Genomic DNA, 72,089 nt, shown 5'->3' with positions numbered 1-72,089 from the left:
GACAAAGAAGCTCAATCTACTTCTCTCTCACCATTGATGAAGCTCGATCTACTTCTCTCTCACCATTGATAAAGCTCAATCTACTTCTCTCTCACCATTGATGAAACTCGATCTCGATCTACTTCTCTCTTGCCACTGATGAATCTCGATCATGTTTTAAGCTTTTCGTTATATAAATCTGAGAAATTAAACTACTCAATTCAAAAATAAAACAACCCAGAAATTAAAAAATAGGAGATATAGATAGTTAGAGAAAGAAATAACACATTTTCACTAGCGAGCTTGATGCAATTGCGGAAAAGATCCAAAATCTGAGCACCATCAAGACAGGAATCTCTGGGAGAAGAAGGAGGAGGGGGGAGAAGTGAATCTTCGAGGATTTTGCGGCGAACAGCAGCGGCACGTGCGACACGTGATTGAGCTCGTTCGAGTTTGTCATTGTTGGAGCCTAATAGGAAAGGGCTTGTTGGAGATTGAAGGCGAGATGAAATAGAGAGTCTTCGTTTTGTTTGGGTTCTGGAATTGGACTTAGGGTTTCTGGGTTGTTTTAATTTTAATTTCGTGGTTTCCCAAACAGAAAGTAGAATTTGAAATTCCGGAATTGGAAATTCCGGTATTTGCCAAACAAGGAATTTGAATTTGAAATGAATAATTTAGAATTCCTAATTTCAATTCCATAATTGTAAATGAAATGACGGTTCCCAAACACTACCTTATGTCTTTTCATTTTCTCGCATGAATTCCAAAACTTCCTCTCTGATCAAACTCTTTCACTTCTCTTTAGTTTTCTCTCTCATCAAGCTCTCTAGTTTTCTCTCTCCTTGAAATCCTATGAATATTCTTATTATCCTAATGACCCTTTATGTGCCTGATTATACTCAATGTTAACAACCTGAAGTGAATAATTATTTATATCCTGAAGTGAATAATTATTTACATCCTGAAGTGAATAATTATTTTCAACCTGAAACATCAGAGCGTGATGTACTTTTTAACATGATGAAAGAGTATATTACTAAATAACATGAAGATTTAAATGAATTGGCTCATGATTACCAAAACATGGCGAAATCTATTGAATCTACTAACCAACAGGTGATACTTGATGATACAAATATTGGTGTTGAGAATTATACTTCGGAGGAGAAAGGCGTTGATTTGACTCATGATAATTTAGTAGAAGGTAAGGATGTAATTGGTGAAGTTGGTACTGAATGTTTCTATGTCGATGAGTCCATGGTTGAGAGTAAAGTGTCTCACACTTCTTCGATAAAATTTTCATCTGCATATGAGTGTAAAGTTGAGAGTGAGATAGTGCATGATTTTTGTCTATCGGTTCCATCTGATACTATTTTTGGGTCTCATGTTTCATCCTCTCAAAAACTTGACATTATTCTTTCTTCACCTATATTATACCCTCCAATGTTTATTCTTTCTCCCCTTTTGAATGACTCGTGATAATGTAAATAATATACAATTAGTTTCTTTTCCTTCTTTTGAGTCACATGAAAAGACTAATCATTTTTTTTCTTCTTCTTGTAAATATAATTTTTCCTTTGATTTTCCTTTATGTAGTTTTAGTAATCTGTTAGGACTAATTTTTTTCATTTTTCATTTTCATTCTTATATAGTATGCTCTGATATGTTTGTAGGAACATATGATAAGCTTCTTAGAGCATTGCACTATTATGAGTGGTATACTAATTTTAAACGGTCATGCAAGACCTTTAATATGCGCTTCTCGAGAGGCAACAAGAGCTTTGACATATTTTCTCTTTTCTTTTCATTACTTTTTATTTTGATTTTTTATCTTTGTTTCATCCTTTTTGAGTGATTTTAATTTACTCACTCTGGTGCCTTTTTTTGTGTTTGTTGTTCTAAGTGGAATGAGATTTTCAAAGAATAATACGAAATTGTTGATGTCTTGGTCTGAGTGGCTGACCGAGCTAACTTCACCCGCAGTTTGGATTTGCAACTGATTTGTATATGGATAAGAAGAAGTGCAAAATTCAAGTTTCAGAAACAGATTCTTTTAGCAGGTATTGAAGCTGTTGTGTGCTATATCTGGAAGTGTAGACATGGTTGTTATTGGACTCAATGTATTCCTACTATTATTGCTAGTAATGTGATTTGTATTAAAAATGATACTAAGATTAGAGTTTTAACTGTAATCCCACAGAAAGTGTCTAGAACTAACCTTAGGTGGTTTAATGGGTTGTAAGCTGTTGTAATAGCAAGACAGCAGAATTGTCTACATACTTTTATGCGAAAGAGTCCAACGTAATTGGTTTGTTTGGCTTTGAGCTTGTTTAGGATGTTATGTTGAATAAATCAATGAAAGACTTCCTTATTTAGCAAAAAGAAAATAATCATATAACTATACATCAATCAAAACCCAAAAATATTCACAAAAATGAGAATTCAGTAAGCAAATAAAAAACCGTAACAAAAAAGGAATTTCGGAAGTAAAATCAAGAACTTCCAACAACAACTACAACAATAACAACTACTAAATTCGGTAAAACAACAATGACAGGTCCTGGATTTAGATCTCACAATTAAGCAAATTAAAATCACCATAATCTGACCAAACTGGAATCTCAACATCACCAAAATACGATATAATTTAATAACATTTTGTATTGAATTGCAATGTACCTCTAATAATTAATAAACAAGGAAAAACAATGGCCAAATAAACAACCTAAATACAAACTCAGGAAAATTGAAATTATTCATCAAATTATTAACTACTTTTACTAAGAGTAATTTATTACAGTTCTAAAGTCACGTCCATAATCGATGAACTTAACTAAGTGAGTGGCTGAGTGCCACAAAAACACATATACACTTCAATTTCCACTAGATATCAAGCAAACTAACAATAAAATCCAATAACATCACCAGCTTCAAGCTTGTTGTGGGAACAATAACTAAACATCAATGGCGAAATTCGATCACAAAGAGTTGCCCGAAATTTATTTGATTCGTGGACATGCAGGCAAGATTCAATCACAACGAGTCGCCGGAAATTTGACTGCAGCAATTAATTTTTTAGTTGTGGTTAGGCAGAGTAAGGGGGGATTATGATGGACTCGTGCAGGAGGCAGAGGAAGGCATTGCTGGTGAAGGAAGAAACATTTGAAGTTTGATGAAGAACCTAGAAAATGAGGAGAGAGAAAGAGGAAGGACTAAGGAGGGAGGAGAGTTAAACACAAGGAAGAAGTTTACTGCTCATGTGGAATAAAATATCTCACGTGACACAAGTTTACCTGCTCTTGCAGGTTGGTTACCTTTGAGGACCACGTGTGGAAAACAACCCCTGAAGTTGGGACTATTAAATATTAAACTGATGTTGGGACTGTTTTTTCAGGGAGGTCATAGTTAGGATTGTCATTTTCAATTTTTCCTTTGATTATTCTACTCAAAATTCTCATCCCCGACTGTATATTTACGATGACGATTATGCGGGTTGGATAGAAAATGAGTATTATGGGATTGTTGTTCAAATTATAGGAAAAATCAATGTGAGAATATCTTGAAAGAGGAAGTATCTTCGTCAAAAAGCCTTCCTTGGAGAACTCTATCGTTGAGAGTGAGGTGATTAATGAGTCTTTGTCGGTTCCATCTACTGTTTTTTGAGTCTCATGTTCCTTTCTCTTAAAAGCTTGACCTCATTCCTTCTTTCCCTACTATTATATCCTCCATCATTCCTTATTTGATCTCCCTCTTTTAATGATTTCTGTGATCATGTAATTGATGTACATTCCATTTCTTCCCAACCTGTTAGGTCATGTAAAAAGACTAGTAATAACTTTTCATTTCCCTTCTTTCGTGGATGTCACTTTTTCTTTGATTTTACTTTTTTGCAGGTTTTATAGACTTCTAGAACTAATTTATTGTACATTCTCTCTTGTATATTATTTGCTTTTTGTGAGATGCATGGAGATGCATTTGACAAACCACTAAGGGCTTTGATGAGCTATTCCTCGAAGGCATCCCAAGTTTCCTAACGTCATTTTTTAATTTTAGATATTACGAAAATTTAGTTTTTTATATTTTACTAACTTATAGACTTTGTACAACTTGTGATCCATAGGTTGAGTTCCTATTATTCGTTGAGATCAATATCTACGTACTTGATCATATGATGTGTGAGGAGGTTCAATCCGAGTTTCCACCCACAACATTTTTGGTATACTCTTTCCTTTCCCCTCTTCAAGCTTTTTAGAGTCATATCTCTTTTTGCCATTTAATTTTGTTTAACTTGTTTATGTGACTGAGGATGTTGATCATGTCATGTGGTTGTGGATGTTTCCCTTTTTGTTCCGTCCTATTATTCTTTGTCACATTGAGAACAATGTGTTATTTAGCTTGGGAGGAGGATATAATTTTTGGGTCATGATTTGTATATATTTCATTCAATTTTATTTTATATTCTTTTTCCGTTTACATATTTGCATGTTTTGGCTTTGTGGGTATGCCTTCTAAAAACCTTCACAAGACCTTACTCGTCCACTAGTAGGGGTTTAAAGGGCTTTTTGTACATGTTAAGTGCAATCGTGATTCCTACGAAAGTGAGTTAGGATTTATTGCTTTCTTAGTATTAGGTGCATATTAGTTTAGTTTCTGTATTTTTCTTTGCATTCATGCATGACACATAGTTTAGGAAACTCTTTGGTGATTACAAGAAATGTATGTTTTGATTCATAAGATTTAAAATTCATGAGATAAGGGCATATCTTAGCTTGGATATTGTAATTAAACTATACAAGATTGAGCTAGACATTATTGGCCGCTTCATGTTATCATAGTTTTGCAACTTGATGGTTATGTGGTAAGATCGATTGCCATTTCCCAAGAAAGATCTAGAGTTAATTTTATTTGGTAAGCAAGCCTAGTGAGGGCATTATAGACTCACACATCAGTCTTCTGTTTTTTTGTGTGATAGTTCCTCATAAAGTATGATTCTTGAACTTTCCTTGGTACTCTTTGAGATTTATGTGGCATATGCATGTGTTGATATGACCGAGGCATGCTTTTCAATGTTTTGAGCCTTTAGAGATATTTTGTTTTCAGATATATTATTCCTTTTAATTAGCCCATTTGAGCTTTTGATATCTCATTCTCTTGATCAATCTACAATACAAACCCCTAGCCTTTTATGATTTCTCAACCCAAGTCTTGCTAAGTGAAGTAGCAGTAAAGTTCATGTTATGAGGTTGAATTTGTGGTAATCATTGGAAGGAAGATGGTGAAAGGAAATATGCTTGAAATAATGTAAAATTAGATAAACAAACAACAATGAAGAAGTTGTGAAAATAATTCAGGAAACATTGAAAAAAGAAAAAGAAAAAAAGAAATGAAAAAAGATTGAATAAAAGGTGAATGAAGTTTGTTGGAGCTAAAAAGTTTTTCGCGCTTTCTTTTTCTCTCGGCGCAACTTTAGCCTTGCTATTTTGCACCGTCGCCATGGTAGGATCTTCGAAAGCAAAAGCGAAGAAATAATCTCATTAATAGAACATGAAGAATGAAAGAAAATTCTAGAGAGAAGGGCTCTCCCTTCTCTCTAGAATTTTCTCTGAATCCCACCGCCATTTTTCAGCCCCCTTTTCCAACGCCTCTCTCGTTGCCTTTTCACCGCTTTTCTACTACTGTCCCTCCACCGCTCAGCCTCCACCGTTTCCTCACCATCTGGTCTACATCTCTCACCGCCTCTTTTCGTAGCCTCTCTCCACCTAAAACACCCCCTACCCTGCCTCCTCCTTAACTGGAGATTCGTCGGCAGCAAAGAAGCGAACTTCTGCCCAATTCGATGTCGCCAGACATCGAATCCAACCGCTGCCGATGGTGGCTCAGCAACCGATAAGAGGAGACCATATGCCTAGATCTGAGGCGACTCATCCTTCAGACCGGACTTGGCTCCGAAATTCTAAAACTCCGCCCCACCGCCACCACCGACTTATCCTTGATCTTGTCAGTGCCGTGTTCGGTGGTTGATGGTTCCCCCCTCATAGTCCCTGCCACCAAAAGGACCTGGACAACGTCCTCGTGTTCCAGATCTGGCGATTTGAAGGTGAAGCGAGTGAGCCGCCGCCTCCATCGCTTTGGGGTTGCTGCTTAATTGCGAAATTTGACTGTAAAGCTTCCTTGAGAAGCTAGAATTAGTTTTTTCTTTTCTTTTTTTCTTTTTGTTGTACTTTAGATATCTAGTAGTCACTCCCTGAGATAGGGATTCTACTAGTTTTAGGTTCCTGGTGGAAAATTCCATGAGATAGGGATCCACTAGTACCTCATGTACCTCAAAAAAAAAAATCTCATTAATAGAACAATAAGAGAACTGGTCCATCTAGATCAACGGAAGGTAGGAAAGAAAGGCCTATTGCATCAATTCATGGAATTTCATCGATAATGGTGGAGACACCCTCTTTTGAAGAACCTCTTTCTCCAAAGAGTTTGATTCAAGAATTGTAGCAACAGAGCAAGGATAAGCATCAGTTGTTTGAATGGCTTACCATTATGAAGAAAATGCAGAGTCACATCGATTCCTTTGCTCAGGGTATGCCTCATTATCGTAGTTTAATTACTGATTTTGAAAAAGTTCAAACACCGGTAGTTGGTAAAATTCAAGATGCCATTGAAATTGAAGGAAAGTCAACAACTAAGATTGATTTTGATGATGCTAAGGATGAGATTACGTACTGGGAAAATGCGATTGTATGCTTTGTAGTTGGGGCGAATCCTCCATTTTAGGTAATGGAAGGGTTTATTCGTCGAATTTGGGGAAAATTAGGAATTGATAAGGTTGCTACTATAAGGAATGGGTTATTCATAGTTAGAATGAAAATGTTAGAACAACTTGATGCCATTATAGCAGGAGGATTTCAGTTTTTTGATAGAAAACCAGTCGTGGTGAAAGCATGGCACCCTGATATGGATCTTCAACAAAGAAGAGGTGAATAAGGTTCCGATTTGGATTCAATTGCAAAAACTTGACTTGAAGTATCGGGGAGAAAAAAATGCTAGACTAAACTTGTGTCAGATATTGGAAAATTGGTGACATTTGACCAACCAATCAAATGAAAGATATGCTGAATTTTACAAGAATCCTGGTTGAAGTGGTGGTTGATCAGGCATTTTAAGCAAGATGGAACAATTGGTGGGCTATGAATGGAAGCCTACAATCTGTGCACAATGTCATGGTCTTGGACATGAAAAAGATACTTGCACACAAGAAAATAAGAAGACTAACACTAGTGGAAAAAAACGGAAGGGCTGCGTTTTTGGCCAGCAGCCCTTTCCGTAGCAGCCCTTCACTAAAACTGAAGGGCTGCGTTTTAAAACCGCAACCCTTCACAATGAAGGGCTGCGGTTGAGGCCCAAAAACGCAACCCTTCCAATATGGAAGGGCTACATTTTTGGGCCACAAAACACAACCCTTGTTTGTACAAAGGGCTGCGGTTTTGACCATAACCGCAACCCTTTTGACCCAAAAAAAATAATTTTTTTTTTTTGCATTTTTTTACTAAACAGCATACATCTTTGGAAGGATAGGCTTGAATTGAAACCTAAGAATGAATGTTCTTATCTAAGTAGATCATTTTACTGAACCAACTAACAAAAAAATGCAGGGGTAAGTCTGAATCATCGGGAAACTGAGTTGCTCAAGCAAGATTTAAGAGCATGCTAACTTAATTACAGATATTAGCCGAAAATGAATCACCAGAAATTATAAATTATGAATCAGAAATTAAGAGCAGACAAAGGACAACAGTTGAAGAGACAAAGAAAAGGCCAAAAATGAATCTCAGTCTTCAAATCTTGCATAAATACTAACCAAACTTGCAGATCAGATAATTCAGAAGGAAAAGGCCAAGGAGAAAAATTATAAATTTGAAATTACATAAATACTAACCAAATCTGAAATACTAACCAAATCTTGCATAAATCTGAAATAGTAACCAAATCTTGCATAAATACTAACCAAAAAAAGGAACGAAAATGAAAAAAAATGAACGAAAATGAACAAAAATGAAAAAAAATGAACGAAAATGAACAAAAATGAACGAAAATGAACAAAAATGAAAAAAACGAAGGAAAATACAAAAGAGAAATATTATAAATCTGAAATTACATGAACATTCATTAAAACAAAGATAAAAAAAATTATAGATCTGAAAAATGAAAAATGTATCACTTGTTGCTGTCGTTGCCGGAGTTCGTCGACAAAAAAAATGGTCGTAGTTCGACGACGAAAAAATGGCCGAAGTTCGACCCAGAAAAGGATGAACGGCGAACGAAGAAGGACGAACGACAAACGGAGAAGGACCCGTCGGATATTTTAGTGAACGACGAACGGGACGAACGGAAATCTGATTTCAGAACGTGAGAGAGAAGAGGGAGGGTGAGAGGGAAGAGGGAGGGTGAGAGAGAAGAGGGAGTTTAAATGGTGAGAAACCCTAAGCCTAACTATTCTTTTTAAATTAAAGTTTTTTAAAAAACGCAACCCTTTATTTAAAAAAACGCAGCCCTTTATTACTTATAGGGATGCGATTTTCGAATAATCGCAACCCTTCACTAAAAGGGCTTTGGTTTTCGCATTGACCGCAACCCTTTATTATTTATAGGGCTGCGATTTTCGGCTAATCGCAGCCCTTCACTATTAAGGATTGCGTTTTTCGAAAAATACAGCCCTTGCATCGCAGCCCTTCCATTTTTTCCCTAGTGTAAGAAGGTGTGGGTAGCTAAGAAGGTAATTGAGGAAAGAAATGATGGTATTCATGAAGTTGTAAGCAAAGGAAGCAAGAAGACTGCCCCAGTAGCTCCTGATGCAACTAGGAAATCTTTTGCTTTGTTTAGCAATGTGTTTATGGAGGAGGAAGATCATGAAGATATTGCAGAACATGTGAAGGGGGACAAGCCTGAGGCAGATGTTGAAGAGCATTCAGTGGAGGATAATGTCCAAGAGGGGGAGCCTCATGACTTACATGGATAATATATTCACTTGGAATGTGAGAGGGCTAAATAGCAGGAGTAAATATAGAGAGGTAAAAACTTTATCTTATCTCATAATGTCAGAATTTTTAGCCTTCTTAAGACCAAGGTAAAATCACATAATTAGGGTGATTTGTACCTTAACTTGTGCTCTGGTTAGTGTATTACTAGTAATAACAGTTGGCAAAATAGTGGTATAATTGTATTGCATGTCACCCTTCTGCTTTTTATGTTAATATTCTTGTTATAGTCGTGCTCAAATGATACATACAGAAGTGTCAGTAGTGAATGATGGAAAGAAGTTTTATTACTCTTTTGTTTATGTTCAGAATGATAGGAAGGATAGGAAGATTTTGTGGGATACTCTGGTGTCTTTGGCTGGTAGTATAAGGGGTGCTTGGATGGTTTTAGGAGATTTCAATGCAATCTGGGATATGGATGCGAGAATTGGGCAGCATGTGAGAGAAAGATAGCTAGTGGATCTTAGAGCTTGTTTGGAGGAGTGACATTTGGTGGATGTGAAAGTTGTGGGGTAGTTTTATACTTGGAGTACTAGGCATGAGGGAGAAAGGAAAGTTTATTATAAGTTGGATATGGTTGTGGGGAATCAAGATTCGTTAGAAAATTGGCCCATGATTGAGGTGATGTTTATGCCTGAAGGTGATTATGATCACTATCCTGCATTGGTGAAATCCTATTCTTATGAGCAGAGGAGGAAACCATTTAGATAGTTCAATATGTGAAGTGAATCTCTAAATTTCTTGGAGATAGTGAGAGAGGTTGGAGTAGCCAGGTGAGTGGTACAAAAATGTTCAGGCTTGTATGGAAGCTGGAGTTGCTGAAAGATGAGCTGAAAATCTTTAATGCAGAGTATGGTGATGTTTCTATCAATAATACAAAGAGTTATCAAGAGTTGACAAAAGCGCGGCAACGATTATAGAAGGATCCCATGAACATTGAGTTAATTGACAAAGAGATTCAGTGTAGGCAAGAGTATCAGAGAGCTCATAAAAACTACACTTCTTTCCTTAGTCAAAAGCTAAGGTGAGGTGGATAGAGTAGGGGGATGAAAGTACAAGAGTTTTTCACCAAAGCATCAAGTTGAGAAGGGTGAATAATAGAATCAACTCAATAAAATGCTACAGGTGAATGGGTTTCAAGTCCTACTGAGGTTACAGATGCTTTCTTAAGTTTCTACAAGGAGCTTTTGGGTAGAAAAGGTGAAACAAGATCCATTTCAACTGATATTATTGGCAGAAGCAAGACCTTGACTGAGGAGCAATATAGTTTACTCTCTCTTAATTTTACTGCTGAAGAAATTAAGGGTGCTTTATTCTCAATACTAGATGAGAAATCACTTGGTATAGATGGTTACTCAAGTCAATTTTTTTTAACGAGACTTTGGATATTGTTTAAGTCGTTGAGTTGATTGAAGCCATACAAGACTTCTTCAGAAGTGGAAATTTGTTAACAAAAGTCAATATTGCAGCAATTACCTTAAAACCTAAGGCAAAGTTCCCATCAAGTACAGGTGATTATAGGCCCATAGCCTACTATTCAGTGATATACAAGACCATCACCAAGCTTATATGCACCAGATTAGGAAATGTTTTACTTGATTTGATAGCTACAAATCAAGGAGATTTTATTACAGGGAGAAGCATTATCAATAATATCCTTGTTTGTCAGGATCTGATCAAAAGATTCAATAACAAAGGTAATCAAAGCCCAGGCATGATGATGAAGATTAAGTTGAGAAAGGCATACGATTCCGTTGAATGACAATTTATATAGAAGATTTGTTAGGAGCTCTCAATTTTCCCACTCACTTCATTTAGTTTGTTCTAAGCTGTATTAAGACATCCAAGTTAAGCATTATCAATAATATCCTTGTTTGTCAGGATCTGATCAAAAGATTCAACAACAAAGGTAATCAAAACCCAGGCATGATGATGAAGATTGAGTTGAGAAAGGCATACGATTCCATTGAATGACAATTTATATTGAAGATCTTTTAGGAGCTCTCAATTTTCCCACTCACTTCATTTAGTGTGTTCTAAGCTGTATTAAGACATCCAGGTTTACAATCTTGTTATTTGGTAGTACATAAGGTTTTTTCCCAGCCAAGAGACGGCTGGGATAGAGAGACCCAATGTCTCCACTTTTATTTGTGATCAGCATGGAATATCTTTCAAGGGTAATGGATTTCATTGGAGAAATGCAGAGGTTTAAATACTTCATTGGGTGTGCTCACTTAAAGCTTAATCATCTCTGCTTTCCAGATGATTTGCTTTTATTCTCTAAAGGACATCCTATGTCTACTTATCTAGTGTTGAAGGCCTTAAGTTGTTTTCATAATCTTCAGGCTTAAACGCAAATAAGAACAAGTCTTCTCTATATTGCACTGGGATTAAAGATGATGATATCACCAGAATTCAACAATTCTTAGGGTTTGTGCAAGAAAGTCTTCCATTCGGATACTCACGAGTTCCAATTTCTTATAAGAAGATAAAGGTTGTTGATTATGAGAGTTTACTCGACAAGATGACAACAAGAACCATTACTTGGAGCATCAGAAAGCTCTCTTTTGCAGGAAGAGCTCAACTAGTGAATCATGTTCTATTGAGCATCAATATCTATTGGTCCCAAATCTTCATTCTTCCTATAGCGGTGATTAATAAAATCAATAGCATATGTAGATGTTTCCTTTGGAGTGGGAAGGAAAATGACTTAAAGGGAGGCTACATCGAATGGGACTAGGTGTATTTACCAAATAATTATAGAGGTCTTAGCTTTAGAGATGTCATACAATGGAACAAGGCTGTTGTAGGGAAATTGATTTGGCATATTGGGATTAATAAAGATGATCTTTGGGTCAAATGGATCCATGTTGTGTATATTAAGTCCCAAAGTTGGTGGGATTTTAAAGCTTCTACTAGTGCAAGTTGGGTGGTGAAGTATATTTGCAAGATCAAAGATGAGCTAAAGCATTGGAATATTCAAGCTTAGGACAGTAGCAAACAATATAAAATTCATGGAGTTTACACAATGATGAAAGGAGCAGGAACCAGAGTAAACTGGGATACCGGTGTTTAGAATATAATGTCAATTCCAAAACACAAATTTATCATGTGGCTTAGTATTCAGCAAAGACTCCAAACTAAGTCAAGGCTCTATAGCATGGGTGTTAGTCAAGATGATCTATGCTGTATTTATGTTCAACAAGAGCAGAATCATGACCATGTTTTTTTTCAATTGTCACTACAGTCAACAACTGATGCTGATTATAATCAGCTGGATTGATGTTCCAGTTAGAAGAAGAACATTACCTCAATGGGTAATGTGGTCTCAAAAATCCTATAAAGGATCTAAAACAAGAAAGCAGGTGTTGCGTACAGTTTTGGATGCAGCAACTTACCAGATATGGAGGGTGAGAAATGATGCCTAATGGCATTTACAAGTAATGAGTTAAAAAAGAAGTATAAAGGCTAAATAGTTTATAGTGAAGCATAAGATATAACTTTGTATTCCTAAGAAGTGTAGCAGTACAAATAGAGAGTGGATAGATCATTTGTGATCTTTGTTTTTTCAGACCTCGTGTGGTCTTGCTGGGTTCTTCAAATGTTTCTAGTTCCTTGCTAGTTCATAAGAAGTTAGGGTGTGAAGGTGTGTTGGTTTTTGGTTGAAAATAAGCTCTCTTACTTACCAAAAAAAAAAGCTTGTTGGAGTTGATAAGGATAAGTATTATCTTGATTTATTAGCAATGTGTTTTTGAATTTCTAGTAGAAGTTTTTGTGGCATTTGTATCTAATGGCTATAGATGTTAAAATATTATTTCCTCCACTAGCTGGCTTTTAGCACCATGTTTTCAAATATTTTTCCTACCCTTACCTTAGCCACAATGCAACCCGTTGTAAGTCCTAATGATTTATATGCATGCTTTCGTTAGTCTTAAGTAGAGAATGAGACGATAGTAAAGCTTAAAGAAAGATAATGTATTCGAGTCGACTTAGTACATGTTTGAGTAGAAATTCCATAACCCATAAACACATGAGAGAAGTGTGCTCGACTAAGGTGAGGTTTACCGAGTTCAATTAAGTTTATTTTGGGGAAAGGTTTGTACTTTGCCATGGTAAGTCAAGTTACAAGTACATAAATTTCTGTGAGGTTTAATTTTGGTCTATCTTAATCCAATCTCATAATTATAGTATCTTTCATATGCCCGAATTTCATGTCTTGTAGGTGGAATTAGGGATGGGCATGGCTCCACGACCCGACCCGGACCCCGTTGGACCTGATCCTAATTTAAGGGTATGGGTCCAACTTTTCAGACCCTAAGGGTCCGGGTCTTGTTATTTTAGACCCAGAGACCCTTAGACCCTAAACTTATTTAATATATAAATTTTAACTTGTTTTTAAAAAAACAAACTGATTTTCTAAAAGACTAAACCCTAACCTAAAACACCAAAAGACCCATTCTATTTTGTGGGTGAGAGAGAGAGAGACGCCTCCAGGCCCTCCACATTACAACACCATCGACTTCATTGCTAGATTTCCTTCGACTTCGCCGCCGAGTCACGCTGCTCATGCACTTACGCGAGGTATTTTCTCTTTAATTTTTTTAGTTTTTTTATTTTTCTCTGATTCCTTCGATCTTTTTTCTTTATTTCGAACCCTTTTTGTATGCAACTGTGAATTTCACTCTTCAAACTCCCCATTTCTTGACTTCCTAAGTGTCTTTGCATTAAATTTCCCCATCAGTATGTGTGTAGAATATGGTATTTTCTCTTTAATTTTTTTCAGCTTATTTGTTTGAATTTTTGAGCATATTATGGTGAACTCTTGTGTAAGCTGTGTTTGTTTCCTTTTTTTCAGTTTGTATGTTTGTGTTTGTTTCTTTTTTTTAGTTTATATGTTTGTGTTTGTTTCATTTTTTTCAGTTTATATGTTTTTGTTTGTTTCGTTTTTTTTCAATTTATATGTTTGTGTGTATTTCATGCGAATTCTTGTGTTTGTTCATGCGAATTCTTGTGTTTGATGAGTCGAATTTGTAGAAAGTTAGGGTTAAAAATTTGAAATGTGTACTTTATGTTGATGAATGCTATTTTTTGTAGGCCATGGATGAGATACAATCTGAATCTGGTTCTAAAAACAAAGATGCATCTCAGAGTATTGAAGAAAATTTTGTAAACTTAGATGAGGGTATGGATGAGGAAGGATTTGTGAATGTAGATCAAATGGGTGAGCAAGCTACTAATACAAAACCTACAAATAGTAGTAGAACGTCTAATAGGAAGCAAACATCATCGGTATGGACATACTTTACCAGGATTATGGGGGATGGTGTTTTAAAAGGGGCAAAGTGCAAGCATTGCAAGGCAGAACTTAAAGCAAGTGGCAATCATGGTACTTCACATTAGCATAAGCATGCTGATAAGGTGTGTCTTAGAAGACACTAAAGGATCCCTCCTAGTCAAACATAATTGAAAATGAAAACAGAGGCTGATGGGTCAACTTCATTGGAGTTCAGAAGTAAAGAAAAAGAAGTGGAATTCAACCAAGAGGTGTCAAGGAAGGAGTTAGTTCAGATGGTCATTATGCATGAATATCCGTTATCCATAGTAGATCATTTTTCATTTAGGAGGTTCGTTTAAAGTCTCAATTCTTCATTCAAGATGATTTCTCGAACCACCTTAATGCGTGATATCATTAAAATGTATAATGAAGACAAAACATCTCTCAAGGCATTATTGGAGCATAATGAGAGTAGGGTGTCAAATACTACTGATATGTGGACAACCTCTAATCAAAAGAAAGGCTAGATGGTTGTTACTTCCCATTTCATCGACCAACAATGGATCCTACGGAGTTGCACTTTGAGGTAGTTTTCTTTAATTCTATATATTTGGTTCTTAGTTGAATTTTATTTTCTTGATTGTATATACATTAGTTGGTTGGTTGGTTGATATCATATATATATATATTTATTTATTTATTTATATAGGTTTTGTTATGTGCCATGTCCTCACACAAAAGGGGTTATTGCTAAAGTGTTGATGGATTGCTTGTCTCAATATTCTTTAAAGAATAAAATCTCTTCTGTGGTTGTTGATAATTGCTCCACTAATGATGATATGAGAAAAATTTTGTTTGATAAATTTGAGGAAAGTTCACTTGTATTTGGTGGAGAGTTTCTACATACGCGATGTAGTACCCATATTTTGAACTTAGTTGTGCAAGATGGATTAGATGTGATTAGTTCTGGGATTGAGAAAGTTCGAGAATGTGTGTCATTTTGGATGCCAACTCCAAAAATAATTGAAAATTTTGAGGAGGCTTGTCGTTTTTTGAACTTAAATACCACTAAGAGGCTAGTTCTTGATTGCAAAACTAGGTGGAACTCTACTTTTTTTATGCTTCAAACTATTTTACCTTTTAAGGATGTGTTCTTGAGGTTGAAGCGTTTATATAAAAGGATGAAATTTGTGATTCCTTCTGAGTATGATTAGACTTTAGCTGCATTTGTATTTGAGAAGTTGGAGATGTTTTATAACACAACTGTTGTATTTTCTGGCACAAACTTTACCACCATTAACTTGTTTTTCCGGATGATTTGTGAGATCAAATATGCATCGAAGCAATGGTTAACAAGTGATGTTGAAGTGATTAGGTGTATGGCTAAAAGCATGTAGGAAAAGTTTAACAAGTATTGGGATAACATCAATGGACTGTTAGCTATTGCTTCAATTTTAGATCCTAGGAACAAAATAAATTGTGTGAAGTTTTATTTTGAATTGTTTTATGATAGTGGAGGTGAGAGAGAAATTGGAAGAATTAGGATGATTCTTGATAGGATTGTGGTTGAGTACCAAGGAAAAACAAGGGGAGATTATGAATCATTCAATCAAAGTAGCAAGAAAAGAGTAGCTCCACAATCTTCTAAGGGTGGAATGGATTTATGGGTACAAAATAAGAGTGTAAAGACTACCACAAAAAAAGTGAATGTGAGGTGTGAATTGGATCATTATTTGGAGGGTGATCCATTACCAAAAGGTGATGAGTTTGATGTTCTTAAAATGGTGGAGAAAGGATAACAAGTATCCAATTTTGAGAAATATTACTAGAGATATTCTTGCTATTCCCATTCAACCGTGGCTTCGAAAAGTGCTTTTAGTACGGGTGGAAGAGTGGTTAGTCATCACCGTTCTAGGCTCCATTCACATACTATTGAAGCATTAATGTTCTTGCAAAATTGGATGACCCAAGACCTTAAAGGTAATACTCTTATGTCTTATATCGATTTTTATATTTATAAATTTATATATACCAAATACTTATTTAAACATCGTGATTCGCGAACATGTATTAAGGTACATTGGAAAGCTCTCATGCTTGCTCTACTGTTACCGATGATTCTTATGTTGAAGGCGATGAGGAAGTAGTTGATATTATTGATATGGTACGTTTGGATTGTTAAAATTTTCAAATTTATATAAATGTATAAAGAGCCTTAATTTTTTTTTTTTTACTTTTTATTGGTTTGTAGGATCTGGATGATGAGTTTGATGATCATATGGATGATTGAGGATGCATATTGATTATGGAGGCTTGAGGATGCATGAATTGAGTAATGGGCTCATGGGTACAAGAATTTATGAGGCCATTAAACATTCTTTAGTCGTTTTTCATTGTTTTTTTGGATATTAGTCTTCTAAGACATGATTTGTATTATCCTAAATAGTATACTTTGCTTTAGACATAATTATTATTGTATATTATATTTTTTTTATTTATGCGTATTTTTTTCTAGATGATTATTGATATTAATAATGCTGAAAATATGGCAAAATAAAGATTTTAGCCCTAGACCCTCTTGACCCTCCAGACCCTAAGGGTCAGGGTCAATTTTTTCATACCCTTCGGGTCCAGGTTTGGGTCTGCAGAAAAAATTTAGGGTCCGGCCAGACCCGACCCTTTCCCATCCCTAGGTGGAATGGTTGAAATGTATAAGTCTTGTGAATTGGTTGGTTTGCTTGAGGACAAGCAAATATTTAGCTTGGGGGAGTTTGATAAGTGTATATTCTAACATCATTTAGTTGCACAATAAGAAATTATATGTAGTATAAGAGCATTCACATTGCATTTTTGCATATTTAGTTTCCTTTTTATAAGCTATAGTGCTTTCATGTGTTGTTTGGTCTTTTGTTTTAATCTCAGGTACTTTGGACTCCCTTTTGAAGACATTATGATTAAGGCACTTGGATGAACTTCAAAATGATATATGATGTGCCCGAAAATAATTGGAAATGAATAAGATACAAATGACTTTGTGTAGTTGTGCGAAATATGACACATTTTTATCATTTTCACCATAACTTTTGACACAAAACTGATAATGAGATAATTCTAACTGGGTTAGAAACTAGAGTTCAAGAGTTTTCTAGCAATATATTACATGTGCGAAACAAAGATCCATATCAAAAATAGCTATTTGAAGTTGAGCTGAAAAATCTAATGCGTAAAGACTTTATGTAAGATTAGGTCAACACGTTCGTGTCACTAGTGACACGCCCTTGGTCTGCTCTTTGATGTGTGTCAGCTTTGTTATTTTAGGAAGTTATGAATACTCTTTTGTTTGTTTGTTTTAGGGGGGATAGTTTATTGGATACACTTTTTAGGGTTTCTAGAGATAAGTTAGAGAGAGAAACTTGTAAATCTTTATTGTTTTTCAAAATTCCACCTTTCTTCCATTAATTCAAGTATTAATTTTCTTATTCCTCTTTTGTCTTTTGTTTTCTATTACGAAGTTTAACTATTGCTCTCTGGTATCTTTACTTATTTCAATTATGTTTGAGTAATTCATTATCTATGGTTAAGTTGAACCATAGTATGAATTGATTCATGATTATGCCTTTAAATTTTTCAAATTAATTATTTGTTTGTTCTTGCATAATTGATGCGCGTATTTCAATACTAAATTAGGGATAATTAGTATTGTTACTATTCTATTGTCTTGATCTCAACGGGAGTTGGGTTTCAATAAATTTGAGTATTTCAATTAAGGACATGAAATTATCTAGGGGATCGGAGTAGATATAATAGATTGTTAAGAAGTTAGAGTGTCAGGTTTAATGTCATTAATTTGCATGATTCCACGAGAGTAGGTTTGAGTGCATATTAGGAAAGTCATAGATACTCGTGGGAGGTTTATTATGGTATTTTATAGGGTGTAGTTTTCCTTTTGAGCATTTATATAATTAGTTTTGCTAGGAATAATTATTGCATATAGTGATGATAGTATGAAATTAGGATGATTAACTATTTTCTTGAGTTAAGAAAATAGGTAATTATATTAATTTCATGTTTCCATATAAAAAGGGAGTTTCTAATTTTGAAAATTAGTTTTGAATGGAAAATATTTTTAAAAAGATTTTTGGATAAAGAGTTTTGTGAAAACTGATTTTAAACAACACGTTTCTTTAAAAATATTTTCGGAAAAAAAAGAGTTCTAAAAAAATCCGATTTTTAAGAAAAAAGATTTTGATAAAGATTTTCGAAAAAAGAAAAAGAAGAGTTTTAAGAAAAACTGATCTTAAAGAAAAAGATTTTGAAAAAGACTTTTGGATAAAAATTGATTTAAAATCTGATTAATAGTTGGCATAAGATGTGGAGGAACAAAATCATTTTTTATAAAAGACAAAATTTGATTTTAGAAAGGAAAAGATTTTAACCCTTAATTTTAGGAATAAAAATTATTCAAGAAGATAATCATATCTTGGAGAATAATTTTTATTTAGTTGATAAGTTATATAAGGGATAGAAATCAGAAGAAAAACTTAGGTTTTTCAGATTTGGTTTTTGATAAAATTTGAGAGCTGAAAACTGATCCCTATAGCACAGTGTACGACACAGAGTTCTAGTAAGTTAAGGATTCTAAACAACGATCCTATATTTGCTTGAATACGAAGCACACTTTTGAGGAATCATTATTATTTTTGTAATTTCCATTATTATAGAGAGTAGCAACAATTAGGGTTATGTGTTGGGAATCACTACTAAAGTTAGTAATGGGGGAATCGTATTGTATCAAAAGTTTGATATTTTAAGATTAGTTTATGTGGACATCGATCTCAGAGGTGAGATTGAACCATGTTAAATTCATGTGTCTTATTATTTGATTTCATTATTTTCGTGTTTTGATACAGTTTAGTTCGAGCAAAAACATCAATCGAAGAGTTTATGAGTGAATCAGACAGTGTAAGGCACTGTGCCATAGGAGTTTTGTAGCAAAAATTGATTAGATTTTTTCACTCATTTCAACCCCCCTTTCTTGAGTGTCACCTTATACTCCAACACCTAGTTTCAGTTTCAAAGGATGGTTCTATTATGTAGGAAAAGCTCAAGGACCTGCTTTCAACAAAAGATGATGGTTTTGCTAATGCTGCTCCCTGAGAAATGAGGTTGTGTGGAATCTCACAACATGGCTCCCTGAGAAAAGTGATGCAGAAGATGAAGAGTGTGTTTCTAATGCGCTCAAGTTCAGTTATGCCACATAAGATTTCTGGTCAAGATAGTGATCTCATAAAAAAAAAAAACGAATTTATTTACTAATTTTTTAAAGGTGAACTCAAAAGTTTTTGATTTTGAGGATTGGATGATAGTATAATTTATCTATTTAAACTTATGGGATTTCAGATTTTGGGGGTTGTGATATGGACGCCAGTCGCTAGAGTTCACTTATAAAATGTTAGATTCAAATGCACGTAATATATGACTTAAATTATATAAAATCAACAACAGTCATAATATATTAATGTTAAATTATAAAATATTAAAACTAGGAGCATTTAAGGTATTTTATGCGCACACCCAAACTTCTCAATAGTTGGCTTATATAATAAATATTGTATTAAAAAAGTTTCACTTATTATTAGATGTTTATCACCCCAAACTTATCCTATATAACTATAAAAGGTGGTTGGTGATTTTATATATATCTTGATAAGGAATAAAACGCTATTTGAAATATTGTTTGAGATCGTCATAGTATTTTCTGATCCACCCACTTATTATCTCAATTTCTGTGTTTCGCATATTGATCAACCATTCAGGATCATCTTTTTTTGCATGTTGTATGTCCACGCAGTGAGATCCTATAATACATAAAAAAAATTTGTCAGTCGAAAGAATTATAGACAAATATTTTCTCCTACCTGAAATATGAGAAACACTTTTCTAAAAACTCTCAACTAAAAGGGAAAAGTGTTGCACTTATTTCATATGAAGTAATAGTTATAGTAATCTTATTTTCTCTTACTAATTTAAAAGAATAAAAAAAAATCAATTATTTTTACCTTGTGTTGCATAAACGGCAATGATACTATCTGACAAGTTGTACAATACCCTACAACCATATAAAACAACATAATGAGATCATAATGCACGAAAATAAAAATTTTAAAATAATGTATATCATTTATTTAAATTTATAATTAGAACAATATGATTGGTAAGGTTTTGTGTTTGGATAAAACAAGAGAAGGAAAATCTAGATGCTTGATTCTCCCTCCATTCCCATTCCTTTTCATTCACTTCCTTATCAAAAATACCATGGATGTTGGCTGACTTGATTAGTAAGGTCTTAGCTTTAGAGGTGGTATATATAATATATTCAAGACTATTATCACATGGTACATAGCCAACATAGGTTTAGAGACGATACTGATTTAGGATATGCATAAAGGGTGTTCCCTTTACTGATATCATGATTATGGTAATAGTATAAGCCACAATATAATGCACCCCTGCTTATATTAATTAATGGAAATAAAATCATATTAACAGAATTGTTTCTCGAAAAAATTGTATATCATCTTTAGTAAGGACCTGAGCTTTGAGACAATATAACAACACAACTTGTTTCAAAGAGAGGGAGTGTATATTTAGGGATAAAACTTACCCAGCACTACTGTAAGGATCTTGGAGTCCATTTGAAAAAATGATATTACTGCCAAATCTTCCAAATATTAGTTTCATGTCCTGGTAACATGAAAGTGATGTAATTAGTCAGCCAAATTATTGGGCGAGCATTTGCCAAAAAAAAAAAGACTTGAACAATTTTGAAATTTATTTGACATTTGCTGCAGCTAATTAGCGATATATATGTAGTTTGTAGTAGCATGGATGTCCCTAATATGAGATAATGATGACTTAGCTTACATGTCCTCCATAGTAGGATGTAATCCAATGTGGGCGAGGCATAACATTATACTTGTTCTTGCAATCTTGAATAAAGTCTCGGAGATTGAAAGGTTGAGGAGGAAACATAGACCATTTGCTAGTACCTATAGGCATCACCATTTCACTGCAGGTCTGCAACATTTATTAAAGATGAGAAATTTACATATTTTATATAAGACAACTAGCTAGTATTCAGAATATACATCAATATTATTACACTTCTCTTATTCGTTCTATTCCCTAATCCCTAGTTGTTTTTCCTTAAGGTAACAAGAATTCCTTGTAAAAAGGGGAGAAATTTGAGATCCTTCTTATAAGGATTGTATAATTTTCATGTGCCTTATATAATAAATTATATTAAAGATGGACAAAGTTTTGTGTAATTTTCATAGATATAATTACCAATTAGAATATATAATTCAGAAAATATAGCTATTGAATTGACAGTTACGTGTCACATGCCATGCAATAATCGTAATATAGACAAAGGAAACACCTAATGTGTAAATTCTAGAGGAAGTATTCTCCCATACTCGGTAGGGGACAACTTGTCCCATATCATGACATTTTTGCAATTTCACCAGCAACTTGATACAATATAACATTTACTCGATATGATTAGATGCAGCCATGATATGATATAATAGCTAATTGATATGATAAGATAGTATTAAGATATGATATACTAATCATCTAATACATCAACTAGATTACAACTAACAATCCCCAAATAAAAATAAGTTAAAAAAAAATATTTATAATTTTTAAATATTAGTTTTAGTCATAAAAATAACTTAAATGCCATGATATTGGACCATATCAAATATGGAAATATCATCGCTAGTAAATTCTATGTTGTGTACTTTTCAATGGTTAGGGTATAATAAAAGGAATAGCTAAACTTGATAGCATTATATGTTAGTGATTAGGATAAGAAAAATAATTCATTAGAGTTTCTTACTGTTATCACAAAGCAAAGGTATTTTTTGTACGACTTTTTATAGATCACATTCTTCATACATCCATACATCCAATTGTATTATGTGCATGTGCATCCTATGACTAATTTTTACTCATTTAGAGCTTTCCCTTTTGTGTGTACATTGTTTGATTAGAAAATTTTTAATGAGTAATGAGAAAAAAAAAAAGCCTTGAATAAATGTATCATGCTCACGTACCCAGGTGCATGATAAAAGATGTACTATTTGCAAGATATAATAACGCTTCATTATCTTTTGTTTAGGAATATTAATTAAGTCATGAGCATAATGGAATGATGATTAGCTCTTCATTTCTTCACCAAATCTTACTTGTTCGAGACTTGTAATGATATTTTTATAAATGAAGGGATGACATATGCATATAGAGAAGAGGTAGTTTCACATGGCACGATAAATGATTTTGACAATCGTTTTAATTTACTACTCCATCAGTTAAGGTAAGGAGTAGGGGTGCTTATCGAACGAGTCGAGCCCGAATAGCACTAGGCTCGGCTCGAGCTCGTTTAACTTTTTATCGGCTCGGCTCGGCTCGTGAGCTCGCCGAGCTCGCTCGTGATTAGAATTTGTGGCTCGAGCTCGGCTCGTACGCTCGTTTAGGCTCGGCTCGTGAGCTCGATTAGGTTACTCTTCTCTATCTTTTTTGTTTTCTTTTTTAATTGTTTTTACCTTTTCTTTTTATCTTTCTTCTATTATATACCTTAGTTAATATCTTAAAAGAAATATTTATATAATTTTAATATACATAAATAATTTTTTAATATAAAACAATTTTTTAATATAAAATATTTTTTTAATATGAAATACTTTTTTTAGTATAAAATAATAATCGAGTTGTTCACGAGCTTTACGAGCCGAGCTTTGCCTAGCTCGGCTCGGCTCGTTTAAGTCTCGAGCCGAGGTTTGACCGAGCCGAGCCCGAGCTGCTCAAGAGCTTGTCAGGCTCATTATCGCTCCTAGTAAGGAGGAGAGAAAGTGTGGAAATTTGATATTTTTGTTTATTTGTATAGGAGGGATAATGCGGTTATGTTGAATTAAGTGGCCGCACCAAGTGAGAAATAAAATAGGGTGAAAAGTGAACAAACAATTACCAAAAAAGAAATAAAGCAAAGTCATAAAAAACTGTAAATAAAAGGGGAGGGACCATATGTATAAATGTGATATAGACAATAGGCACCAAAAATAACCTAATGAACAATGCTTTTAAGTACATGAAGTATGGACAAATGATGTTTGTGTTAAAGCAATTGAAATAAGAAGGTTTGAAGAAGATCCAAACTAGATAAACAAAAGAATGCATTAGTAAATAAGTGTAAAGTGTAGTACTTCAAAAAGATTTTTGTAGTGAGAAGTGATCACTTTTTTTTTTTACGATACTTCCTTTGCTAAACCAACTACCTATATTCTGGTAAACCAACTACTTATATGAAAGACACTCGCTAAAATTGAGAGCCCTTAAAATACAAGAAAACCTCCATTTCATTTTCCTACCTTAGTAACAAAAATATTCTAAAATGATGCCCAAAAATATTATCCCTTATCTCTGTTAGATTTATTCAGCATACATTCGATCCTAAATCAACACTAGGATTCTTCTAAATGATAGCAGAATCAAACTTCAATACCAACGCCTTCCAAGGTCCCCTAAAAAGGATGGGGCCGAAAATCCCATCTGAATTTGGAGACATGAGTCCACAAGATGTGGTTTTTCCCATGGTGGTTTATGGTCAATTTAAAGACTATAGAAGATTATACAAATCACAAATCCAAGAATGGGTGGACTCATGCTGGATCTCGAATGAAGAAATCAAAGTCGAAAAAATAGGTACAATTTTCTTATTTTTCTGCACCCACATTGATGATAGAGATAATCTCCTATTGAAAAGTGTAGCAAATTTTCAGGGAGCCCTCCTAGTGTTTAGAGGATGGTTCCCAGGAGCTTCCCTTCGTAGTCTAAACTTCTCAAATATCCCTCTTTGGGTAAGGTTAAAAGGTTTACGTCATTGTTAACAAATCCCATGTTGCAACTAGAGCCTTAAATAAACATGGTTGAATCATAAAATTTGACAATGATTACTCTCTCGCAAAAGTTTACGTGTAAATCGATAAACCTCTAATTCCAGGGGTTTACTATGAATATAGTCTAGGCTATCATGCCTGGGCTGATTTCAGATATGAAGGAATTTTCATCTTCTGTAAGAACTGTGGTATGATAAGGCATAAAGTGATCAATTGTAGAACTTCTCTGAATGCAGCTCAGAGAGTTTTTGGAAAACGCATGGCGGAAATTTATCGGGATCTAAACAATCTAATGGTGGAAAATCCCATTACTCTTTGTTACTCAAACAAAATTATTGGCTCAAGGAATTTGAAATCCTTAGAACCTCAAGATTTAACCTAACCATCTACCCCTCAGATGACATTCCCTTCTCGGAATTCAACTCAGACTCATCATCACCACATTCTCCAGACTCACCAAATCTGCCTGCCCAACCCAACCCCGACCCATGCATGAAAAAAGGAAATTTTTAGACAATACATCCACTTCTTCTGATGATAACTCACCAAATACCAAACCTATCCGGAAAAGAAGAAAGTTCCCACAACCACCCAATATCATTAGTATCTAAAGAGAAAAAGGAGAATGTTCCCAGAAAGCTTCAGCTGAAAATAATAAAAAGCAAAGAAATAAGGGGAATAAAGCACACAAGATTATGGAGTCTATGCCAAATACCAGTACAATATTCAAGCATGGAAGAAAACGAGAATGGATCTCGAAAACACCATGCAAGGATCGTCCGTAAACTCGAAACTGTCAAAAGTGGCATGTAAGTCCAACTACTGTTCATAATATTAAAGTTAACTGTACCAGTCTTTGTTCAACTTGCATTTATTCCTCTGATAGTAATTTTGAGAGGCTCAAGAAACCTAGACTAGGGAGTAGTTTATTAGTTGAAAATTTTTCCTTAAATGGGAAAAACCGTCAGTCTACTGGTGCCCAACTCACACATCTGATAATCCCTTTTCTTATTCTTCATTCCTCACTAAAGTTCCCAGTTCATTTAATTCCAACCCCATTTAATCCCTTAAACTTCCAGTTAGTGAGTATGGGAAGTACGTTTTCTGCCTTTCTCATCATTACATGGCCAGTTTTCGCGATAAGTTCTACATCCCTTCCCCTCCCAAGCATTTACTCTTAACCCCAACTACACAAATTGATACTTCTGACCCCTATGATATAAAACAGCTCATCCTCCCTTTTAAGAACTACCACTTGATTAATTCCATTGAAACTTACCCTCCTTCTCCCTCTTTACCCAATAAAGAAAAAATTTGGTGGTCTTTTTCCATCACGAAAAGTCAAATAGCTAAGGTGGCTATCCGTATTGATAGGGGTGAATGGCTTACTATTCTGAACACAGACCACCTTATTATACCAACCAACCCTCTTCAAGATCCCTTTATCCCTAGAACTCAAAGATCCATACTTGCTGGCCCAATTCTACCAAAATTTTAAAGCCTTTTTAACCTTAGTCTTATGGATCCTGAAGTTGAAGCATGGGCTCTAGTGAAGAGTCATTAGACTCTTTTGCTTTCCCAACACCACCATCAGTATCAACCCAACTTGTTTTACCCCCTACACAGTCCTCTTAAATTAGCCCAACCACCCTTTGCAGACAAAACCACTTTACGCAGCAAGTGTAAAACCGATCATACTAATTTTCTGCTTTACAATGGAAAAGCAGATGCTGACCCGTGTATGATGGATGTAGCTAGGCCAAGTACCATCAAAAGTCCAGAAACGGAGAGTCTATCCCTTTCTGAACCAGTATCAAATGAGCCTATTTTAAGCCTAACTGTCAACATGGACGAGGTTTATTACTCGGCGGATTCAGAACTTGGTCTCATGGATCTGGCCAAAATGAATCTAAATGGGCTGGGTCACAAAACTTCAACTTCGGACAGGACTTCGTGTACCAGAAAAGAGGATTACGGGAAAGGAAAAGGAAAGAAAAAAAAGGAAAGACAAAATCGAAGAGGAAAGAAGGGCTCGCACTGAAGCAAGGCACAACTTGCGAAAACTTGGAGACTAGGCAATCAATCTATGGGGAAAATTATCATCTCCTAAGGACCACATGAAGCCGAAGAAAAGAAGAAGTGATAGTTCTACAGTTCACTCGAAGGAAACAGTTATGGAGTCGTCTGACTATGGTAGCCAAACTATGAAAAGATGCAAAATGCAGAGAAAATGCAAAGAGAAAATGATTCTCAAGTATGTTCTTAGTGAGGATGATCTAAGCCAAATAAACTATGATTCCAACTCAACAACTGAGGGTATGGTGGCAGGCCCAGACCAGCCACCCAACAAGATATGAAAGCTGGATCTTGGAACTGCAGGGGACTTAAATCTGCCAACTCCCCTACAATTTCCTTCCTAAAATGGCTGGTTGGCAGTGAAGCTTTAGACCTTTTATTTTTATCTGAAATAAAATGTAAGGTATCGGAGTTAGAACATATAGCTATAAATCTTGTCTTAGGTAGCTTTTCTGGTTGTGACTCTAATGACCTTTTAGGAGGTCTATTTTTGTGTTGGGGCTCAAGCTTAGATGTCACAATTCTGTTTGTTTCGAAAAGCTATGTATGATGCACCTTAAAAGATGAATGCAATGTAGTTTACTATGTTGTCTGTGTTTATGGGGCCCCTAATATAGGGGATAGACAAGAAGTTTAGCAAACCATTCAAGCTTTTATCTGGGCACACTCAGGAAAAATGCTCGTCCTGGGAGATTTCAATCAGGTGGATTATTCCCCATTACAAAAATCAGGCGGGACTAAGTAATACAAGGGGCAAAAAAGTTCATAAAGTGGAAATTGGATTGTAATATTGTCGAAATACCCCACCATGGAGTTCCTTTTACTTGGACGAACAAGCGGAAAAATGAAAATGTAATGTTAGGGCTTATTGCAATGATGAATGGTGATTGACATTCTCTGAAGTCATATTCATCAATTTCCCAATCTTTCTTTCAGACCATAGTCCAATAATCATTGATTGCCATCCGAAGAAAATAAGGAAAAAAGGCCCTATAAAATAGAAAATCGGTGCTTGAAATTCCCAAAAATCCAGGAAAAGATAAAGGAAATTTGGCATGAAAAGGTCAATGGATCAAACTTTTTCTCTATTCAAAGATAACTCCAAAAAATAAAGGAGGAATGCAAGAAATGGTATCTGGAGTTCAAAAAGGACAAAGGAATCAATTGGGCTCATATAAGTTTGGAAATTTCAGAGGCCTAGAAAGCAATGGCAGACCACGAAGGAAAGAGGAATGAATATGAGCTTAGGAAAAAAAATTGGGCCAGAACAGATCTCGAGCTAGAGTTTTGGAAACAAAGGGCCCGAACAAAATGATGAGACAAATTTGGAGACCAGCCCACTGCTTTCTTCTACAAATGCACGAAGGCCCGCCAAGCAAGAAATGAGATAAAAGCTATCAAAGGACCAAATGGAGAATGGATGTCAGACCCAAACGAAATAAAAGGCCAATTTGTCAACTACTTTCTCATATCTCTTTCGGGGCCCACCAACAATACAAATGATATAGATATTCAAAACTGGCTGATAGATATGCCAGAACTAAATCCAAACCAAGTGGATTGTCTAAATCAACCTTCTATAGAGGAGAAGGTAAAAAATGCCTTTTTAATATGAAGCCTCTAAAATCACTTGGGCCAGATGGAATACCTCTGGCTTTCGACCAGAAAAAATTGGGATATCATAGGAGATGAAGTTAGAAATGCCACCCTCAACTTCCTAAAAGGGGGATACCTTCTCAAGGAAACAAACCAGACTTTTATCACCTTACTCCCGACAACTGATCGCCGTGAGCAAGTAAGTGAATTCAGACTCATTAGTGAATGTAATACCTCTTATAAAGTGATTTATAAGTTCTTAGTAAGAAGGATGCAACCCATCATGCAAGACATCATTGGAGACTTTCAAAGTGCTTTCGTCCCTGGAAGGTCCATAAATGATAACTGTCTTTTTGCTCACGAAATGTTAACTTATCTAAAGACGAAAAGGAAGAGACATGCCAGATTTGAATTTATCTTGAACCTTGATCTCAATTAAGCCTGTGAAAGGATTAGTTGGGTTTTTGTGGACAAAGTTCTAAGGAAAATTGGACTTTTATAGTTATGGATTTACAACGTGATGCAATGTATAACTACCGTCACATACTCAGTCTTAGTCAATGGAGAAGCCGCGGGTCGAAAAATTTTGGAAGCGGGTCTGGATAGGGAGACCCCTATCCACGTACATATTTATACTTTGTATGGAAACTTTATCAAGGAAACTGATAAAAAAACACAAAGACAAGGGAGTATAAGAGGCATGAAAATTGGTAGAAACTCAGCTTCTCTCAGTCACCTATTCTTTGCGGATGATGCTCTATTATTTATGAAAGGCACAATGGATAATTGTTGGGCTCTTAGGAAAACATTATACAGTTTCTGCCTATTCTCAGGAGAAATGGTTAACTCTAATAAGTCCTTTACAATTTTTAGCAAAAATACTCCCCCAAAAGTCATAAGACTGTTGAGTAAAAGGTTGGGGATGTAGAACAATTAGAAGCTAGGAATGTATCTAGGGTGCCCAATGGCTGTTAATGGAAGAACGTTAAATGTGTTCCTGAAAATTGACGATAAAGTGGCCTCGACTATCTCCTCATGGAAGTTCAAGAGCATAAACCAAGCAGGTAAAATGCTACTCATAAACAACATACTAGTAACTTTTGCATCACACATTATGGCTAACTTCTGTATCCGTCCCAAACAAAATTATACAAAGCATATCCTCTAAGCTATTAAAATTCTGGTGGGCCTCTAGTCATAAAAAAAACCAATCTACTGGAGAAAGAAATCTTTATTAGAACAACACAAGACACAAGGGGTACTAGGACTAAGAAACCTCGATAATCTCAACACTGCCCTTCTTTTCAAGCAAAGTTGGAGAATGGAAACCAGGCCTGAACTTCTTGTGAGCAAAGTGTTCAGAGGAAAATACTCTAAACTGGTTCTATAGGAGCAGGCAGGGGAGTTTTCCCACTGCATGTTCTTGGGGAGGAATGAGTGTCATGAAAAGTGTGTTCCAAATGAGAAAGGGACTAGGAAAAATGATTGGTGATGGGAAGAACACAAATATTTTAGAAGAAATCTGGATAAGTAATATGAATGCGGTGCATTTCAAAAATGAGGAGAATTTGCTAAATACAATTAGACCTAAATGGGTAGCAGACCTCATAAATCCAGCAGGAGATTGGGATGAAACTATAATCCATAAGTGGTTTGACAAGAAAGTAGACAAGGGCATCCTAGCCACTCACTTGCCTGACATAAGTGTACAAGATGAATTTGTATGGCTACAGACTTCACATGGAAATTACGAAGTCAAATCAGCATACATGATATGCAAAGAAGGAAATGAAGAAGTTGAAGATTATTCAAAATTCTGGAAGTTGTTCTGGAAACAAAAAATTTGGCCAAAATGGAAATATTTCTATTGGAAGCTATATCATGGCACTCTAGCCACTGGAGCTAACCTTAGGTAGCGGAAGATCCTAAGAGAGATAACTTGCCCCTTGTGTAACAAAAGCAACGAATCTGATACTCACTTGTTTAAGGATTGTGAGATCACAATGCGTGTGTGGAAACCCTCAAAACTGGGAATTACAAGTAATGATAATACATTGACCTCGGTAAAGAGATGGTCAAGGAATTGGATTTGGTACATTATGAACATGAAAAATAATTCACAGGAAACGTTGGGAGAGTTCATGGCTATCATTTGGAGCATATGGTTATCTAGCAGTAGTATAGTTTTTAACAAAGAAAGTGATGGGCACTTAAGAATATAATGAAGATGATCACAATGTGGAGTATGAGGTGTGGTAAAACTTTTATATCTAACAATATGCTTCCAGAAAATATAACACTCGGGAACTGCAAGCATAGAAAAGAAAAGTCAGTTTTTGAAATATTGGAGGGAGGAGGATAATCTGTCAATCCTGGAAATTGATGGGGCATGGAAGAAATCCGGTCAAGGAAAAAAAGACTCTTGGATAGCTGCATATGGATGGAGCTTAAATAAAAATAACGACGAGACAAGGAAAGGAGGGGGAAGGAGCTTCGCATGTTCCCCGTTGCATGCTGAAGCTGAGGCCTTGAGACTGAGCTTGAAACATATAAAGACTTTCAACATTAAAAGCTTCAAAATTTGGACGGACTGCGAAGAATTAGTAAAATCGATGAGCAAACCCAAGAGTGCAAATTTGGCCATTAGAACTATTATTAGGGATATAGATGAAATGCTTAGGAAATCAAGCAATGTTAGAATTATACATGTTAGCCGTAACAAGATTAAAAAAGCTCATAACCTTAGTTCAAGGGCAAGAAAAGAGCAATATCAATTGTATTGATTTTATTCTGTCAAAAAAAAAAATTAAGTGTAAAATATTAAAATACGTTGATGAAAGTACCTGCCAATCATATCCAACAATGCTCTCACCAATCTGAAAATAATTAGTATCCACGCAGTCGTGATGAGTACTATTAAAATAGTCAAGAACGCCTGCGTAGATACGACTAACTATGTCGGTTGTCTTCATTCCTTCATCTATTGCTTTGCAAATGGTTGAAGGATTTGTTTCTAAGTTACCATATTGCGCTGTACTGTCATATAGAGACTGCAAGAAGTTCTTTAGCGCACTTGTATCTGCCAGATGGCTGCACTCACAGATAAAATGGACATGTTAAATTACTTTGGTCTATGAAGTATTTGTTTTTATTTGTGATGTAAGATGAACAGTTTGACTAAATCTTACACCTTACAAATTAGATCAGTCTAGCCTTTGCTAATGCTAGATTTAGAAAATATTCTCACTTTACACTAATTTTGAAATTAATTTCCTTGAATACTGTCAACGTAGGAGTTGGATGTGATTTTTTTTAATTGATTAGTTGAGGCAAAACTGCTACTTGGATTAGTATTTTGTAAGAGAAATCGCTAGTTTAAATAGTGCTTGGTTTGTCAATAAAAAAACCACTATTCAAAATAGCGACTCATTAATGTTCACCACTATATATTGCATGTAATTGCTTCCCCAAAATCAAGCACCTTCTCCCTTTCTTCTCTCACTCCTCTCTTTTTCTCATGATAACGTGCGTCACTACTCTCCATATCTCATTATCTTACGCAAAGCCTCACTCCTCTTTCACCACCACACACATTCACAACTACCACTGACACCGTCAAAGCTAAGCCACCACCACGACCATCTCTATTGCAACACCACCACTCACGGCTCTTCGTGGCCGGATAAGCGAATCTAGGTCAGTTTGAGAATTGTTTTTATTTTCAATATCATCAACCCTCAATGAAGTTTAATTGCCGATTTTAATTGAAAAATTGATAATATATGTATTCTATTACATATTTAGTTTTATGAATTCAGGATTGAATTAGCAGTATGTTTTGTGTTAATAACTTTTGTCAATTTAGAATTTGTGGGTATGAATTATTAGTATCTTTTTTGAATTTTTAAGTTGAATTATTAGAAGATTAAGAAATTTATAATTTTTTTTTATATGCCCAGACAGAACGTTACTCCAAGTAGTGGTTTTACTTAATAAACCACTATTTGGACTTACACGAAAGACAGATTGCTACTAAAAGTAGCGATTTTGTCTAAAGAAAGTAAAATAAATTATTTTCTTTAATGTTATGCTGACGTGGACGGTATCAATGGAAATACTTTTTACTGTAGTACACAATGATAAAAAATTTGTATTTTAGCATTATTTGAGGAAAAAATCCATTGGTTGATCATATCCTTGGGGGGTGGGGGTGGGGTGGGGTGGGGTGGGGAAGGGAGTGAGGCCTAGATGGGAGTAGAGGATTGGGGATAAGGTGAACCCCTTTCAAGAATCATAATTGGAAAGAATCAGACTTGTGGCCTTAAGATCACAAACACGAGTGTTTGCCAACTATGACAATCAAGCTTATTTAATTTTAATATAAAATCCACCTTATTAGTTCATATCTTTATTACTCATACATGGTATACATATTTGCCAATTATATATGATATTTTCTTTTTACTTCAACCCATCCTTTAACTAATACTACCGCCGTATCCTAAAGATCTTCCTTGTTACCATTACTACAGATACCAATGAGAATTAATTTGTGTGGGGTATAGGGTGGGTAAAGTAGGAGAGAGAAAGGGGTTAAGATAAATAAATAAATAAAAAGAGGTTAAAGTAGGAGAGAGAAAGGGAGTAAAATTGAATGAATAATATAATGGTGGACCACATGATAGAGACATGAGAGGGTAAAAAGGAGAAAAAAATCCAAATAACAAATAAAGTAAAAGAGGGAAGATCTTTTGGAAACGCACTTAAACGGAATGAGGGAAGATCTTTAGGAAACGGAGGTAGTATAAACATACTTCAACTATTCACACTTATCTTAATACAGTAGTAATTATTTGAACCTATTGGATTTTATTCGATTCTATACGATCTTATTGATGCTTATATGAATTTATTGACATTAATCTAGACTTATTAGATATTAGCAATCGGTTATTTGGCCTAAATTGACGACATTGGCCCTAGTTTGTAGAATAAGCACGAGACATTAATATTGGTAATATCATTGAACTTTTTAGAACATATTAGCACTTACGGGGACTTATTAGCCTTTCCCCTTGTCGGATTAGTTTCGAGGATCTTCCCAATTGGTCGACACTTAGTTGAATTAATCCTACATCTTTTATAGATATCATTTTAAAATAAGGAAAAATTGATTTTGAGAACCCGACCTTTGGACGATTCGCTCAAAATTATTCCACCTTTTGATTATATTTTAATATTTCAAATATTTTAAAAGATCATCTCATTTTGAATCGTTAGACCGACAACTTATTGAAATGGTAAAATAAAAGTCATTTTTCTCCTTTCTTTTCTAATCTTTCTCCTTTGATTCTGATTTCCTCCCCTTCCTCACCACTCACCAAGAACCACCACACCATCCCCACCCCCAACCCCCTATAAACAACCTCTCCCCATCCCCACCCCACTTGCACCCACCCTCCTCACCCCTGCAAACAACCCTTACCCCATCCCCTGCGAACCATCAATCTTAGGACCTATTCGACCCCTCTAAATTCGACCCAATCAAAGTTTCACCCTCATGTTTATATGTTCCTATAGTGATATTAGTTTTGCCTAATTCAACATATTCATAAGATCATGTCATTGTATGAAAAGTTATTATTTTTATTCAATTAACGGAGGATTGATTTATAACTTGAATTTGCATAATTAATATTTAATATTAATTAATTGGAAATTATAAATAATACATTTATTTGTGATTTATGCTCAAAATAATTTTATGAAGTTCTGAATTTTTATATATTAGAACCAAATAAATTGGTTAATTCACTCCAAAATTTTCGAATTTCTATAAATATGTTTGTTAGATTTAAAATTGTTAATGTTTAATTTTATTAATCATTGAAGTAATTTGTTAACAATTAATGTTTTGATTTTTTTATATAAATTTAATGTTCATCACCCAAATAGATCTAGAATAATATGATGGATGAAAATAATTTAATTATTTTTTCCACTAATTTTCGGATTTTTATCATATTATTTGTTGAATTTAGTTAAAATTTATGTTTAATTTGATTATTCATAAATTTTAAGGATAACAATTTATATAATTGATTTTATTTGTTATGATAATTCAGTAGATCAGCCTAAAAATTATTTTCAAAATTTTCGGATTTTAATTGTTAATTTTCTATATTCTTTGGATAATTTAATGTTTTTGCCCTAATTTTGAATTGTTGTTAGATTTATTGATAAGTAATGATTATGCATCGAAATCTAATCTCCAAAAACCTAAAACTTTATTTTTAATTTGTTGATTGATTCAGAAATTTCTCCCATAATTTTCAAAATTTTAACATCCTAATTTTCTTTAATCAATTGTTGATTAAAGATAAAATTAAATTAATTTTATGTAAATTGTTACCAAAACTAAAGAGGAAGCCAATCATGGTTGGGTGGCCCCACCACTATTGGTGGAGCCACAGTGGCTGACGGGAGAACCCGAAGTAGGCAGTCGCATAAGGCGGTCGAGTCACGGCCAGAAGGTTGTGACTGAACCATGCACGTTTAACGTGTAGTGGCTTTGTCTACTGTCGCGCATTTGAAACCCCTGCTGCCAGCAAGTGTTGGCGGCTTGGGGATGACTGACGTAGTGGCGAGAGATCCAGCAAGGGATAACAGGCTGGGAACGATTGATGCGACTTGACGTGCGCTGGCTGGTGTGCGTTTTCGTGAGGGTGTGTGATGTTGGCCGGTGAGTAGGGGTGCTTATTGAGCGAGCCGAGCCTGTTTAGTATTGGGCTAGGCTTGAGCTCGTTTATCTTTTCATGGGCTCGGCTCGGCTTGTGAGCTCGTCGAGCTTGGGGGAGCCGAGCTCGTGATTAGAATTTGCGGCTCGAGCTCGTTTAGGCTCGGCTTGTGAGCTCGTTTAAGCTTGACTAGTAAGCTCGTTTAAGCTCGAAGCCCAACCATGTATGCCCACGTTAATACTAAAGCAATACTTAGGCGGTAAGCCCAATCGTATAGGTCAAATACAAAGTAGGTGAGCTTGTTCACTCACCCATCATATGCTTTTATAACTTTTGGTTTCCTTATTAACATTGCTAAGATTTCAATGTGGGACTCCATGGTTTGTTAAAGAAAAACAAACTCATTATTCCCATGTTTTATAACTTGGTTTCCCTCTTAGTATTGCTAAGATTTCAATGTAGGACTCCATGTTTTGTTTAAGCTAAACAAACTCATTCTACATATGCTTTTATAACTTGGAATCCCTCTTAGCATTGCTTAAATTCCAATGTGGGACTCATGTTTTGTTAAAGAAAAAAAACTCATTATACCCATGCTTTTATAACATGGTTTCCCTAGCTAAGATTTCAATGTAAGACTCCATGTTTTGTTTAAGATAAACAAACTCATCCTACATATGCTTTTATAACTTGGAATCCCTCCTAGCATTGTTAAAATTTCAATGTGTGACTTCATGTTTTATATAAAAAAAAATCATATTTGTACCATTAACACTCTTAAGTGCATTTAAATAATTATCAAATATTTTAAGTATTAAATAATCAAATATTTAAAAATATACTGCATTCCCTTTGTGAAGAAAATAAAATATAGTTTTTGTTTTCCAACCAAGGAGATACAAAATTAAACTTTAAGTTGAAATAAGGAGTAGTAGCTATTTATAAAGAAAATAAGGTTGATCCTACTTTTCCTAACCAATGTGGGACTTTAGTGCCTAGTGGAGTAGAGGTGAAGTTGGATCACAAATTAAAATATATAATTTGTAATCTAAATTAAAATATAAATTTGTAATCTAAATTAAAATATAAATTTGTATTAAATTTTTTTAATGTAAAATATATTTTTAATATAATTTTTTTTACTAGAAAATAATAATCGAGTTGCTCACGAGCTTTACGAGCCGAGCTTTGCCTAGCTCGGCTCGGCTCGTTTAAGTCTCGAGCCGAGCTTTGACCGAGTTGAGCCTGAACTGCTCGCGAGCTTGTCAGGCTCGTTATCACCCCTACCGTTGAGTGCAAGCGGGGTTGGTCGGCCTTGGCTGCCGAGTCTGCTTGTGGCTGGGACTATCGAACGAGGTCCGGCAGGGGTGACACGTCGTGGCATGTCAGTAAAACTGGATTGTTGCCTAGATTTTTATTAAACCGACATGGGTTCAAAAAATCTCGACCTGTTGACCCGCCAAAAAAATTTGGGTAGATTTTGATGAATTTAAAATTTCATCGGGTCGGGCACCCAGCGCAGAATAATCAATGTTTTCTGAAATCTATATATTTCCTATGATCCTTTCTCTTCAAAATTCAATTTATGGTTTCTTTTCTTTGAGTATTTTTTTTTCTTTCCTTCTATTTCAAATTATCTTATACACCCCATAATTATTATGAAAAGTTTTATTTGCTTATTAATTGTTGATAAGTAAATAGTTTGTATTCATCTTATTTTGATATTTTAAATGCGTGGATATTTAATGTAATATGTATGACATTATATTTTACATGTTATGACTAGTATGGCCCAAATCAGCACAGTAAATATAATATGTGAATCATTATATTTGAATGTAAATTAAATACGATATGCGAATTGTTTGTATTTTTGTAACTTTAAATTTTCGTTATATATTTAATTCAAATTATGTAATCAATCATAAGGATCCAAGAAATTTCAAGGATGGGAATCCAAGGAATTTCAAGGGAAGATTCATGAAGATTAGTTATTTTCCAAGTTTAGGGTTCATACTAGATCATTTTAATTATTGCTTTTATTTGTATTAGCATTTATTTTGTTTAAATGTTTGTTTCTAAGTTATATGTGGTTAGTTAATTTATGTGGTGAATATTGATTGACCATATTAGTGAACTTAGGTCCCCAAAAGTAATATTGAGTTTAATTGCTTTTTCAAACAACACCTATAAAACCTTAGATCATGAGTGATCGGTTCAATCAAAGCGGGATGTTACTCATATTTCCGCTGATAATGGTGTAGATTTTTGAAATTTACATAGTAATGGTTGGTTTAACTCAACAAAATCATCAAAAGACAAAGTCTTGGATTTTGAAGCTAAGAGATAGGAATAAAGATGTAGTTGTTTAGCTGTCTACCAAGAATTATAATTAGTTATAATTAGTAAAATATTTACTTACCTCAACTACTATACATTAAAGGCAGGGCCAAAGTCCGTTTGATTGTGGTGATAGGGAATCTTGGTTATTTCTTTATTCAATAGGGGACTTTCATTTTGAATAAAGGGTAGTAGTTCATCAAAATTTGTTCAATTGTTGCTTTCTTGATAAACATTAAGTGAATATTGCTTTATTAGTAATCATCTCTAGAAACAACAACAACACCAACAAATCTACTTCTAATATGCGCTTTAATTGCCATTTCGAAGGACAAACTGAATGCTAGACGTAAAGGGACATGGGAATCGTTCTCAGAACTGAAAAGTTAAACAACTTTCATATGCAATGAGAGGAAGCAATGATGCAAGAGATGCATGAAATGCTAACTCAGACCGAGCGAAACATCCCTCACAAGCCAGGAAAAGAACATAAGGATGTTCTTATGGTCAGTAAAGGGCAGTTGCTCAATAGGATCGGGATTGCTATTAAGAAGGACAAAATCAAACAAGTTGCCAAGTCTAAAACTTCTGAAAAGCAAAAACTACACCAAAACAAAAAGTTGGTGATGAGCACTATTATTACACCTGTAACAAGGTTGGTCATTGGAAAAGTGGTTGCCTTGAGTAGGGGTGATAATGAGCCTAACAAGCTCGCGAGCAGCTCGGGCTCAGCTCGGTCAAAGCTTGGTCAAAACTCGGCTCGTTGAAGCTCGACTAGAGCTCAGGCTCGGTTCAAGACTTAAACGAGCCGAGCCGAGCTAAGAAAAGCTCGGCTCGTAAAGCTCGTGAATAGCTCGATCATTATTTTATACTAAAAAAAGTATTTTATATAAAAAAATTGTTTATATATTAAAAAATTATTATATATATTAAAACCTATATTAATTATTTCTTTTAAGATAATAACTAAGATATATAAGAGAAGAAAGATAAAAAAAAAGGTAAAAATAATTAAAAAGAAAAAGAAAATGAAAAAGATAGAGAAGAGTAACCTAATCGAGCTCACTAGCCGAGCCTAAACGAGCTCACGAACTGAGCCTAAACGAGCTCATGCGCCAAGAGCTCGAGCCGAGCCGAGCCCATGAAAAGTTAAACAAGCTTGAGCCGAGCCCAGTGCTATTCGGGCTCGGATCGTTCGATAAGCACCCCTAGCCTTGAGTATCTGAAGGATCAGAAGAAAGGGGTTTCTTCTTCGGATATGTATGTTATAGAAGTTAACTTAGAAACTTCTGCTTCTTGGGTATTTGATACTGCTAGTGGTTAGCACATTATCTGTAATATGCAAGGCCTCAAAAGAAGTAGAATATTAGAAAAGGGAAAAGTGGATCTTTGTGTTGTCAATGGAGCACGAGTTGCTACATTGGCAGTGGGAGTATATAGCTTACTATTACCTTTAGGATTAGTTTTAGAACTTAATAGTTGTTATTATGTTCCTCCTATCACAATTGTTTTTAATTTACCATAAAGAACAATTATTTTTCTGCGTATTTGAATGATATGTTCTATGTTTCAGCGAAGTTATCAAATGGTTTATATGTCCTAGAATTAGAAACCCACATATATAACATAGACAGCAAGAAACATAAAGCAAATGATTCAAACCCTACATACATATGTCATTGTTGATTACGCCACATGAGCTCAAAGGGTATTGAGAAACCTCATAAAGATGGAATTCTCAAATCATTTGATACTTATAAGTCCTGCTTGAAGGGGAAAATGACAAAGTCTCCTTTCGCAGGTTCAAGTGAAATGGCTAATGATCTTTTAGCTCTCATACATACTGATGTTTGTGGATCTATGAGTACTTTGGCTAGGGGAGGATATAGTTACTTCATTCCTTTTACCAATGATGTAAGTAGAATTGGATTTATTTACCTCATGCAGCATAAGTCAAAATCCTTTGAAAAATTTAAGGAGTTCCAAAATGAAGTACAAAACGAACTTGGGAAGAAGATTAAGGCATTATGATTCGTTCGTGATGGTGAATATTTATCTCAAGAATTTGGTGATTATTTGAAGGATTGTGGAATACTTTCAAATGGACTCCACTAGAAAGACCATGGTTAAATGGCGATTCTGAAAGAAGGAATCGAACTCTACCTGATATGGTGTGCTCCATGATGAGTCTGGCTGATCTTCCTATTTCATTCAGGGGATTTATGCTTGAAACAGCAACATTCACACTTAATAGAGCACCATGTGGACTGGAAATGTCCCAAAGCTTATGTAAAACATTTACTCTCTGATAAGCTTTCACCCAAATCCATTAAAATTCCTTTTGTGGGTTACCCAAAAGATACTAAGGGTACTACTTCCACAATCAAATCGAAAAAAGTGTTTGTTGCTAGTAATGGTGTCTTTCTAGAAAAAACGAGTTTATTTCCATAAAAACAAGTGGGAGATATGTATATCTTGAAAAAATTCGAGATGAGCAATTTATGGAATCCATTGGATATGAGAAAATTCAAAATCTGAAATGGAATCCATGCCTGAAAATCAAGTATGGGACTTGTTTGATTTGCCTGATGGGATAAAACCCATTGGATGCAAATGGATTTTCAAGTTGAATATAGACAAGGATGGAAACATTAGTGTTTTCAAAGCAAGGTTGGTGGCGAAAAGTTTTAAAAAAATTTCATGGTATTGACTATGCTGAAACCTTCTCACCAGTAGCCATGCTGAAATCCATTAGGATAATCCTTGAGATTGTTACCTTTCATGACTATGAAATATGGCAGATGAATGTCAAAACCGCTTTCGTGAATAAGTTCTTGAAATAGGATGGGTACATGACACAACCGCAAAGTTTTCAAGATCTAGAAAATCTAGCGAGGGTATGCAAGTTGAAGAAGTTCATTTATAGACTAAAGCAAGCATCAAGGAGTTGGAACCTAAGATTGGATGAGGCAGTCAAGAAATTTAGTTTTCTCATAAATGAAGAGGAATATTGTGTATACAAGAAGTTAAGTGGGAATAATATTACTTTTCTAGTCTTGTATGTGGATTATATACTTTTCATAGGAAATGATAAAACCATGCTTGAGTCAATCAAGAAATGGCTTAAAAATAATTTCTCTAGGAAAGACCTAGGAGTGGCAGAGTACATATTGGGAATAAAGATCAATAGAGATAGATCGAAAAGGTTGATTGGACTTAGTTAAGAGACTTATATTGATAAGGTTCTTACAAGGTTCAAGCTAGAAAACTCGAAAAGAGGTTTCATTCCATCCAACATGGCATAGACTCAGTGTCCTTTAAGTCTTGATGAGGTCAAGCGTATGAGTAATGTTCCCTATGCTTCTGTAGTATGATCCATTATGTATGCCATGATCTGCACTCGACCGGATGTTACATATGCTTTGAGTATATGCAGCAGATACCAGTCAAATCCAGGAGATAATGTGCACTAGATTGCAGCAAAAAACATCCATAAGTACTTGCAAAGGACTAAGGATAATTTTTTGGTTTATGGTGGAGATAGTTAGTTGGTTGACTCTGGATAAACCAATGCAAGCTTCTAGAGTGACAAAGATGATTTCCAATCCCAATCTGGTTTCATATTTTGTCTTAATGGAGGAGTTGTGAGCTAGAAGAGATCTAAGCAGAGTACCATTGCAGATTCTACAATAGTTGGCTGAGTACATTGCAGCAACAAATGTAGCAAAGGAAGTTGTTTGGATCAAAAAGTTCATTAGTGAGCGTGGTCTAGTTCCTAGAATTGTTGAGAACGACATTGAGTTGTATTGTGACAACAATAGTGCCGTTGCTCAGTATAAGGAACCCAAATCGCATCATAGGTTTAAACATGTGCTTAGAAAATTCCATCTCATTCGAGAAATTGTTGGAAGAGAGGCTGTGAAAGTAAGCAAGGTTCATACTGAGGATAACGTAGCAGATCCTCTGACTAAACCGCTTGCTCAACCTAAGCATGAGTGTCATACTAGGTCTATGGGGTTTAAGCATAAGGGAGAATAGCTTTAGGTTGTTTACTTCATGTTTACAATTGTAAAGACATTTACTATGCTTTGAATGTTTATCAGAGCAAATTCGTTTCTTATCTAATTGTTTGGTTTAGTATTAAATAAAATGTCTAAATAATTTACGTTTTCAAATAAGATTATCGAAATGTTATGATAACTGAACGCTATAAAGTGAACTGAAACCACACTTTATTTAAAGTCCCTAGTCTAAATCACTAAATTGGACATAAGTAATTTATTTAAAGACTAGTATGTAATTAATTGATAGCGCAGTTTCATGGGCTACGGGGACATAGAGATGTCTAATTGATTATATGAATGTATATATGATATATTGAGACTTAACATAATTAGATTCTAAAATTAGAATCAAACTATCATATTTAGTGGATTCCTTATACATGAGTATGTCTTAATAACCATAATATAATTAGTTTAACCTTGACAATGTTAATCGCTGCACCGTAAAAGGAGGTTATAAAGGCAGTGATCAGCTGTGCTAAGAATTGAGTGGGGGTTATGGTCATACAAGAGTGAATAAGTCCTCCTATAAAATAGGAACCTCTTGATGAGCTAGAACTAAAAAATTACATGGCCATGCGGAATAGGATTGAAGAGTATAGTTAATCCTTATTTGAGTAGTTCGAACACACCAATCAGGGAACAAAATTTGAGAATAATAACATAATATTATCAAATTTGGCATTTAATGACTTAAATAATTTGACATTGCGCTCTTGTCTTCGGACAAGTGAAAGATGGAATGAATATATATCCTTAGACATCTCGTCCATTACTAAATATTATGAAGATAATAAAGTTAATTATTTTAGTAATCGTATTTTCTTGCTAGAGAATAAGTATGATTAATAGGATAATTTTGATTGGGCCTATAACTAAAATTTATTAATCCTATGAGGTTAAAAGTTGTAGCAGAAGTTGGACAAAAGAATCCAAATCCATTTAGGATTAGGGTTGGGCCAATCATAAGGGGATTAAGAGGAGAGTTAATTTTCCTAACTAGCCTATGACTCTTCTATTACATATAGGATATAATATTAGAGTTTAGGTGATCACTTCATCAGAAATTACCTTTTACAAGAGAGAGAGAGCTAGTGAAACCCTAAACTATTCCATCTAACAGGCACCTATACCACCAAAAAGCAAGGGATCTTTTCTCTTCCGTTCTAGCAGAAGTTGGTGTTCAATTGGTGCTCATGGACTAATTAGAGGAGCAACACTTGGGGCACTTAGATTTTCAAAGCTTGCTTACAATAGTGAAATCACGCTACAAAAGTTTTACATCTAATCCCTATTGAATGATTCATTTGTTTGATTGTGTTTTGTGATCCTATGATAGTTTTTAGAAAATTGTTTCCTGAAATTTCACTATATATGCATCTATATGTCCCTACACCCTATACGACCTCTACTAGCACTTTTTACCACATATAATCAAATCATGAAAAATCTATGGATAACTTAAATTACTAGTGAATTGATTTATAATTGAAAGACGATTTTCAGTTAAAGATTAAGATAAACTATAAGCGACATAAAAATACCAATGTATCCTAATTATCTTATTAGACATTATTCAAATAATTCAATTCAGTTCTAGCAATTCATAAGAGGTGATGAAAGAAATAAAAGAGTGGAGTGGAAGCAAGGAAAAAACTAAACTAAAGAAGAAAAAAAAGAACTTATTTACTTCTCATAATCTTACCACTTTCGTTAAGCTTTACTGCTTTAGTATGGATTTGGATAATCTTGCAATATTATGGTAGTGTAACGATGGTTTTGGGAGTCTTCATGAAGTATATTTTAAGTATGTGCAAGTATGTTATTCTTAACACTTTTTACACCAAATAATAACCCCGACAAATCACAAAATTTACTATATACCCTCAATGTTTCAGATATTCATCATATACCCCTGAGTTTTCGAAAACGTTCACCAAATGCCCTTTTTCTAAATGTCGTTAACTCATCATTAGTTATATTTACCATTTTGCCACAATTAACCCTTTACCCTAAAATCTAAACCCTAATCCGTAACCCTAATCTAAACCCTAACTCTATCCTTAACCCTAAGCCCAACCCAACCCCCCCTCCCCTCCACCACATCCTAGCCAACCACCCTTCCCCCTTCCCCTTCCCCTCCCCTCCGCTCCACCCCATCTCATCCCCCTCCCCCTTCTCTCCACCGTCGCAGCCCCCATCCCCTCTGCCAGTCCACCCCCTTCCCTCCGCCGCAGCAACCACCTCCCCCCCTCACCCCACGCCAGTTTACTTCCAGGCACCACACGCCAGTTTAATTGACAATTTTTCGCAAACCCCCTTAGAATTATCCCCTCCTCGAATTTCCTCAACTCAGGCGAGGGATTTCCTTCACTCGACCGAGAAATTCTACAGTGCCACCCCTTTCACTTGGATTTCTCTCTCCCGTCGTTGCTGTTGTTGTTGATTTGGTGGTGTGGACGCCAAGAAAAAGCCACACAATACTGAGCTTGAGGAGAGAGATGTCGCCAAAATTGAGCAGTCAAATTAAATGAAGGGTTTGAAATGGTGGGCGGTGATTCGACGACCTAAATGTGCTCAGGGGGAGAGGAAGGGGGCTATCGCAGTTTGAGGGGGAGGGGGTTATCGCATAATTCGACGGGGAGGGGTGGGGGCTGGGATGGTAGGTGGAGGGGGTGGGGGGGATGCGACGGTGGAGGGGAGGGGGAAGGGTGGGGCTTGGTGGAAGGGGAGGAAGAAGGGGTGGGTTAGGGGTGGGGGTGGGGGCTGATGGAGGGGAAGGGGAGGGGTGGATTAGAGTTTTAATCTTAAGTTTTAGTGATTAGGGTTTAGATTAGATTTTAGGGATTAGGGTTTAGATTTTGAGATTAGGGGTTAATAATGGTAAAATGGTTAATAAAATTAACTTATGTTAGAAAAAGGGTACTTAGTGAACATTTTCGAAAACTCGGAGGTATATGGTGAATATCTTAAACATTAAGGGTATATGGTGAATTTCGTGATTTGTCAGGAGTATTTGATGAAAAACCCGTATTCTTAACTTGGGTGAACCTAAAAGCTTTTTCAGCGAATTTCAATTTCGAGATAAGATCTACTTACATCACATGGGTTTAATATTTCCTTTTCTTTTGAGGTCTTCAATTCCATTTAATAGCATACTAAATTCATATGAAGTAATTTCGATCTAATTATAAAGTGGGTTGTAATTTCATTACTGAAAAGTTGGCATCTATATGACCTTTAATCTATTTATAGTTATGTGTAACACTTGTAAATAAAAGAAGAAATTGTTTGCACTTACACACAAGTATTGAACTTTTTACTAAGGTAGGCGAGACCGTCTCCACTTGAACCAATTTTGTCGATTTCAGACCATGAATTTTTGATAGTCCTATAGCAACTTTCACTAGCTTCCTGGAAACCAATACGATGATTAGTTAAAGTTGATGTAACAATAAATTATGATATTATAGAAAATGAACATAAATTAATTAGTACTCCTAATACAGAAACATATTATTACTTTAAAATCTTTGGTAACAACATAGTTGTAGCCATGATTTGGTGAGATCATGTCATCGAAATATAGCACGGGAGCAGAGGAGGCGAGTGCACCAAGAGCAATATGGGGATACTTTAGCCGGAACCATGAAGCAAGCACTGTAATAAACAAAGATGCAACTACTTAGAGCAATCACATATAACTATTATCTAATATATTGCAGAGCTAGCATGCCAATTCACGAAGAACTAGATAAATTCATATATTAGGTTAATATATAACTATTTTTTTTAATGTGAATAAGATAACTAATATTTAAAATGGAGTCAATAAGAATGTTCATAGGCATTTCAATGTTTATATGTTGAATTTTATATTATATATTCATGTCATTGTCGTTTCAAAAAAATATTCATGTCACTAGATTTCCATTGATTTGAATATTAGCTAATTTAGTTGGCAAATACTCCCTTTGTATTTCTTTACCTTTGTCACTTAGAATCTTGACACTATTAATAATTAGAGAGAATCTATTAGATTTTTCTCAATATATAAGAAAAATATAGTCATATGGGTCTTGTTTGATTCGTTTCAATGAGTATTTTATTAATATTTAATTATTATAATTTTTACTAATATGTAATGAAAGATATTGAATATAGAATAAGTGCATTGGCAAAAGTACAAAGTCAAAGTAGGAAAGATAAAAAAAAATATAGAGAGAGTATATTGTTAATATAAAGACTTAAGGTAGAATCTTGTTTGTATTACTGTCTTTTTTGTTGAAAACATATAAGGAGAAATGACATTATGACATTAACAATCTTGATCTTCGTTGTTCATCTTAAAACAATCATTAGTTTTAAGTGTTTAAGAGCAATCTAAAGGTTTGAGGAACCTTCTCAAAATAACTTTAAGTATTATTTTTTCTATGTACCACATACCTAAGAAGGGTCAACAACGACAAGAAAAAATGCTTCAAATTATAACAACTAAAATTTTTTGCACGCGATGCGTGCTTGAATTTTTTGTCGAAACAGAAACTCGATTTTCTTCGGCATAAGAGTCGAAATTTGAATATTAGACATACAAAGTATAATTGTTTTTAGTTGCAAAATTTGAGTGGTTTACTTTCTGTCACTTAAGTCTCTCACCATTATTTTTGCTTTTTTTTTTAATTTTGAATGTTAAGTTCTATGAACAAAATAGAAATTTTATTGAATTTATTTATAATTTCTAATATTATAATTTTTTAGTTGATTTTTGAAAATACAGTACTTCATAAATTATAAAGAAAGTGGACACTTTGATTTCAAGTCAATTTTTTCATAGGTTGTAGTTTGTGAGTGATTGTTATAATTATATTTTTGGTATTTTTCTTTGATGCCCCCTTTGATTTGTAAGTAAATTTGTAATTTAGAATGGGAAGGGAGTAACATAGTCTCTTCATTCGGAGACACCATAGCTCCCCCCCTTCCCTTATATAATAGAGATATGTTGTACTTTAATTCTTGAATGATATTTTACATAAACCTTTTTACCTTGATAATTAATCGCTAGTATATAATAGAAAAAGATAGGTCCAAATATATGTAAAAGTTATTTTTTTTTTCTGGATATCCTAAAATAGTTGTCAAGCTTCTAATAATAAACAACAAAAGAATTAAATTCCCCCACAAGACTTGATTCCTTTTTATCAAAAGTAATATAATAGGTGGGAAACAATTTGTCATGAATAGTTTAGCATGCCACATAAGCAAAATAAATCTCTATTATATAAGGGAAGGGGGAGCAATGGTGTCCTCTTTTGAAATGCCTATTTTGCCCCCCTTTCCTTTCTAAATTACAAAAGGAATGTCAAAATCAAAATCGACACTCAAAGAAAACTACGAAAATTAATTTACAACACTCACTCAAAAATCACTTAAAAGAAGAAACTTTACAAATCACTCATACAATTGAGAAAATCATGTTATAAAAATCACGCAAATCACTCAAATAATCGGAAAACTTTATTAAAACTAATTAAAATTAACATACAGACTAAAACTACTAACCTAGAACGTCAACAAAAACATTTATAAAAATTTACTTACAAATCACTATTCTCAAGAATCATTCACAATTAATGATGGGTCATGATAAAAAATAGAGGTGTATTTGTAGTGAATTCAGTTAGAAGTTATAAGGAAAAAAATTATTTATTTTTTTTTATAACCCCTTACCCTAATCCCTTACGCTAAGCCAAGCCTAGTTTCCTCCCCTCCACCCCAGCCTAGCCATATCAAAATACTAGTTTGACAATTAAAATAGGACGAAAGGAGTATATTTTTATCTCTATAAGATGCTATAGCTTCACAGCAGGCAGTGACTGGCTAAAAATGGACAATACAAATATGTTATTGTTATAATACTATTTCTCTTATTGAAACTTTAATCAGTATATCTAATACCCCATTTTGTAGCCATACTTGTTATGGTTTCTTTATTTTTGTATGCTCTTATTATTGGGATTTACAAACAAGTGCTAACTAGATTGTGTAATAATCAACAATAACTAAGAAGAAACATGAAATTGAAATAACAACCAAGTAATGCATAGAGGAAAGAACACTAGTAGAAAAAAGACGATTTGCGTCGCGCCATTTGCATCGCATGAAAGGCGAAACGACGCAAAATCATAATTTGCGTCGCATGCAATGAAGATTGCGACGCAAACATCATCGCATAAGCACCAGATACGAGCTATATGTGTCGTACCCTATTGGTGTGCGACACATATAGCTCATGTGCGTCGTACTTTGAGGGCCATCCGACGCACATCGCTTGTCCCTATCTGCGTCGCACTTAATTAATGTGCATTGCAAAAGACTAATTTGCGTCGGACCCCTTGGCCCATCAGACGCAGATCAGCCCAAAAGCCCAATTTATTTTTTTAACCCCTATAACTAGCGCCTCTACTTTTAAAATTTCTCAAACCCTAAAACCCTCATTTTCGTCCCTCTCTTTCTCTCTCACTTTTGTCCCTCTCAACCCAGCGTCTCCCTCAAACCCTCATCGCCCCCCTCTCTCTCTCTCCCTCTCTCTCACCCTCTCTCTGTTTCCTTCTCCCACTCTTGACCGCCACTCCGTGCGCCTCAGGCGAACAATGAAGAACCGCAACATGCGTCTCTTCTCTTCATATTAATTTATTGTGATATGTCATAATACATGTCATTCAATGAGAATGCCAGCACTCTATAATGCTTGCTTTTAGTTTTACTTTCAATGTATTAGATTCGATCATAAATATATTAGATTATCAGGCAAAAACTAAAAATATCTCTTGAAATCAAAATAATTATTAATGACCTAAAATTATTATAAATATGCCTCATACAAGATGTTATGTTTAATTTAAAGCAGATTTTTCCACGTTTGAAAATGTAACCCATATATTTCTAGCTTTCTAAAAGAACTAGAGAAAGATAGAGCATTTTGTAGACTCACTTCCACCATAAGAACCTCCAACAACAATTAATGGGGAATAATGTGCATTCATTGTTTCCTTCACATGTAAAATCACTTCAGCATAATCGGCTATGGCCTGTGCAGAATTGAAGTACCCGCGAATGCTTGCATTTTTTACGATTTCCTCCATCGACATTCCAAATGGTTTGGACTCGCCATAATATCGATGCTTCACAACACAATATATTTGTCAATTATTTGTATACCATACATATATACATATATACATATACACACACACACACACACACACACACACACACACACACACACATATATATATATATATATATATATATATATATATATATATATATATATATATATACACACACATATATTTACTATATATATACTTGTCATATTGTTTGTCATATAAACAAAACTTATTTTTCTAAAAAGAAAATAACGAAAAAATAGTTCCTAATATATATACGCCATAAGAATTAAACAACTTAGTGGTTGTTTGGTATACAAGATATTATGTAAGCAATAGAAATGATCATGATTTTATAATTTGGGTAGTGGTTTGGTTGACATGAAGCAGGAAAAATTGCGGAACTGAAAGTTCCTTGAAAAAATTGAAATTTCCGCAAAACATGGGAATTTATTCACACATATCCCTTCCCCTGATCATTCAGAATTCATGAAATTGCAACTTGCTTGATGCCAACCAAATATATATTAAGATCACTTCCTAAGCATTACATGTATACGGAAATAGCTTCATAAGAAATAAAACGTCTCATGGGAATTAAATTCCCATATAACCAAACAACCAGTTACCAATTAGCATAATTAGATACCAAAAAGATGCAACAAAAGACGGGGAAATAAAAACTATGCAAAATGCAAAAAAATAAAATAAAAGGGAAGTGAGAGGAGTGCTAAGGGTCTTTTAAGGACTTAAAGTAATAAAACTTTGAGTTAAGGACTTCAATTTTTAGTTTAATGAGAGTTGAGGACAAGCACTGACTTTCCCTTAACCTCACATTTTGTATTCCTCAAATATTTGCATTTTGTAAATAATACTCCGTTCTAACTATTGACGTTCCGTCATATTTAATCCCAACTACTAATGTTTCGTCATTTTCAATCCCAACTATGATTAATCCTTAGTGGTTCGAACTAGTACTCCTTGTTGACAAAAATGGTCGAAGTTGACTAGTAACTGGTTTTACCAGTTAGATTTTTTTTGAAAATTTATTTTGCCTGTGTTTCCCCTCTTTTTCCTCATATTTCTCTCTCCTCTTCCCCTCCCTTACCACGCACGCCCCAAAACCCCTCCACCTCCCCTACTCTTTAGACCTCCTCAACCTAAATGAAAACTAGAGCAACAATTGCAACCAAAAGTAGAAGCATAAAGTAGAGGAGAAAGAAAATCGAGGCAACAACCACCGAGAAAATGCGACATTGCTAACTTAAGAAAAGACTACACAAACGATAAACTAAAACTAACCAAATTAAATTGAGTTTAAGCTCTTACAACCCATCTATGGTAAAAACAACAAGTACAATTGATAAAAAAAAAAATTGATTGCTACGGAGGTCTTCATTGTTGAATGATTGTGGTGATTGAGTCATAACTTTGTTGGCTATCGTCAATAATTATTGCTCCGCGGTAGCGATAAATAAGGAGACAATGTAGCTTCTTAGAGGAAAGCAATGTGCATTAAAAGTGTATATGAGTCCTGATGAAAGTGGTTATTGGGCGAACTGATTTCGTAATAGATCAGGCAACTATCACCCAAATCGCGACAGTTGCATCTCGCTACATGATCGAGTAATCCTACTGACCTTCTATCACTTAGAATTCTTGGCTCACGATTCTTTGAAAGATCACGTCCCTTGGTGCCTCAATACTCTTTTGGCGGAGTATGTTAGGGTCCTCCTCTCAATAGGAGAACTACATTTGAGTTAACGTAATGAAAACCACCAGAGTTAACTAGGGTGCCGCCTTTAGATATGTATTTTTCAAAGCAATGATCATAAAGATCAATGCAAACTAAAATGAGAGCTAAACAATATTAGCTCTCGAACACACCTTCGGTTTTCAGAACTAGATAACACACTTTTCAACCATGAAAATATTTCCCTTAGCTTCCTCGTCCACGCTCACCCTAAGTGTGTGTTTGTGTGTGTAAGCAAAAGAATTGTCATGTTCCGACATGTATTCCCCTCTCCCAAACAAATGACACTGGAAAATAATAAAAGCGTGTTTGAAAAGACTCGAACTCATGAACTCTCATTTAAAATAAAAAGACATTCACCAACATTAAAGTCTCCTATTGGTCTTTCGGAAAATAAAAGTATTTAAAAACAAGATAACACATACTCCACAATTATTGAATTTGCTAACTGGTAAACAAATGAAAAACTCACAACTATATCCCATTATTCCAAAATGACAATTTCTATCTTAAAACACAAATCCAAAATAATTTGAATAATATAAAGACAAATTTTACATCGTGGCTCTTAACTATAGGAAATTCTTTATGGTGGAAAGAAAATAGAAGGATTCTACAAGGTGATCGTGTGGTATCATTTTACAAAAAAGTGACATTAATTACTAACCTTTTCCGTCCAAATTTTTGTGTAAAAAACTTATATGGACTCGGTCCATACTAAATTAGTATGGACCTAATGCTAATTTATTTAATTTATGAAAAAAAGGGTTACTATATAAAAAAGAATTTTTTAACTGGAATAATACAAAATGCTCGTTCTCTCGCAATAATACAAATTATTTATTATTTTTTAGGAAAAATTATTTTAAATAAGTCAACCTTTGCGCGTTCTTTCCATTTTAAGTCTACCTTTTGATTATCCCTGATTGAGTTAGACTTGTATGTTTGTGTTCTTCTATTGAGTTTTAATCTGTTTGTGACTTGTTTAGTAGGTTAATTATGATACGTGTTACAATGTCCTTCTTCTAAAACGAGTGAGGGAGGCGAGGGTGGGGGTGGGACATTGTAACACGTATCATAAGTAATCTACTAAACAAGTCACAAACAGGTTAAAAACTCAATAGAAGAAAACAGACATACAAGCTTAACTTAATAAGCGATAATCAAAAGGTAGACTTAAAATGGAAATACCACGTAAAGGTTGACTTATTTAAAATAATTTTTCCTATTTTTTAATAATAAAAAATTTTGACCCAAATTCCTCTAGTATGTCATGACCGGTTAGTCATTAGTTGGTGCAGGTAAACTGGTGACGTGGCTGTTTTTCGTTATTTCTCCTTCTTCTTCTTTGTTTGTTCTGGTTCTTTTTCCTCCATTTTTTTTCCTTTCATTCTTCTCTCCCTTTTACGCCATTAAAGCTCTTCTCTTTTCTTGTGCAATCGGTCGACCATCATCTCCTATCTCTTCCTCTTCCTTTCCTCCACAACCGCCGTAAACTAACCGAATTTCAAAACCTCCACAACCCAAATTTGTTATAGTTTGGTGCTTACGGTGGCGATTGTTTCGAATTTGGTGGTGGTGCTTGTTTCGAATTTTATTTTGTTAATTTTTGTTTACCTGTTTTAAAAGTCAGAGGTTAACTTGACCTGCTATAGGAAATTTGGTGTAAGGTTTGTATTATTTAAAAATAATCAAAAGTTTGTATTATTGCGAGAGAACGAGAAAAAGTTTGCATTATTCTTGTTACAAAAATCCTATAAGAAAATAGAGACATAAAAGATGAGTAAATATAGATTGTAAAGTTTGATTATATGAATAAAAAAAAAAAGGTTATTATGTCACAAAGTGAAAATTTCATTATGATAAACTAATGTAAGAAAGCGTGACTACATAAAAAAAAAATGTTCACTATAGTAAATGATAACTGTATAGTGTAACTTACGATTTAAAAAAGTTATCATATCAAAAACAAGGGTCGGTATGTTAAGTAATTAAGTGATTTTGGTTCACAATAATATATTATTGACAGGGGCGGATCTATTAAGTAACAAGGGGTAGCATATGCTACCCTTGAAAAAAAAATACGTTGGGAGAAAAAAAAATACGCTGGGAGAATAAAAAAAGGAACAGATATAGACAATATCTAGCAATGTCATATTGAATAATTCAGCTTATCGCGGTGGTAAGAGCACGTCCATGAAGACATAGAGGTCTCAGGTTCGAATACTGAGTGACATTTTGTTGTTTTTAGTCTTCTCTTTTGTTCATTCTCTTTTTTCGTTTTTTCGTTTTTTCGTTATTTTCTTTTTTTCTTTAATTTTCCCTATGCCCCTAATTTCCCATCTTCCACAATTACACTTGTAAATTGAAACAATATAATACTTCATATTACAACAACCTTTATTCTAATTATAGTTACCTTTCATTATATTATAAATACATCACACTCCCCTAATTTCGAAAAAAAAGGTTAAACTTTTTATAAACCACATGTTATAAACAAAATCTTTTTTGATTTTTTTATAGAGTATCCATGTAATTTTCCATTTTCTACGCTATATTCTGAATATTTTTTTTTCTTTTCGAATTGCAACTTTGATTTTTTTATATTCTATATTATATCCCTCTGTTAAATCAACTTTAAGTTTTTCATTAGTTTCTTATTTTTAATTCTTCGAACTTACATTATACGGAGAGAAAATTCTTTGGCTTTAAAAGGGATACTATAGAATAGTAGGGTACGTAGAGTTTTCGCGAGAATATAGTATTATGAACCATATAATAATATAATGTCGTATTTTTAAAAGGATTACAAGTGTAGGTTAACGTGAATTATGTTCTACTATTATGAACCATTACTTGGTTATCTATATTATGCTATCCCTGATTGAAAATTCTCATTTCATCAGTGATTATTGGGGACCTCATCCACGCAAGATTAACTCGCTTTTTATTAACTAATTTAAAAATAAAGGAAAATTAAATGAAAATCATTTGCTTCCTCCCTCCTCCCTCCTTCCTTCTCCCTCTTTCCTTAACCAGCAGTCCAGCACGACCCCCTCCCAAGTCCCAAGTCCCAACCCGACCACCCCTTCACCACCATGGCACCATACCACCTGTCTCCCTCCTCCCTGACCAACCGCATAAATGAAGACCTACGAAACACCACATAAGTGTAACAACACCAACGGCCAGCAAAACCTATTAATCCATGGTCGGAGCAGCAACTACGGAGAGACAGTACGCAAAAATAGTAGAAAAACCAGCAACACAGAGGAGAGAGAAAAGAATAGGGACAAGCAACGACAGCGGCAGCAACAGAGAGACGTAGAACGCCAACAGGAGCAGCGCCGGAAAAAATGCCAGCAAGGGCCACCACCACACAACGAGAAATTTCGATAGAGAGAGAGACAGGAGGTGTGGTTGTTGTTGATGGTTTTGCAGGAGATAGGTACAGATAGAGAATGAGAGGAATGAGGTATGCTGATGGTCGGTTTCGTGGGTGTGAAACGGAAACAAATGAAAGAGACAGGGGGTGTTGGTGGTGGTGTCTGGATTTCCCAGTTTAAGGGTAGCTGTAATAACCTAAATTTTTAAGTAGGTTCAAATATTTTGTTAGCTATATAAGTCTTTATGAGGGTTTGGTCTTTTAAGTAGCTAGAATTTTTTCCAACATCATATTAGGAATTTAGGATAAAAGAGGATAAGCACTTAGTGGTTAAGAAAGTAAGTGGATAAGAACTAACATTATTCTTAGTGGTTAAGAAAGCTTGTAGATAAGCACTATCATTCTTATATGATGGTTAAGAAAGGTCAATGAGGATAAGCACTATCATTCTTAGTGGTTAAGAAAGGTCAAAGAGGATAAGCACTATCATTATTAGTAGTTAAGAAAGCTTTGACAACCAATAGATAAGTTAGAAAGTCCTTGAGAGCCTTAAACATTAATATTGTGAAATCATTTGGAGATTGTTTTATCGGGTAACGATGAACTTCCAGTTAAAGAGCCTTTCGGGGTTGAATCCGAGCTCAGAACTTAACCAAACTTGATATATGACATGCTTGGTATGTCTTAAGGTTAAAATGGTCATTTATGCCCATAAATTATGTGGCTCAATAGGGTGAATTCCCTACATAGTAAGAATGCCTCTAAACTGCTGCTTGAGTGTCGATCTCTTAAAGATCTTTGCATGCATGAAAGACAACATCTCAAGCTAACATCTCCAACAAGAACCTCCCAGAAACTCCAAGAAACCAACCTCACCCAAAAGAGGTTTCCCTCCCCCGTGGGTACCGCCAGAACAGGCCCTATAAAAGGGTTTTTCATCCTTTTCTCCTAAATCTTCTTCTTCGACACCTACTTCTCTTTACATAAAAATCTTCTAGACATAATTCCTTAGTGTTTCAAACTTTTAGTAGAGTTTTCAAGCTTTGGAAAATTGTAGAAAACTTCATAGGAACATAAAACAGATTGTTGTAAGTACAACTTTGCATTTCCCTTATGCTTAGCTTAGTTATTAATATTCTAAAACTTGTGTAAACTAATTCCTAGCACTTTATATATTCAGGGGAAGCTGTAGGAATAGTAAACCACTTGGGATAAGAAGTTTTAAGTGTACTAAGCAACCTAAGTAAAGGTACACACTTTAGTTTGGATTGTAACCTAGAGATTTTCCTACTTGTGGTCAAATGATTGTTCTTTCTATTTTGAAGCATGATTGTAAAATGAAATATCTTTTGATATGCATATTAGTATGTGTGCTTTGAATATGTGACATGGATTTGGCATGCTATGGTTCACTGGAGATGTATTACTTATCCTAAGCTAGGCTCAAACACTAAATTGCCATGTTTATGCTTCTAAATGGAATGTGTTTAGTACATGGACATGTGTAGTAATGGATAATTAGTAATATCTCGATAAAATGTATGTCTAAGTATTATTTAAGTCTCTAATACATAATTGGTTAAGTTCAATTAAAGTTATTACGTTAAAAACTAGTTTCAAGTATGAAAACCCTAAATCTTCTCAACTATCAAAGTAAGGGTAATTGAAAGGAGTTAATACGAGTTATGAGTATTGAGTTGATAAGAATTTTCAGTATTGAGGATTAAAGTATGAATCATTAAATATCTTAAATTATAAATATGAAAGTGAGGCGTGAACATGCACCTGAGTTAGGGCGGGTAGAGTCCCTAACTGTTGCCTTCTAGAAAGGGTGAAATCCTAGCATTATAGGACATGTCCGGTTAAGTCTTGCAAGCAGAACTTGGAAGACCCTCAATAGTTTGGAGACAGCTGGTACTGCGTGGTACTCCTCTCCATTCACGTTCATGCCAAACGATTTGATTTTGTGAAACTACAGTAACTAAGTTGAATGTGATTATTTGTTATTATAACTATGTGTTAGTTTTCAAAACACATCTAAACTTGTATTTTCTATTATACAGTGTGTGCTCAGCTTTGCTGATAGTGTTGTCATTTCTGTGGTCTATCACTTGGTGGGTGGAAGATTCAAACTTTGTTGCAGGATTGTGTTAGAGCCAGAATCGAGCTGAGAGCAAAGTTATGATTCGAATTGTGTATTATGGGATAAAGTCCGAGATTTAAGTTTGTATATAGAGTTTATTTAGAATTACTTACAATATAGATTATTCTTTTGCCATGGAATTTGAGATTGAATGACTATGTAATTGAAGTCTTATATAAAGGATTATTTTTTGTGGGTCCATAACCCACAGGCCCAGGATCGATTTGTAAGGTTATGTTTCCGCTACGAGTGAATATTTAATTTGAGGTTTATTAAGCGTTGATTGTGATTAGTGAATTTTAAGTGTATTTAGCTAGCAGCTCAGAAATCGGGTTGTTACAGTAGCAACCGTAACACTTGGGGTAGGGGAGGGTGTGGCCGTGTGGGGGTCATCCGGGAAGAAGAGGTCAGATACGGGGTTTGGGGTGGCACAAAAGTGAATGGTGAGGGTCGTACTGGTTGTTTCCACCGTCTAGAAAATTCCAAAAGGTCCCCTCAAAGAATGTGAATTTTCACCTATTATACGATTTAACTTATTTCTAAAATGCTAAATCCCTTAAAATTAAATTTGATTTTAATTTCAATTAGTCAATAAAATACATTCAATTAAATAAATAATGTGACAATTAAATAAACATAGAGTCATACACATTTAACACATACCAATTGCAAAAACTGGACAATTTAATCTAACCCTAAATTATGAATCTCTAAAGGCAATATTTGATTTCAATGACTCACTAACTAATGAATAATATCAAATGATTTACATGTAAATATTCAAATAATGTAAGAATAACTAACATATCTAAAGTATAAAACTATCAACTAATTAAGCAAAGGAAACATGAAAAATGGAAAACAAAATAAATAAAAAAAGAAGAAGAAGATTCGCGTATGTGCTACAGTACTGTGTGGTTGGGTCTACTGGCGCCTCTGACGGTGGCCGAAGGGTGACAGGATGACGGCTTGCAGTCGGGTAGAGGCAAAGGGTTTGAGGACTAAAGGTGAGAGAGAGTGTGTGTGTGTTTGATTCTTTTGCTTTTTGTTTAACACTTAGCTTTCACACTGTTTGCTTCCTTTTCCCTACCGATTTCTTTTTAAAAGAACTAAAGCTATTTTTTTGGGGGAAATAGGGATACAGAAGCGTAACCCCATGTCCCTTTCTAAGTCAGCCAATGGTTGGTGGTGGTGTTTGGATTGGCCAATTTAAAGGTAGCACTAGGGGTAGGGGAAGGTGTGGCCGTGTGGGGGTGAATAGGGAAGAAGAAGAGGGAAGGGATGGGGTCAGCTGCGGGGTCGGGGGTGGCACAACAATGCGTGTTGGGGTAGCACTGGTTGTTCTTCTTATTAGCGTCACTTTTTTTTGTAAACGCTACCACAAGGTCCCTTTAAAGAGTGTGAATTTTTTGTCTCCACGATATAGAAAATTCCAAAACACGAGATCACCACGTAGAATTTTCCTAAATAAATTTATAATGAATCTTTCTTTTTTTTAAAAGTATGATAACTTCTTTAATCTCTTGCATGAGTACAATTCTTTACAAATGATTATCACTTGTATTTTAGCTTTTATTATCATGTTTAATTAAAATTCTAAATGTATATGCTAGATAAGTAACAAAAAATAAAAGATATAGTCTAAGCTACATGCGCTTTTTAACTACAATTTTACAAGTGCGTATCAAATTGAATTATCGTCATTTCTTTATTGTTGAAAAGTTTTAGTTTGGCTTTAACCAAAAGTAACTAAATGAAGGTTTTAGTTTGGTATTTTTCCCGTAATACTAGGTTATGATTTTTCTTAATAATGGACGATGTCTAATTGGTTCAAATTAATCTATTATACTAATGCAACTATCACAAAATGTGATGCTAAAATATTATTTTCTTAAGATATAGAATCTAATTAATTTCACACATTAGTAAATTTAATAATTTGGGGTATTGCTCAGGACAACAACTACTTCTAATTCTATACTTTGATGAAGTGACCAATTTTAGTTAATCATGTTGGAGATAATTACTTTTATATATAGTATGTGTTTTTTTTCTTTTAAAGGGAATATATGGTACTTCCTCTATTTTGTTTTAAATACAACAAATGAGTATTATTTGTGAGATATAAGATATTTATTTGTTTCATTTAAAACGAAACGGTGATCCTAAAAGTATGACAACAATAAAAGAAACATTTCTTTCCAAAATATATACTCAATCCACATGCCTCTTATAAATAGGGAAACGTACGTATTCAAGATACTTCAACCAAACTCCTTAAACTTGTTAAAACAACATCAAAGGTGAATTTTTTTTTTACAGGCATGGAAGGAATATTAATAAGTCTTATTCAATATTAATAAATGTTTAAAATTCTATCCCAACAGCAACTAACCAAATACTGATATATATATACTAACCTCAATAATCACTATAAGGGCTTTAAGTTTTGCAGCATAATCCGGAAGAATTAACGCATCAATTTGATCATCATACATTGGTCCTTCATCTCCAAGATACACCAATATAGGTGAATTAACCTTTGCTCCTCCCCAATATTTGGAATAAATCATGTATTTTTGTTTGAATATCATATAACTTTGTGGTTGATAATTGAAATGATCTAATGTTTGAGGATAATATAAGATTTTCAAATCTTTATCTATAGAAGTTTTGGTAGTAGTGAAGCTATACACGTCGTGTTTGTGCTGAATTTTTTGCAAGATTCTACCCATTTTTGGCATTGCAAAGGTGGGGGTAATAGAGAAAAATAATAAGAAAAAGCATGATGAAAATTGGAACAACTTTTTAAGACACTTCATGGTCACTAAACATTAAACACAATGTGCTCACAGTCACAATAGTTCACAAGTATTTATCTTTGTGACAAAGTAACCATGAGGAAGAAATTTCTTCCACTTCGAACATGCATCTTAACTTTATTCAAGAATGAAATTGACTAATTTGTACCCTTTAGCCTTTAGGCATGCATTTCTGAGTGCTGAGTCCAAAATCAAGTAAGTGGATACTATATCGATTGTTACATGCGTGGTTAGATTGGAATTCAACTCTTTATTTATTCAACAACTTTGTGCAAGTCATTATATATTGCTTTGACTAATAATAAGTGGTCTTCATTAAGGTGATGCACACGGAAAAAGAACCCCTAGAAGCAACAATATGGTCCACTGCGATTTTTTTTTTTGTTTTTTGGAAAATTTTTTTAACGCTTAGAAAAATTTGCATTAATAAAAGCAAATTATTACATCCTAGAGAGTATACTAGCTCAACATAACTAAGTCGTCATGAACAAAATTAGCAACTAAAATATGGGACGAATGGGTATAACATTTCTTCCTACAAGAATAGCAAACATCCTCAGTAAAACAAGAAAGACTTCTCTTGAATCCAACTTACACCCTGCAAAACCAAGGATTAGAAAAAGGACTTTTACATATATACATATACTCCCTCCGTTTTCTAAAGATCATCTCACTTACTGTTCCTACAAATACCAAGGAAAATCAAGTTGTGTGGGGCATGGTGTGAGTAAAGTAGGAGAGAGAAAGGGGTTAAGATAAATAAACAAATAAAAAGGGGTTGAAGTAGCAGAGAGAAAGGGAGTAAAATTGAATTAATAATATGTAATGGTGGACCATATGATAGTGACATGAGAGGGTAAATCGGGAAATTTGTTTTGCCAAATAAGAAATAAAGCAAAAGAGGAAAGATCTTTTGGAAACACCCTTAAACGGAAAGAGGGGAGATCTTTAGGAAACGGAGGGAGTATAAATATAAATATATACATATATAAATATAAATATATACATATACATATACATACATATATATACATACATATACATACATATATATATATATATATATATGTACATATACATACATATATATATATATATATATATGTATATATATATATATATATATATATATATATATATATATATATATATATATATACATATATATAATATATATACATACATATATATATATATATATATATACATAATATATATATATATACATATATATATATATATATACATAATACATATATATATATATACATATATCTAATATATATATATATACATAATATATATATATATATACATACATATATATATATATATATATATATATATATACACACATATACATATACATATATATATATATATACACACACATATATATAATATATATATATATATATATATATATATATATATATATTATATATATATATATGTGTGTGTGTGTGTGTGTGTGTGTGTGTGTGGTTGTGTGTGTGTGTGTGTGTGTGTTGTGTGTGTGTGTGTGGTGTGTGTGGTGTGTGTGTTGTGTGTATATATATATATATATATATATATGTATATATATATATGTATATATGTTTATATAAAACCCTTCTCCCTGACCATATCATCAAATGCATTAAAGGCTTTCCGTTACCGTCTGCCTCCCGTTGTGATGACCTATTTGGGGTCCTAGTCCTTCAGGACTATTCACAGTTAAGTCCGCTACTTGATTGGCTCATAACCTCTCACCTAGGGTGCGTTCTCTTCAACTGAAAAAATTAAGTTTCAGGTCCAATAAGTTCAAATAAGTTCATATAAGTTCAAATAAGTTACAATCAAGTCCAATAAGGGCAATAAGTTCCAATCTGGTCTAATAAGGTCCAATAAGTTCCAATCAGGTGCAATAAGTTCCAATCAGGTCTAATAAGGTCCAGTAAGTTCTAATCAGGTGCAATAAGTTTCAATCAGGTCTAATCAAGTCCAAATAGTCAATGTTCAATAAAAATTTGTATTATTGTCCATTATATTATTATTCATATCACTATTAGATGATTATGTTATTATTAGAATTTTAATTAAAGTACGACAATGATATATAGTATTATACTTGTATTATTGTCTATTATTTTATTAAATATTTGTATTATTGTCTATTATTTTATGATTCATATTACTATTAGCTGATTATGTTATTATATAATTTTTTTTATTAAAGTACCACAATGTATAGTATTGTACTTGTATTATTGTCTATTATTTGAATATTCATATTACTATTAGCTGATTATATTATTATTAAAAATTATTATAATCATGGTCAAATAAGGTCAACAATAATAATCATAAGAGATAATTAATAATAATTATTACTTCATAATAAATTTTGAGGGGTAGTATTTACATTAGGGGTAATATTTATGTTATTATTCGTCAATTTTTTCTGTCTAATAAGGTCAAATAAGTTTCAATTAGGTCCAATAAGGTCTAATAAGTTTCAATCAGGCCAATAAGGTCTAATAAGTTTCAAGCAGATCAATAAGTTTCAATTAGGCCTAATAAGTTGAATCAGGTCCAATCAGGTTTAATAAGTTCCAATCAGTTCAGTTCAGTTCAGGTTCAATAAGTTTAGTTCAGATAAGTTCAGGGTCAATAAGTTGAAGGGAACACACCCCTAGCAAGGAAAGATGGTCTCACCGTTTGATTTGGAATCTCGATATTCCGCCAAAACTAAAGATATACTGTCATAATAGTCTTTGGGTTCGGACAACCCTTACAAAGAAAAATATCATCCCTTTTAGTAATTATGTCCTTTGTGCCACCCAGGAGGAATCCATAAATAACATCTTTGGTCATTCTTTGAAGCTCCTCCCCCTCTGACAGCTTTAAAGAACTTAATGATTGGTTTAACTAGTGTCACTTTTTTTTTGGCAATTCAAAATTGTTATTGACAAAAAAATAAAAACAAGACCAACCACCAAACAACCACCAAGGATACAACAACTCTTTATATTCCTAGCAGGACTCTATAAAAGCAAACCAAGCGAAAGCAACATCTATACGAAGGCTACTCAACAGGTTGAGAAGCAAAGCAACAAAGTAAACAAATTATACAATGAGTAGTCTCCTAACCTTATCAGAGCACCTACAAGCAACAATAAAGATAATTTGCTTGCTAATCTCTAAACTATCAACCTTAGCACCATTGAACACAAGGCTGTTTCTATAAGTCCACATTTTATACAAAGTCTCAGCAAAAAAAAAAATAGTGTAAAGCTGAGCTTGAGGGGATTTACTGTGACTTTTATGAGCAACCAGATGAACTTCTTCAGCAAAACTTCGCCTACTGTAGGAAATCCGAATATGTTGTAGACAAATCTTCCACATTGTATGAGAAACTGAGCAATCAAAGAATAGGTGGGATCTAGTCTCTTCTGCATTATCAATAACTAGTGCCACTTTATTAGATACTTTTTCTAATATTAAAACGAATTAAAGCTACGCTTCTAAATTTTTCTTCCTTATTTGGAGTATTTGGAAACAAAGAAACAATATCATCTTTCATAAGGACTCGCTTAATATTCACAGGATTCTTCATGAAGCAAAATTTCTTTTCTCAGAAGGGAGTCTAGGAATGCAGTTGATTACTGCAATTCCTCTGGATCCTCGTTTTTCCACTCTTCTCTCCATCCCTCCACTCCCAGATACCCTTCTTCAATCTTGGTTGCTTGGGAGCCTCCATCATCTCCATTTTTCAAACTCAACTTTGGCAGCTTTGTTCTTAATTGTTTAGGAGCAGTAGGGTTTATCATCCGAGATGTCGACACCAAACTAGTCAAAGGTACATCTACAGTCTCAGCGGCAGAAGCTACAACCCTTCAGCAGGGAGTCCGACTAGCTATTCAAAATGCTATTACTCATATCCACATCGAAGGAGATAACCTCATGGTTATCAACTCCATTAAAGGCATCTGGTCCCCCCCCCCCTCTTGGAAGATCGCCACATCATTCAGTATATCCAGACTTTTCTCCGCTCTTTTTCTTCTAGGACTATTCGACATATCTACCGAGAAGCAAACAAAGCAGCAGATTGGATTGTTAATGTTGGCCACCTCATAAATTCTAGTTTTTGTATTGAACATTGTACTCATTTAACTCTTAATTCGTAAACATTAAGGTTGGAGCTCCCCTCGTGCGGAGGGTCTCCTAACCTTCTTTTTCCTTACCTTTAAAAAAAATTATGAACTTAAACCTATATATGTGTGTGTGTGTGTGTGTATGTGTAAGGAATAACCTAGTGGTTAGAGCTTCTATCCTAATTTCAAGAGGTATTGGAATCTATTCTCATCCTAAGCAAGTTAGGATTTCCCTATTCCCCAGACCCCACCCCATAGTGGAACGGAAGCATAACTTGGACAATTCAAAATTATGATTTATGAGTAATACTGCCGCTCTTAAGATAAAGTTGATCTTAAATGCAAGGATGGTAATCTGGTATCATTTGTAGTAGTGTCAATTCAGTTAACCAGTTCAGTTCTGGTTCAAACCAAACAGTTCAGTTGACTTCAGTTCAGTTAATTCAGTTCATTTTTTCGATCTTAACCGATTCAGTTTAAACTTTTTCGGTTTCAGTTTCAATCCATACAGTTAATTCAATTTTCAGTTAAGTTCAGTTCAGTTTATAGTTGTCTTTTGGTTTGACCCATACAGTTTTGGTTTAAACAGTTGACTTTTTACGGATTACTATCAGTTAAACAGTTATTTTCAGTTCGGATTCAGTTAATTTCAATTTCTTAAGGAAACCGCATTGACTCGGGTAAAACTTGATATCGATTATGCCGTGTACATATTTTCACTTCGGGTCTCACTTCGGGTCAAGTCATTATTCATTGCAGGAAATTCCAACTCAATTGGACTTTTCTCACATGCATAGATTAAACTTGTCGAATACAACGATAGCACCAAGAGACGTATCTATATTTGTCTACGAAAGCGCATTTTGAAGTTGCCATATTTTATGTAAATTTATTTTATTAAAGGTTCAACATTCGGCTGATATTGAGAATTTCAGTTTCAAATTCTTCATTATTCTATAGTTTTCCAATGTGTAACTATCAATGATGAATTGGTGATTGGTTGTGGTCAAAGATTCAGATAATTATTGATAATGATGAATTAGTTTATAAATCAAGTTAATGTAAGTGGTTAATCATTATATCTTCCAATGTATAATGGAATCTGAAACAAAAAAACATCTACTTAAATAATCCAAGTATTTATTATTGTCTTTATGTGAAATGCATTTTGAAACATAAAACATATGATTGAACTAATATGTAGTTGTTGGGTTAGATGGACGATGTATCAATATAAGTCATTAAGTTGATTCAATATAGCTATATTCTATTTAAACTAGTCATATTTGATTTCAACTGATTTTGAAACTAAAAAAATCTAATTGAAGTAGAATAAGTTGTTGCCAGATGAGATTAATGAACAGACCATTGTAAGTCGATAAACTAATTTAAGATAACAATCATTTATTTAAGTTTAAGAGTCTGTAAGTTAAATTCATTTCGTAACTAAAACATCTAATTCAATTGATGCAAGTTGTAACGGGATGAGATATAAGAAATGTATCATCAACCAGTGACTTATAATAATAAACATAAATTATAAGAAGTTACTATCAACTCAATGAAATTTATATATAAGTTATATCGTTACATAATAAGTTCGCTTAAATTGATATAATCTAACTATTACATAATTGGGTGACAGTTGTATATGTAACACTATAAGAAGTATAGCTTGATAAGCAAAAGTATATGTATCCTATAACACATCAATATAATTATATTGTTATACTATAATTCACGTAAATGACTATAATCAAAACATTAATTAAGCAAACAATAGTTGTTTAAGTAATCCAAATATAGTTTCAAAAATAATGAAACGTATATCAATATAGCTAGTATAACTATTTACTAGTTAGCATTTGTGCTCATTACCTTATAAGGATTGAAGATAATTTTTCAAGTATATATTTATATGATTGGTTTATTTCTTTTATGATATGAATCTTTGTTATTCCTAATTAATTTATTATACAACCCAAAAGAGGGCTTATTAGTTATTACAATAACCTTATATGTTATATTATAATTAATAATATAATGTTTACTGTCTTCTCTTAACTTTGTACATATGTTACTATATTTTTATACTAAACGAATGTGTCAATGGTAGTTGATAGCCTAATTAAGATAACAATACAATATTTGAGTTAATCGTCTTTATAAGAAATGCATTTTGAAACAAAAAACATCTACTTGAGCTATATGTCTTAACTTTGTATATAATGACTATAAACAAACTATATTATCAGTAGACTTAAATACTTTAGTACGATATAATAATATTGGAATCATTCTAACTAATACGTGATTGATTATTAACGAGTATAGACTCTTAATATGTTCTAATAGCATAACTAACGATAATAATAATGAGTATTATATATTAACTACGAATATACGATCAATTAGTGGATATGAGATTACTACTATAAATAATTATATTATTATTTGAAAAATGGAGTCATAAGGTATGAGATTTAGGGTTTAGGGATGTGAAACATGAAGATTAGTTGTCATGAATAATAATTTGGTAGGATTATTTGTTTTAAGGCAAAATCCAAAATCATTTAATGGGCAAAATCTAAACTGTTAGATCATCATAATCAAGGGTACACAAGAAAATAACACAAAGCACACGGATCATGAATATTAACCGTTGGATACATGTCATAAAACAAACTGAACCATTAGATCCCCTCCTACCCCATCACCTTCTCCCATCTCTCCTCTAAACCTAAAAAATCCTATTTCTTTATGTTCAGCCGCTGCTCTTTCCATTGTGGTGCTCCTTCCTTCCTTTCTCTATCCTTGCCGGAATTCGGCCGCCACCACCACCCTTCCTCCCTTTTTCGATGCTCCTCAGTCACCATATCTATCGCGAGCGCTCAAAAAATGAAGGAAGCAAACCAAATCACCTCAAGACGATTACCAGCACAGAAGAAGACATCCCTCGAGTTGACAGAAGAAGACCTTTGTAAAATGCACCAAGATCAAACCAAATCACCTACATAAGTCTGACATGATTGCCAGCACAGTCTGAACCTGATTTCCAAATCAAAACTCGAGAGTAACCCAGAGAAATCGACATCTTCAACTTCAATGTGTTTCAAGGGATGTCTCCAACATTTTGCTTTGTCCCTCAAAGCCTTTAAGAGCAACTACAAAACAAAGATAAATATTTAACCTTGCAGATCTTTCAGGGTAATTTATCGATCTCATAATCGTTTGTCCCTCAATCGCCACCCTCATCCTCGCTTGTCCCTCCTCGAAGGCTGTCCACAATCTCTCATCCTCGCTCGTCGCTCGTCGAAGAACCAACACCTAAAGTCATTGTGTTTTTTGCACCCTCTCGTCTTCGCCGTCGTTAAGCTACAATTTTTCGAAGTCGAAGCTCCGGTCAAGTTAGGGTTTTGGATCTCTAATTTTATTTTAATTCTTGAATGATTTCCGATTTTTATTTTTGTAGTTGTTTTTGTTAGATCTCTAATTTTGTTTTCGTTAAGCTACAGTTTTGGATCTCTAATTTGTAGTCGTTAAGCTACAGTTTTTGTTAGTTGTTTTTGTCAAATGTATAAAGCTGTGAATTTTTCCTTGAAATATTTTTGTAATTACTCATATCAGTCATGTTTTTCTTTGATAATTTAGTTTATATATTCTTAATTTATTTCAATATATGAACAATTTCTTTTCCTTACTTTAACTACATTCACTTGATTCAGATGGCTGTAGTTTTATGATGAATTAATTTGGTATAACAGAGACATCAATTTTTTTTTTTTGTTGTGAGTAATGTTTTTGTTAATGGTATGCTGTTGAATTTGAAGCATGGGAGATATTCCTGATTCTTTGTCAACTTCATTCCTCTTCTCATAATGTATTTGATGTAATGGACGTTTATAAATTACAATGTTATGTTTCATTTAAAACGAAATGAAGAAAATATATCAATTATTACATAATTTTTTATATGTATCAATTGCAACATTTTAAAAGATATTGTATTTTGAATTAATTTATAATATTATATTATCTCGATTCAATTGTCTAATTTTGTTCTTCAATCAAACAAGCTAAGTTTTTAATTATATGTTGTGTAATAATTAAACTATAGTATTTTATGGAAGCATTTGCTTTATGCAAAGCAACAAGTAAATTAATAAGACGACATTAGTACGTAAGTACTAAGAAACTAATAGTTGAAAAGCGATCAAATAATCTTATCCCTAGTTACAAAATTGACACCTACTAAAATTGCATCAAAGATTTGGATAAGCAAAAAATGTTATGTACTAAAATTACATCAAAGATTTGGATAAGCAAAAAAATGTTAATATACTTTGTATATACATACATCATACATGTTGACGTTGTGACTTTAATAATATACATTAATAAATGTCAAATTAAAACAAGAGTGTAATGTACACAAATACTTCAAAAATAAATGAAAATAAAATATAAACCAATACATGATATTGAAAGTGTAACCCTCAAATAGTCAAATTAAATGTAATTTAATTTTTTATTTAATTAATTATTAAAAGTAAGCAAATTTATAAATTAACATATTTAAATGATTTTGTAGATATAAAAAAAATAATTGAATTTTCACAATATCTTGTTGATTACGGTCGGGTTCTGGTTTGAAAGCAGATCTGTCTGAACAGGTCAGGATATAATCTTGCTAGGTGCCGGTCAAGTTTCGGTCAGGTCTGGGGACTGACCCTCACAGTAGTCACAGGTCGAACCGGGTTTAAGTCAGGTCAGAATCAGGTTGATCCAGCGGTCAGATCTGTTTCTGTCACCACTATTTACGACCAAACCTTATGCAGTTCGGTTAAAAACAGTTTGTTTCAGTTCAGTTAAAAACAGTTTTATTCAGTTTGATTCAGTTCAGTTAACAACAGTTTGATTCAGTTCAGTTAAAAACAGTTTCATTCAGTTTGATTCAGTTCAGTTAAAAACAGTTTGAAACAGTTTTCAGTTAAATTCAGTTCATTTTCAGTTCAGTTCAGTTTAAATCAGTTTTTCGTCCAGTTAATTTCAGTTTGGTATGTTTTCGGTTGAGTTTCAGTTCAGTTAATTGCAGTTTACTTTAATCTGATTGACTTATCGGTTTTTAACTTTTCAGTTATGGGTCAATTCAGTTCAGTTTATTCAGTTCAGTTGATTAACCGTGTGCAGTTTAACCATCAGTTTTCAACCAAACTGACAGCACTAATCATTTGGAGAAAAGCAATGAAGAGACCAAGGGTGGATGTGAACATAATTAATTTTATTGTTATGGGTTTCCTTTAATTTTAATGGCTATGACAACTGTCAACTTGACATTGGACTACTGTCAACTTGACATTGGAGTATTGGACTAGGACAGTGTCAAGTTTGTTAGGATAGTTCTCAAGTTCGTTCTAGAAGAATATAAGTCCTCGTTCTTTCTTGACTTGTCCCCAATACTTATATTTGCTAATAAAAAATAAATACAAATCAAGAGACCTCTTCGTCTACTGCCCTTCCATAAAATCCAATGAGTTGTATATTATAACAATCGATAAAGAATTTTGAGTCTCTTTTTAATTAAAATATCAGGTGACACCCGAATTTGAACTAGGGAACAAGGATTTGCAGTCCTCCGCCTTACCACTCGGCCATGCCGCCAAAACGATATAAAATAGAATAGACGAACTAACTTTTCTATAATCTTTATTATATATAGCAACAGGGGGGAGACACGAAAACTAGAAAAAGAAAAAAATAAAAAAAAGATGTAACTACTTAATTAATTAAAAATTAAAAAGATATAAAAGGCACAAAAAAGAAAACAGTGAAAATGTGCTACACAACAGTTACTTCTCTCTCAACTAATTTCTTTATTAAGATTTACCTCTCCCTGATTTATAATTCAAATTTTCTTAATTTATTAGATGTATTAACAATTAATTTAATTTTCTACTTATTTTTGCACGCATCGCGTGCATATAAGGCCATTTGCTATTGATACTACTAGCTTTATATGCACACTATGAGTGCAAAATTGTTATCAAAGTTGAATCTTTTGTACAATTAATTGCGGAATTGCGCGTTGTATGAAAAACACATCAATGAATGTATAATAACATCATGAATCACATGAACAACAAAGCATAACCAAAATATAGTTCTTATTTCTATTTCGGGAGTCAAATTTTAAAAAGTTTCACCAAATATTTTCATTAATCTCTATTACATAAGCCATGGGAGGAGGTGTGGTGTCCCAGTTGAAATGACTAGAATACTCTTTAACAAATTAAAACGTTTTTTTTATAATAGATTCAAAAATGAGAATCAATGCAACTTGCCATATGAAATAAGTCAAAATGGAATATGTAATCACCATTAATAACTTGACTAGATTGACACAATCAATTCAAGAAATTAATTAGAATCTTCAATTTAAAAAAAATTAGTGATATATCTTGACAACATAATATTTTGTATTTACAAAGTTCAAACAATATAATTTATTAACATTTACAATCGTTAAAGAACTATACTAAAGCCGGTGACAAAGAATTATTATTAAATCTCGACCAAAATTTTCTAACAGTTAAAAATCGATCACCTTTAGTTTAAAAAGATAATAACATCTAAAAAAAAAACCTCAATAGTTTAAATCACTACCAATATAATTTTAGATTAAAAAATATATGCTTATTCGTACATAAGATTGTCGACGCACGCATTACGTGCATATACGGCTAGTGTATATAAAAAAAATATACTCATGTGTGTTCTTGTTATATCCCCACAATGTGTACATTGATAATATCAACTTTTTATTTTTTTTACCAATACGAAATAGAAAATATATTAGATCAAAGGTACGTTTTGAAAATTGTGCAAAAAAAACAAAATAAAAACTATATTTTGAGACGGAGATAGTAAGAATTATCTTTCGTCACTTTTTCCGCTTGTTTATCCTCTTGGTTTGTTTTTCGATCCTCTTGGTGCGTTCGTTCGCCTCTTAATTTCTTTTAATTACACGTTGTATCAAAAGCAGAACAATGAGTATATAGTAATATTATGAATCACATGAACATCAAAGCACAATTAATGAAAAGTAAGGATAGATTACCTTTGCAGCAGTAGTGTTCCTTTTTGGTTTGCAGATGGAGAAAATACGATAATGGAGAGGAGAAGATGAAGATCTACAAATAATGTGGAGTGATAATGTAACTTGTTTTGAGGAGTTAGAGGATAAAGTAGGAATTTTTTGGGTTTTTTGCTAAACGACATCCTAGAAATTCCTACTAACGCCCTAAATACAGTATTTTTATACTGTATTTGTATATTTTTATTTCTTCTCCTTCATTTCCCATTTCCCTACCAACACCACCGGAGACACCGGTGCCACCACCACCATCACAAGAACGTCGTCGCCGCCGCCATAATCAACGCCTTAGATTTTCAAATTCATGAGAAACCAAATTAGAGCAGGGGCATAACCCTTTCATGCCATATTCACAAAATCGGAAGCTTCAAAAAACTGAAAAAACCGAATTCTTTTCCAAAAACCGAATTTTGTAGAACTTTTGTGTTATAATCATCCTTGAAGAAAAAGAACCCCCACCTGTAATTTTCGAAAATTGAAAGCTTCAAAAACCGAAAAAAAAACAAGTGGAATCAAAGCAATTCAAACAAGAAATTTCACCATGAATACATCTTCAAGATTTTTTAGCAAGATCTGATGGCCTAATTCGATCGAAAACCATAGGCGCTTAAAACTTCCACTCTCACCTACGGTTGGACGGAAATTCAAGACGTCTGGCCATAGGTTAGGGCGTCTGCCATTTTCGCCCAACCATAGGTTTGGTCGGAAATTTCAGGCGCTTTAACCTATGGTTAGGCATCTTCAATTTCCGCCCAACCGTAGGTGAGAGCGGAAATTTCAGGCGCCTGAGTTTTTTTTAAAAAAAATTATACCTTTTTCCGGCGAGTTCTAAGTTCCGACGATTTCTAAAAACGGCGAGTGGTTACGAAAAGGTGGTGCGGTGTCTACAAACTCAGGTTACTTTGATTTTGAGTGGACGTACTTCAAGTCTTCAATGGTGGGAAGATGGGAGGGGAGGGGAGATAGAGCAGTTAAAAGGGAGGAGAGAGAGAGCAGTAAAGGGAAGGGGTAAAAGGAAAGGGAAAGGACATGGTGGGAACTGGGGAATAATGAGATGTACGTATGAGGTGTATAAAATACGTATTTAGGGCGTTAATGGGAAGTTTATCAAAGAAGTTTGTTGTTATTTTGATTTGGGAAGTTACTAACTTGCTTTTGAATTGTATATTTTTTTTAAGTGTTTTTTCTTTTTTATGTTTTTATTGTTAAATAAAACAATAGTTACCCACTTACCCTCTTTGTTTTTTCTATTTTTTTTCTTTTGCTTCTGTAGTTATTTGCTGCATTTTGATTTTTTATGTTATTTTTTGTTTAAATATAACATCTAGTATCTTTTTTTTTCTTTTTTTCTTTTTTCCTTTTTTCTTTTTTCCTTTTTCAGTGCTTTGGTCTCCCTCATGTGTTGCCTTATGTAGTAGTTATGATTTTCTTTTCTTTTTTAGTTTTTTGTTTAAATATAGTAATTAATTATCTCTAATTTCTTTTTTTTTTTTCATTTTTCTACTTTTTGGTGTCCCCAATGTGTTACTTTATATAATAGAAATGTCCCCCCATTAATTACATCTTTTAAAAACATTTTACAGTCTTTACTCTACCTTTAAAGTTGAGTTAAATTATCCTTATTATTATCAAATCTTGGTTTCGCCTCTAAGTTTTTAGCACAATTAACTAAATTTATATTGGTCTAAAGTCTTCAACAAAATAAATATCAAATTACATCCCAAACGGACTACATTAGCAGTAAATCACACTAGAAAATATTTACAGGTTATTACAAAATACCTAATATACCCCTCTGTCACATAACCCCTTTCTCCCTTTACCTATTCCTCTCTCCTTTCTCTTTCGTCATCTTCCTATCTCGTCCAAAATTGAGCCCAATTCCCTCCAATAATTTTACCCAATTTCTTCATATGAGACCAAATTTGGTTAATTAATATTATTGCCTCCTTCCTTTCTCCCTCTTCCTCTGCCTCCTTTCTTCATTTTCATGACCATAAGACTTCAATTGATGCGATCATGATGAGTTAATTTGTTCGGGCTAAGCGAATTGCATCCAGATTTTGAAATAAATTGGTTATATTTCCAAGCAATTTTCCGATGTTTCATTCTTCTATTTTTTTCCTTCAAATTTTTTGATTTAATTTTTTTTCAAAATTTATGTAGTTTTTTGTGGGTCTAAATGTTGGATACCATTGATTTTTCTTCATTGTTATATTTTGAAACTTTTGTCTGATAATAAGAGATGTATGTGAAGTGAGGGCCTTTGCGACAAGTAACCCAGTCATGACTTGCCTGTAGGAACTAAAACTGGTATAACAAATCTAATAAACTTATCTGAAAGCTATGTCGTGAATGTTACATACACATGATCTCTTGGCAACAACCTCCAAAAATACACAATTACTGCTCCTTCGATTTAGTAAAGAGTTACAGTTTGAGAACACTTCAAACAATGACC

The 72,089-nt window shown here is 33.9% G+C and overlaps 1 protein-coding gene across 1 annotated transcript; it reads right to left on the bottom strand.

Moving 5' to 3' along the window:
* Positions 1–19,797: 19,797 nt before the first annotated feature.
* LOC104898111 (uncharacterized) lies at positions 19,798–58,406 on the bottom strand. Its single transcript, XM_010685129.4, has 9 exons — positions 57,938–58,406; positions 48,056–48,245; positions 44,588–44,724; positions 44,366–44,478; positions 30,767–31,013; positions 21,214–21,366; positions 20,954–21,033; positions 20,349–20,398; positions 19,798–20,147 (listed from the first exon to the last, which is right to left on the bottom strand). Exons 1-9 carry the CDS (start codon positions 58,337–58,339, stop codon positions 20,011–20,013), a joined length of 1,509 nt encoding a protein of 502 aa, XP_010683431.1. The 5' UTR covers positions 58,340–58,406; the 3' UTR covers positions 19,798–20,010.
* Between the last annotated feature and the right edge of the window lie 13,683 nt (positions 58,407–72,089).

The sequence above is a fragment of the Beta vulgaris genome, chromosome 1 (assembly GCF_026745355.1).
Source record: "Beta vulgaris subsp. vulgaris cultivar EL10 chromosome 1, EL10.2, whole genome shotgun sequence".
Lineage (NCBI taxonomy): Eukaryota > Viridiplantae > Streptophyta > Magnoliopsida > Caryophyllales > Amaranthaceae > Beta > Beta vulgaris.
The sequence above is the reverse complement of the archived record's forward strand: the minus strand, read 5'-3'. Positions and strand labels throughout refer to the sequence as shown.

Excerpts from the sequence above, each read along its gene's own strand:
- LOC104898111 (XM_010685129.4), bottom strand. The coding sequence starts at position 58,339 with ATGAAGTGTCTTAAAAAGTTGTTCCAATTTTCATCATGCTTTTTCTTA. Across the intron at positions 20,399-20,953 it reads GATCCTTACAGTAGTGCTGG|GGTATTGTACAACTTGTCAG; the intron begins GTAAGTTTTATC and ends ATATGGTTGTAG. Across the intron at positions 20,148-20,348 it reads TGCCGTTTATGCAACACAAG|GATCTCACTGCGTGGACATA; the intron begins GTAAAAATAATT and ends TATGTATTATAG.